Here is a 72,089-nt window from a genome sequence, read left to right on the forward strand (position 1 = left end):
GTGGTTACATGTTGAGTTGCTAACCACACGGTCACCCATTCAAAACCACCAGCTAGCTCTGTGGAAGAAAAAACAAAGCTTTTTACTCCCTTAAAGAGTTAACTCTAGAAAACTCACAAGGACAGTACCACCCTGTCCTAAATGGCTGCTACGAGTCAGTCAGAACTGGCTCAATGGCAGTGAGACCCACCCCTACCCCTTGGGAGTACAAGGTGAGACATAAGATGCCATCCTTCACTTTCCTTAGGAGTATGGTCAGCTAAAGGACAAATCACATCTCCATGAAAACCATTTCAGTGGTAAGAGTCATCTGGGACACAGATTGCTGGGTCACTTGAAATGGCACATCCATAATCTGTGTCTGAAGTGACCTTGGCTGCCGAGATCAAATGCACAAGAGAGAGTGGCCCAGAGACCCAGAGGAGTAGTATTGATGCTGTGGGATACCCTCTCTGCATCTGGCAAGCAAAGGGGGTTGGCCCATGGGGGTGAAGGCCAAGGAACTACATGGCCAAGAGAATGAGATGGAGATGTGTTGCTGTGGAACAATGACTATCCTACTTTGTTTGCTGAACTTGACTTCTGATAACCTACTTGCTTTCCTAATATCCGAACTGTGAGCATGGTCTGAGATTTCTGTGTAGCCACTGCGGTGCATTATGGAATCCAGCACTGAAAGGGAGTCCCCTGGGAGGAATGGCTGAGTTCAGGAAGAAGGGTGGAGTGTTTCGGGCTCCTGTCTCCTGGAAAGAGAGAATACAGGGTTGGTCAGAAACGTAGGGCTCCAATTCCATTTAAAATAAGCCCCACACAGGAACTGATGTGTTTTTTTTATATCCAGTTGTTATTTAATGGAGTTATTCACAAGTATCCCAAGATGAACTACTATTAAACCAGAATGGGACCATGTGCAATATCTAAAAGGACCTTCCCTATCAGAAGATGAAACCTTACAATTGTTAGTCTTATGTTTCAACTAGACCAGACTATGGTACCCAGTTTGGGCATCAAAATCTATGCTAAAGGTCATTATGAAGCATTTACATCTGATTAAATAAATTAGCATTCCTCAAAGCAGATTATTTTTGTGACTGAAAGTCTTAAGAGAGAGGAAGAGAGAAGAGGGAAAACTGCCCAAGGTATACTCGGTCTTCAGAATAGATGTATTATAAGAATCTCTCCAACTTTCCTACAGACTGACCCCGCAATGTTGGAACACCAAAATCGTGTTGGAATGTTAAGACTATTTATTAACCTATAGAGTTTTAGAACAAAGAACTACAGAAATCCCCAGCTAGCCCCCTGACCTAAAACTTTAAAATTTCTAGCTAGCAACTCATGTGATCTAATTCCTCTGAAATTAATCTCTCTTTATCTCTCTAGATAGTTAATAGTAAGTAGATTCTGACTGTCATGATTTTATTTACAACAGAAAGGAAAATTGTCTGATTCTACATCATACTCATCATTGGTGGTGGTTTTACTTCAATTATCCAGATGCTATACCAATTCACTTCACTGACAGTCTTTTCCACCCTCCTTCAGCCTACCCTTTATTATAAACAATGTCCTTGGCTTGCTCCTGAAGCCAGGCCCAAAGCAAGTCAGTTCAACAATGTATAGATTTTAAAGTCCACTGAAGATCCAATTTTTTAAAATTACAGAATCAGTGCAACTTGAAATTTGGTGGAGTTAGTAAAAGGTTCACATAATTAAGGGTTAGGCCACTTAAAGAATAAAATGTTGTCAGAGTGGTACTGACCCATTAGAAAAAGAATGGGTACAAATATTGTACTGGAATATAAATATCAAAGAAAGTGTAATAAGAGAGATTCATTAAAATTATAAAAAATAATGGATTTTAAGAAATTAGAAATAGAATAAGAATTTACAGATGAAACAGCCAGGCGTGGGTATAAGAAAGGAAATAAGAAAGTAATCGAGGTGAAATTTATAGGATGACACTTCCAAAGGACGGGCAAATTTAGGCAATTCTATGTGCCAAGTTCATGGACAAAGGACATCCTCAGGAAAATAGTGTAGTGTAAAGAGAAAATAATTATGCTAATTTCTTTTAAAACCTTGCATTATTAAATGAACTGGTGTTTTCTGCACCCTTAAGAAAATCATTCTGTTAGTGAAGTATGATCAAGTATTCTGACCCTCCTAGTCATAATCCCTAATATGATTTGTTATAAATTCTAGTTTCGATGCTGTGAATATAGTCCCATTTTGTTACAAGATTAAAATGAGATTTATACTTAGTTTCCAACTTAATACAACTTTTTTTGCAAGTTATCACCCTTTGTTTTCCTTGCGAATGTGTTGTTGTTGTTTTAGATGCTGTTTCTGACTCATAGTGACCCTGTGCACAATAGGAAGAAGCACTGCCTGGTCCTGTGCTTCCCGCACAATTATTTCTATGTTTGCGTCCATCTTTGCAGCCACAGTTTCAAACCATCTACTTGAGAGCCCCTCTCTTGTCCACTTTCTCTCTCCCCTCTCTAGGACTTGTCTCTCTTGACATATGTCGCAAGTATGTAAGACAAAATCTTGCCATCCTTGCCTCTCCAGAACTTCTACCAGTCCTTGTTCCAGGACAGATCATTTTCTCCTTTTAATAGTCCATGGTACTTTCAATATGGCTCAAATGCACTACAATTCAATATTGATTTTAGGGGTGTGGTTGACTGAAACACCCGCACACATACATCAAAGCCATTATTTTGTTTATAAGAGTCATTTCAGGAAGAAAGAAAAACCACAAAGACATATTCAAGGACCATTGGAAGAAGAGCCCCCAGTAGAATATGCTTGAAATCTCTGAAGTTCTGGAGGCCAAGCTCAGAGGCACCACGTACTGTAGCACAAAGACCATGTGAAAGAATAAAGGAGTCAGGCTAAGACTTAGAGACCTTGAGATAAAATTAAAGAGTAGCACTGAGATTATAAGACTGCAAGGTAAATCAGCAGGTTGGCTTTCTGGATTATGGAGGCAGAGGTCAACGCACTACATGATTGGGAGACTGAAGAATGGAGAGCCACTTGGCTACAGACTAAGGAGGAGTGCTTCTGTGGACCAATGATCACCCCCTTACTCTTTACAGACCCTGATTTGTGTTAACCTGTTCACTTCCCTAACAAACCCCTTTCATGATACGTGCCTGTGAGTTCTGCATGGCCATTACAATGGATTATGGAAGCCAAAAGAAAAGTCAAGCGTGGTGAAGAAATGGTTGGTGTCATATTGGGATAATGACAAGTGGAAGGTGGAGACATAGCTGGCTTCTGCCTTATGGGACTAGGGAAACCACGGGAGGTCAGATATGACACTAGAGCCATTTTTGCAAAAGTTTACATCTTCATGTGGCGAGTCTTTTTATTCTTTCCTAGACCCTATGGAATGTGAAAATTGGAAATGAATTGAATAAGAAAGATCAAAGAAGAAGTGATGCATTTGAATTATGGTTTTGGTGAAGAATATTGAAAGTCCAGTGGACTGCCAAACAACAAACAAAGCTGTCTTGGAAGAAGGACAGCCATAATGGTCTTTATAGACAAGCATGGTGAGACTTTGTTTCATGTATTTTGGATATGTTGTCAACAGAGACCAGTCCTTCAAGGAGGACCCTATGCTTGCTTGGTAGAGAGGAAACAAATATGATGGAAGCCTTTGGTGTGATGGGTTGATACAATGGCTGCAAGCCACCTTATGGGCTTAAGCATTCGAGCCCATATAATTATGGTGCAGGACAGGTAGTGTTTGGTTCTGTTGTACATGCGATCACTGAGTCAAGGGCACCTGACAACAACAACATGGAATTTGACCTAGGTCATCTCATTGCTACCTGGAGCTTCCTGATCTCAACGCAGATCTAACCAAGGCACTGCCATAAAATCGATTCCGAGCAAACCTGCAGAGCATCTGTTGAACAAACCCACAGGTCGTGAGTTTATTAGGCCAACACTGAACCCATTAAAGATATAGTTTTCTGAAAACTCCCATACTCTTTAGATTCATTCCATGACTGCAAAGGCATGATGTGGATATTAGGAGATAATCAATCATGGGGTGTTTAAGACAGATTAACAAAAGCTGAATGCAAGTAAATACTAACTTGTTTCAATAAGAGAGTAGACCAAAAAGTCCACCAGCCTTCTTTTTGTGTCAATTGTTATTGCATTGTTTATTTGGTTGGCCTAAACAGTGGGACAATGTCAGTAAGAGACTCCCTGTAGGTCCAGTACAATCCATTTATATCTTCTCCTCTGACTTTTATCTATGATTTGTGAATATAAGTTATATTAAGAGTAAATCATAGATGGTCTTTGATTAGAGCTTAAAAAATGCTCAGTAAAGAAGTCCCTTCGATGAATATCCAGAGTTATTTTTAACTCAAAGAGAGAGCAATGGCACTGTAAATATTTATGGAACAAATAAAATTATATTCTTTCCATTCTAAACTCAGTGAGCTATAAATGGCACCATTAACAAAACACAGTGTAGTCATCATTGCAGTTGCAAAGGCATATTTACCAAGTGCCATTAATTTGCATGATTAAGTGTCAAGTGGGGGATTCATAAATTTAGGCTCATTTCAAAAGGCAGACACATCTCCCAATAGAGGTCAGAAAGCTAACTAGGAAAAACTAAATTACATCCCATCTACTCTATCTAAGAAGTTTTAACTTTGAATCAACTGTTTAACTCACAATTTTAGCAAGAACATAAGGATTCTGTAGACATACATTAAGCTTAGATTTTAAAAATTGTACTTGTCTTCTTAGAGAAATGCAGCATACTTAGAATTAGCATTTTTTTAACCCTCATTTCATTAAAAGACAGAGAGGGGAAGAAAGATTGTTTTTTTTCCTGAAGATGGGATCATAGGAGAACTTTAATGAATAAAGAAGATGATATGTTAATAGAAATTAAAATAATGAAAGATCTCTCGATGAAATAGGATGTTTTAAAATCTTTTTTACAATATTGAGTCTTACCTAGGGCACACCTTCATCTTGACCTGCAGTGTTGTTGCCTGGACCCATAGAGACCCTAGGACCATCAGAATGAAACACTGCCTCATATTGTGACATCACGATAATTGCTATTCTGAGCCAATCATTGTAGCTGATGTGTTAATCCATCTCCTGGACAGCTTTATTTTTTGTTGATGTTCTACTTTGTTAAATATGGTGTCCTTTTTTAGAGACTGGTCTCTTCTGATAATATATTCAAAGTACACAAGATAAAGTCTCACGATCCTTGATTCTAAGGAGCATTATGGCTGTATTTCTTCCAAGGCAGATTTTTGTACATCCTTCTGCTAGTCCACGGAACAATATTCTTCATCAGGGCCACAATTAAAATTCATAAATTCTAATTCAGTCTTCCTTTGTCATTGCCCAACTTACACATGTATATGAGGCAATCAAGAACATTCTGGCTTGGGTCAGGAGCACAGTGTCTTTAATATAACATAATGCTCTTCAATACTTGAAAGGGGTCTAATGCATCAGATTTACTCAATAAATTTTAATAAATTATAAGCAAATATTAAATGTTGTGGCATTCTTCTTGTTGAAAGGTTTGGGCATTTTTAACTACTGCACTTTTTTCATTGTCTATGTTGTGTTTGAATATAATGTATAGCTGGGATTTTTGATGGAAAATTAATGATGGAACAGTCTAGAATTTTTGTTCTGAGGTATATTTGAATTCCAGGAACACTGGATAACTGTTATAAATGAACTAAATTATCATTATAGGGGTCTCATGGGATGCATTGCATTCAAATCATCATCCTCACTAATATCTATGCATGGTATTAATATCAATAAACCCTTTTAAAGATGTGCTAAGGAAGGATAAGACTGTAATATAATTGTAGGCTTTATACTATGGTGTTGGTGAAAATATTGATTATAACATAGACCACCAGAAATATGAGCAAATCTTTCTTGGGAGCAATACACCCAGAATATTCCCATGAGTTGAGGATGGGCAGAGTCCTCGTACACTTAGAGCTTGTTTACAGCACGGAAAAGAACATGGAGAGTCAGTGACAAAGAGAAAGACCCTCGGGAGCTGGATTGGCAGTGTGACTACAATATGGGCTCAACACATCATGATTGTGAGGATGGTTCAAGTCTAGGGAGTATTTTATTCTGTTGTACATAGATCATAACTGACTAAAAGATACCTAACGACAATGGCAGCCACATGACAGAAACCTACTGTTACCGAGTGTATGCTGTTTCCTAGCCAGCCAACAGTACATAATAGAATTATTCCCTAGAGTAGCAAGATCATAATCTTTATTGAAACAAATGCCAAAACTTTCTGTGCCTGAACATTCAGGAGTTTTTTCAACATGAACCTTTCAGTTCAGAAGCTATGGTGTTGCTGTCTATCAGGTCTGGAATCAACATTGTCCAGCTTCCCAGGGGATAAAGATGAGGCTGCCCTGTCTCCTAAAGAAGTGTGGCCTTAGAAACCCTACTGAGGGCGACTATGAGTCAGAGTCAAATCCATGACTCTAATAGTTTTTTGGAACCTTTCAGTTAGCAGTCTAGGGCTTCATCACTGCATCACCTGGACTCTGGCATGTTAATGGAGAACTTAATATGGTCTATTTTCCATACCATCTGGATTCTCCAATATTTACTGGTTATAAAGGGATGGTGATTACGGTTTTGCTAATTAAAGTTTAAAAGAAAGGTGCCTTGGATTTCAACCAGATGCCTTAATCTTCTAAAGAAAAAGTCTTTCTGCCTTCCTTCTATCCTTCCACCCGAACTCCCTACCGTCCTTCCTTCCGCCTTCCATCCTTCCCTTCCTTCTCATTGCCTCTCATTATCAGTTGTCCCTTTTCCCTGTGAAGATCTTCCCAAAGGAATAAAATAAAGGTAAAGGGCTGTCTAACACATATAAAGTGAATTTCCTAAACTCTAGCGGAGTAGATGGCTTGTTAGAGTCACCATGAAGGAAAAAAAGAAAGTTCTCAGAATCATCAATTCAGTTCTTTTTCAAGGACCTCTGAGTCTAGACCCACACTTTGCACTCTGTAGAGATAATTTATATATGGACCAAACCCTAACAGTGCTCAGATTATAGAATTTAGAATTGAGGCATTTCTAAATAATTTTTTAAATGATGGTGAAGCCTTTGGCAGTGGAAACTAGAATGACTTGGAAAGCAAGGGAATCTAGCGTAATCAATAGCAGCTCCAATGAGAATTTTATCCTGTGCTGCTCCTGGACTTTGGGAACGAACATTTTAATGTTTCACTTGAATGTTCACACTGTTTTCTTGAATCAATTATTGTTGTTAATTTATTGCTTTTGTTGTTTAGTTGCTTTCTTTGTTTTATGGTACCTATATGAAAATATATGAGATCTCATCATGAATACAGGTATAAAGCAATTGTTTTTCTAAAGAAATCATTTTAATGGGGGCTCTTACAGCTCTTATAAGAACTCATACATAAATTGTATCAAGCACATTTGTGTATTTGCTGCCACCATCAACTTCAAAACATTTTCTTTCTATTTGAGCCTTTGGTATCAGCTCTTCTTTTTTCCTTCTTCCCCCACCCTCCCACCTTTATGACCCCTTGATAAATGATAAATGATTTTCATATCTTACATCGTCTGCTGTCTCCTCTCACCTACCATTCTGTTGTTTGACCTCCTCCAGGTGTGTATGTTTGTGTGTGTGTGTATGTATTATACGTCAATAAATGTGATTGGTTCCCCTTTTCTCTCCCTTCTTCTCCCACGTTCCCTCTACCCTCATGGTATAGCTATGCCCATTATTGGTCCAGAGGTGTTATCTGGATTCTGTGTATTGAAAGCTCTCATCTGTACCAGTGCACATGATCCAGTCTAACTGAATTTGTAAGGCAGAACTAGGATCATGATAACAGTGCAGAGAGAGTAGGAAGCATTAAAGAACTAGAGGAATGTTGTTCCATCGGTGCTGTACTGAACCCTGGCTGGTTCATCCCTTCTTTGTGACCATTCTGTTAGGGGATGTCTAATTGTCTACAGATAGGCTTTGCATGTCCACTCTGAGTCCTCTATTTGTATTGATTTAACTTCTCGAATAACCTCGAATCTTGATTGCTTGTTTAATTTCAAGCCTTTAAGACCTCAGACACTATAACTTCTAATAGCCAGGCATCATTAGCTTTCCTCACCACATTTACTTACGCACCCATTTTGTCTTCAGCGATCATGTAGGGAAGGTGAGCATCACAGAATGCCAGGTTGTTAGAACAAAGTGTCCCTGTGTTGAGGTTGGAATTGAGTAAAGGCCAATGTCCATCTGCTACCTTGATACTTCACATATAAATATATGTACATAGACATATATCCCTATCATTATATACTAATATATTTACATATATGCCTATATTTATACCTCTATAAATGCTTTTTGCCTCCTTTCTTTCCCCTGTTTCTTTTACTTTCCTCCTGTCCCACCATCATGTTCTACCTTCGATTGGCTCTCAGTAATTCCTCTTGACTATATTGAACATGATCAAACCCCACCAGGAGTTCTATACCCTCCTTGCCATCAATTTTAGATCTCTTGTTTTTCCCTTGTCACTTATTTGTTGGCTCCCCATGTCCCTGTCCCTGTGGTACTGTCGGTCCAGTTGTTTCCTTCTATGGATTATTTATCTTGCCTATCTTATATAAATAGACATGAAAAAAGGGGGGAAAAGTAGGACTTATACATAGTTCTTGGTTTATCTGTTGACCCTGATGTATGTTTTCTGATTGAGCCTGATGAGGTCCCAAGCCCTGCCCTACAAGTCTGAAGTCTGTTTTCAGGATTCCTAGGGGACATTGTTTCTTTGCTCCCCTTGCTTCTCTGTTGCGCTCCTTCCTGTTTCACCCTGTTGTGTGGGGGCCAGACCGGGAACAATTCACACAATGTGTCTCCAGTGCTGTCTGCTGTAGTTCTCTGGGTCAGTGATGGGATGTTAATGTCTGGTGGTAGGATCAGCCCTACAGTACTTTCTGTCCCTTGTGGACTCTGAGCAGGAGCGTTGCACTCGGGGCTTGGTTGGCCAGGATATGGTTCTCTCTATCTCTCTCTCTCCCTCTCTCCCTCCTTCCCTCTTTCCCTCTTAGTTTGGCACCATGTGTTATGGGCAGACCCAGCCACTCTCCTGGGCTATATCTTTAGTGCTGTCCTGTGTAGTGCGATCTTCTAGGGAGGGGGACAATGTAGCTGGAATTGGGGCTGGCCCCACAGAGCACTCTATTAGCTCTTTGCTTCATCCTTGTATTTTGCCCATAAGGTTTGACATACCAGGTTGAGGACTGGTTCCTCTCTGCCTTTCCTGTGGAGACATAAACAATACCTTCCCCATGGCTGGGTTAATGCCCTGTTCCTCCACTATGCACGCCCTCTTTTTTCCACCTCCTTTCCAACTCCTTTTTAGTTGGCTGGCATACACAACCCTGGGGTAGGTCTGACCCCTGCCAGAGTGCAACATCTTTCTTTAAATAATTGTAAAAAATTTTGTATCAACTTCATATGAAGAGGGAAAAATCTCAGAATTAGCAGAGAACTCCTCAAGAAGAAGGACACAGTAGAAAGGCTTGCTTTACCTAACGTTAGCACCTATTATACAGCAACAATGGTCACAACAGCGTGGTAATGGTAGAATGACAGATATTGAGAACAATGGAAAAGAACCGAAAACCCAGAAATGAAATAATCAGCATACAGGCAACTGATCTTTGATAAATGCCCAAATAATATCAAATGGGAAGCAGATGCCCTCTCCAACAAGTGGTGCTGGAAAAACTGGATCTCTCCCTGCAGAAAAAAATGAAGCAAGATCATCACCTCACTCCACACACAAGAATAAACTGAAGGTGGATCACAGACCTCGAGGTTAAGCTCCAAACTATTAGGGCTATTAATGAGGGAATCGGGGCCACCCTAAGAACTGTGGCGCAGGGAAGACATAGACTATTGGAAATAGGAAAGGACTCAAACACAGAAGTCACAAATTAACAAGTGGAATATACTGAAGATGAACCACTTACGCACATCAAACGAGTTCACCAAGAGAGTAATAAGGAAGACCACAGACAGGGAGAGCATCTTTAGCAATGACACATCAGACGAAGGCCTTATGATTGAATTGTTTTCCCTTTAAAGGTCTCAAAAAAAGAGCGACCTATTTAAAATTGTCAAATCATATCTGTATTCCTCATCATCACATTTAAATGTTATTTTTCCTTTGGCTCCATCCCAGAGCTTTCTGTCACCATAGGCCTAACCATTCCTCACCTTGTTTCCCCTTCCCCTCATCTTCTAGTTTCAACAAGGCACACATTTCCCTCTTTCCCCTTATTCGTTCTTCATTAGTCAATTCATACCTCTAAGCCATTTTCCCAGGGTTTGATTTTGCAGAAAACCAATTTAGTATTCCTGCCAAGCATGTCAGTTGAGAATCTTTTACAAATTAACCCATAAACTACTGCATATCAGAGAAATATAAACAGATACACAGACACATATGCATTAGAATACACAATTCTACACTTCGTGGCCTGTTCAATTTCCATCAACTTTTTTAGCATTCTGATAATTTATCTCTAAACTTCCCCAAACTGGGATTGTTATTTTGAACCTAATTAGAGTGATCTATGTTAATTTAAAGTTAAACAAATAGGAGAAGCCAGCAGAAGTGATTGATATTCCCTGAGGGATGCCTCTTCCCATTCTCCCCCACAGTGACGGAGGTGTTACTAACTTACTCCATTCTTTTAAAATTTCCTCTCTCGCCATGTGCCCCATCATCTTGGGGGATTTCCATGTTTGGGATCTCTTCAAGGTCAAACTGGACATTTTTAGGCTGCCACTTCCAGAACTTCCAGGCAAACAACATTTTTGGAAGCATCTGCATTCTTCCCTTTCATTCTCTTTTCTTATCTCAACTCCATCTATCAGAATGTCTCCTTTTTGTGTTCTACATTGGTTTCTCCACTTCCCCGTGTTCAAAATGAGACAATCAATTCCCCACACATCTTTATCCTCACTCCACCAAAGAAAGAAACAGAAAAATACTTTTTGGAACTTCCTTTGCTTAATAAATGGAACATTTACTTACTTGCCCAAGTTAGCTTATCTGTGAATTATCCTTTCCTCTTTAATTTTCAAAACGTACTGATATATTTGTTTGAAACAAACTTAATTTACTGGTCTGTCCCTTAAAAAAATCCAAGTCCATTTCAGTTTTACTTTTCTTCCTTTTTTTTCCAGCCACTTGGACGACTATTTCGGTTGGAGAAATAAGGAATCTGGAGGGATTTTGTTGTTGTTGTTATGTTTTTTAAAGAAATATTACTTTTCAACCCAACCAATTCTCATAATTCAGACAATGCATCATTTTACTGACTCAAAAGATCCCATATTATTCCTTTTCTCCCAATCACTTTACTTGGTTTTCCCATGATCACAGGGTAGAACTACAACTTTAGGTTACCGAGCCTGTAAATCTATATTTTGAAGAGTGCCAGGTTCATTGAAGCCACTGATCTTGGGGGTAGAAACCCAGTGTGTAACCCACTTAAAGCCTGATTTATCAGTCAACTTTTCTGAACCTCCTCTATGAACTCCCCTGAGTTGATGAGCAATGTCTCACTCAGCGTCTGCTGAGTTTAGCCTACCACAAAATATACCATCTGGAAATTGCTGCTTAACGATTTTTATATTTGTTTTAATGGATTATAACTTTTGAATATCATGAACTATCATTTTGCTCCCTATTTCTAATACATGACACAAAGAAGGTGTACAATAATTAAGTGGTAAATAGACAACTGGATTTAGAGTGTGATGCGTAGCTATCCTATGATTGTTCATTCATCATTAATAAATTGGTTGATGCTAGTACTCTAATCACTTCATGTTCCTTATTTGCAGTTTTCGTTCTTGTCACTTCTAATCTTAGCTACTCACAAAGCGTTGCTTTCATGTAGAACACTAGCTAACATCCATCAATGATGCATTGGTTTTCCCAGGGTCCCAGGAAGCACTTTGGTCTTCATAGGGCAACACGAATTCTTGCTATTGGTCTGCGAGCCCAGTAGAGCAATGTGATTTATTTCTACTTTCATCCTTCTGGCAGGCTTAGGGAGCACCTGCCAGTGTGCAGCTGCTGTATCAGCAAACCAAATGGGAAGCAAACGGCTCTGTATCTTGCTCCCCAAAGGGAAACCCATTACCTTTGTAGCTCAGCTTGACAGTTTAGGACTCCCATTTGACTCCAAAGAACATGAAATGCTACAATACTTTCAAATCATTTGCTTATATGTTGCTGCGGTTCTCACATTCAAGTGTGTCCTTTTCCCTCATGCCCCAAAGGGAAGAGAAATATGAACCGATTCATTTCAGAGATCACTGAATAATGTGTACTACGGTCAGATTTTATTGGCTGCAGCTCAGTTGTTTGTTGAAAATATGTGATTGAATCTCAACAACAACAACAGTCCCCTAAGGTGCACTTTAAGCAGAAGAGTAGCACAGTTGTAAAAAAAAAAAACAAACAACCCAAAAAACCTGTTTTGTGAAATAGCGGTCTCTGGAAGGGATGACATCAGAATCATGTTTATTGGATATCTCATAGCCTTGAATGTAAAATTTGCTGACAGTGAAGCAGTTGTACAGGACAGTGACATAAAAGCAGAGCTTCACAAAAAGGCACGCGCTCCCTGTGGTCAATGGATTCCAGTGGAAGCTAAGTAGGCAGTGAAGAAGAGAGAAGCAATGTCATTAGTGAGTAGTAAGAAAAATTAAGTTTCAAAATCCCTTAGAGTGATGTTCCTTTCCACTTATAAATATTTGCTTTCCAATATACTTGAATTTTTGTTTCATATTATCTTCCAGAAAACAAAGCAAAAAAACCACAACCACCCCTACTGGTGTTGAATGGAATCCAACTCATAGGCATCCAGTACGTAGAGCAGTCCCACAGGACTTTCAGATCTATGAATCTTTACAGAAGAATGACTCCCACACTTCTCTCTTGGAAAGGTGACTGGTGGCTTAGATATATCAATGAATTGTTTTGTAGATAACTGCTTTCACTACTTTGGCACTAAGGCATTTTAGGACAAAATAGTAATCAAGAAAAAACCACTTGACTAGGATTGTAAAGGCTCATTTTGCCACCACAGGGCATTGGAATAATGACTCGAGCTAGGCCTTAGACTTTGACTTCCAGACTTTGATGTTCAGGATGTCCCAGGATTCAGAAGATGGCTCAAATGCTAAAAATGCCTAGCAAAATAGATGTGTGTGTCTGGTTTTTTTTTAATAGAAAGGAAGTACATGGTTTGAATGAGATCTTCAAAGGTGCCCCTTGGCTTGATGAATCATCATACCTATTGCCTATACTGTAGTGGTACACGTGATAGTTCATGACATTCACAATATTCAGGGTATTTCAATGTATGTAACTGGCTCAATAGAAACCCTGGTGACATTGTAAGCTATGTATTGGCCTACTAGTCACAAGGTCAATATTTTGAATGCAACATCCTCCCTGAAGAAAGAGGAGGTCTTCTGCTTCCACAAAGTGTAAGGGTTTAGAACACATGGAGGCTGTTCTGTTCTGCCCTGTAGAGTCTCTGTGACTCAGGATTGACTCCACTGCAGTGAGAAAGGCCCAAACAAATATTTTACTTTTTACTTAAAATATAGAATCTAACTGTGAAAATTTATATATATATATATATATATATATATATATGACATCAAGGTGGACTTGAGACACTTGAAGAGAAAGATCAAAGTCTTCAGTCTTCAGTCTAGATTCTGACTCAACACAATTGGATCAATAGACAGCATTATTATAAATAAAGACAAGATTAAAGTCTCCAAGTGTTTTAGGTTGCGTTCTTTAGAGAAAAGTTTTATGGGGTTTTATGGGGTTAGTCTGCGTAGACTAGAAAAACAAATTCATAGAGACACTCATATGTGGATAAGAAAGAGTTTTATATACAAAAACATCCCAGCCCAAGTCCAGATCAAGTCCATAAGTCCAATATTAGCCCACATGTCCGATACCAAACTATAAAGTCCCCTTCAGACTCATGAAATGCAGGATGATCATAGGCCAGTGGATGGGAAGTCTTGTGGATTCAATGGTGTTGTAAGAATCTCAGTGCTGGCAGGGGTATCCACGTGGCTTCTCTGGCTCCATAGGTCTGGTTTCATCAGCCTCTCTCCATGTGTCTTGTCCACAGGAATGTCTCACAGGGAGTCAGTGCCCTGGTTCCAGCGAGCTATTTATCTCAGCACCTCAAAATGAGATCAAGTTCCAACCTGAGTGACAGACTACACTCCTCCCCCTCACTCTTAAGTCTATCTCAAATTGACAACAGATTATATAACTATCACATGGTTCTATAATTGAATAGGGGGGTCACAAAATTTGGCAACAATAAAAGATTAATTGGTATGCAATAACCAACATTTTAAATGAGTCTAAAGAGCTTCTGGCAGGGCTTGCCTATGTTGTGAATTTCTTGGGTGAAAAGAGGTCGAGAGTAGAAAAGGTTTGAGAAGTTTTGCTCTAGAGAACCACAGCCAATGGCACTGCAACATATTTAAAGAAATAAATTTGTATTGACAAAGTGGCCATCGAGTTGTAGACATAGGTAGCCCAGTCCAGTTCAAGCCCATAGTTCAGAAGATAAGATGGAGATTTTTCCTAATGTGCATAGCTGCTGAGGTTGAGGATCCAGGAAGCAGGAAGGTGAAGCCAGAAGATGAAGCAAGAACAACATATCTAGTAGATGTAGAAATGGTTGAATCCAAGATCAGAAGATCAGATGACAACCTCTGATAATGCCTAGGATCAGCAGGCAATATGGCATGCTGTTGGCTCAAATACAAAGAACTGGAGTTCAATGAGCCACCTTCACGATCTAGACTAGTTGGGATTGAAGAAACACTCCACAGAGCATTGTTATGTATGACATAGGCCACAACCTCAAGGAAAGGAAATGGGAACTGTGCATTGAGTGATATTTTGCCGTCCACCTGTATTTCCCACTACTGAGCTGCTCACAGAAGATAGCATCATGGAGCTGATTACATTATATCATATCATCAGGGGAGGCCTCAATTGCCAAACTACTGAGAATCCTGGCCCAGTGAAGTGAACACAAGACCTAATTATCACAGAAAGGATCTCATTTTATGTAGATTAACAATCATGGTTTATCAAAGCAGCAGTCAAGAAATCAAAAGGCATATTTTCTTGAGCATATCTGTTGTACAACACATCACTATTGTAAGCATATCACTTTGGCAACTAAGTTGCATCTGACTCATGTGATATTTTCAAATTCCATGAGGAAATGCTTGTGGATGATTCTGAGAAATGGATAAAAAGAACTGAAGAAGAATTTATACATTTGAATTATGGTTTTGACAAATATTATTGTAAGAAGTATAGACTACCAGAAAAAGCAAACACTTGCCATAAAGGATTTACTGATAGACTTTTCTATAGAAGCAAAGATGGCAAAATTTTGTCTCAGGTACTTTGGGCTGGCTACTAGGAATAAATGGTCAGTGAAATTAAAAAAAAAAGATCATTAATAAGATGGATTGACACAATGGCTGCAACAATGGGTTCAAGCATAACCCTTGTGAGGATGGCACAAGCTATAGGCAGTGTTTTGATCTGTCTTACATCAGGTTAGAATTGGCTTCACAGCACCAAACATCATAAAAGTTGAAATGGCTGTAGTATAATTTGAAGTAATGTAGTTGGAAACCAATTAAACTCCCCCTCATGTCTTTTTACAAATTACTCACGGTGACAGATTATACTAGAGCAAAGAATGAGTTATGGAGTACTCAGTTCATAGATGTGAAGATAAAGGACCAGAGTCTCTAGACTTACATGTACACCCCATGGTCCTGCTCCATCCTCACAAATGTTCTTATGTTTATGCCCATTTTTTCAGCCACTGTGTAAATCTATGCACTTAAAGAGCTTCCTCTTTTGCACTTCCTCTCCACTTTACCAAGCAAGATGCCCTGCTCCAGGAACTGGTGACTCTGATAACATGTCTAAAGACATGAAAGAATTCTTGCCATCCGGTCTCAAGAGAGAATTATGGCTGTACTTCTTCCAAGACAGATTTGCTTTTCTTTTGACAGTCCATGGCACTTTCCATGTTCTTCACCAGCTCCATAATTGACTTGCATCAATTCTTCTTCAGTCTTACTTATTCAAGGACTAACTTCCGCATGCATATAAGAACTTTTAAAATACCAAACCTCCGTTAGACAGACCTTAGTCTTCAAAGTACGATAGCTCTCTGTATTCTTCCTGCCTTTGTTAGATGTTCCTTCGTCATTCAATATTTTTCTGCTAAATCTTTCAATATTGCCACTTGAGACTTTAATTTTATTTTTAGTTCTTTCAGTTTAATTTATGTGGAATGTGTTCTCCCTCTTTGGCTTTCTATTTCTAGGTCCTTGTATAGTTTGTTATAATATCTTGCTTGGTCTTCTCCATTTGTTCCTCAAAAATTTCTCTTCTCTTTGAATTCATCACTTTTTCCATTTTCCTTAGCTACTCTATGATTAACAGCAGATTTCAGAGTCTCTTCTGACATCCACTTTGATTTTTCTCTTCCTTTTTGTAACATGATCATTTGCTTTCCTCATGAATGATGCTCTTGATGTCATATAACAGCTCACGAAGTCTTCTGTCGTTAATGTTTAATGCATCAAATCTGTTCTTGAAATGCTCTCAGATTTGGGGTGTGACTCTAGTGAACTTGTTTTAATTTTCTTCAGCTTTAACTTACATATGAGCAATTGACAATCCGTTCTACCGTCAGCCCCTGCTGATATTGAACTTCCCCATCGTCTCTTTCCACAGATGTGGTCAGTTTGATTTCTGTGTATTCCATCTGGAGAACCCCACATGTATAGTCAACATTTGTGTTATTGAAAAAGATATTTATGTTGAAGTCATTGATCTTGAAAAATTCTATCATGTTATCCCTAGATTTGTTTCTTTGAAATAAAGTTCCCATCTACTGTTCATTCTTCTCTGTTTTTTAACATTTTCATTCCAATTACCCCAAATGATCAGTGCATCTTGATTTGCATGTTTGATCAATTTCAGAAGGAAGATGTTGCTAAAATTCATCCATTTCTGCACCACTAGCTTTAGTGGTTGGTGCATAAACTTGGATAATAATTGTATTGACTTGATTTTATTGTGTGCAGATTGATATTATTCTATCAGATAGCTTTGCACCTCAAGCTAGATCTTGAAATGTCCTTTTTGATGATAATTGTGATGCCATTCCTCTTGATGGTGTCAATCTCCCAACATAGTACATTGTGTTAGTCCAGGTAGACTAGAGAAAAAAAAAAACCAAAGACACGCATGTGTATATAAGAAAGAACTTTATATAAAAGAGCAATTGTTTATTGAGAAAACGTTCCACCTCAATCCAGATTATGTTCAAAAGTCCTATATTAGCCCATATGTCCGATACCAATCTATAAACTCCTTTTCAGACTCACACAACACATGCGATGATGCCAAATGCAGAAAGATCACAGGCCAGTGGGTGGAAAGTCTTGTGGATCCAGTGACGAGTAAGCATCTTAGGGCTGGAATGGGTCTCCACATGGCTCCTCCAGTTCCAGGTCTCTGGCTGCAATCAGCATATCTCCAGGTAGCTTGTCAACAAAAATGTCTCACAGGGAGACAAAGCAGAGAGTGTCTGTGTATCTGGCATCCAGTGAGGTATTTATTTCCATGGCACCTCCAAATAAGGTCATCAAACTGGGACCTAATTGACGTGCTAGACTTCACCCCTTCTGAAGTTGACAGGAGGTTATGTAACTGCCACATACATCATCTGATTTTCTGATTCAAAATGGCCAATACTGGTTCATTTTAGCTGACTAATGCTTAGAATATAGATCTTTATGTTCTCTATTTCATTTTTTGTGATTTTCAATTTTCCTAGATTCATACTTCATACATTTCATGTTCCAATTATTGATGTTTGCAGTTGTTAGTACTCATTTTGAATCATACCCCATCAGAAAATGAAGGCCCAGAGCTTTACTTCATCTCCAACAGGATTTACTTCATCTCTGTAATTATGGTGCTCGGCTTTGAGAAGGCAGCTCTGCCTCAGTCATATTTTGATTATCTTTTGACCTGAGGGACTAATCTTCCAGCACTATCTCTGGTAAGGTTCTGCTTCTACTTATTAGATCTTTAGTAACTTATGATGTTCTAATGTTTTCCATACAGTTTCCATGGCTAATTCCTCTGAAGTAGGCAGCTTATCTTTTCATAGACTGTGCCTCATCTGGAAGCTCCACCGAAATTGTTCATTTTTTGTTACCCTGCTAGTATTTGAAATAAGAGTGGCATAGTTTCCAACATCCAGCGACACACAGCACATTGTGTGTGAAAACATGCACTAGGACTAACTGCCTCAGTGAATGTACAAGAACTTTTATATTTTCCAATATTTCAAACATTTTAAGCAAACAAGCAAAATAGAATGTTCATGAACCATCAAAGGACACCTATTAAACACCTCTCTGGCATACCTAAGTGGTGAAGTTAGCACACAACTTGATGTACAAGTAGATCTAAACAAGTTTCATGAACAAACATGTTTATTTAAAACAGTATCGCTTGCTGTTTCTTTGAAAGCTATCAGAGTATCCTGAGCCAGACGTTTAGATACATCTTCCCTCACTTCTTGGCTGCTATCACTGGTCTCCTTTCTCCAGGAAAAGTTACTGTTGAATGAAAAGTAAGTGTGGTGATCAGGGCGGCCAAGCAACCCTTGGTGAGCTCTACATTCAACTTGGTTTCCTCTGTGTGCTTCCACATGAAAGACCAGTATCCCTACCTGAAATCTATGTGTGAGATTGTCAAGACGGTGTGAAGATGATGGTTGCGTGTCCTTGTCCAGTGCTCTGCTCATCATCCCCAAGCCAGAGCCTCAATTTGTGGTGCCGATACTTATGACTCTAAAGATCCAGGTAGATTGCAAGGAAACTGCTGATTCTGAACCAGCCAGCAAAGCAAGTCATTGCCAACTCCAAAGGTGCTGTCGTTGGAGCAAATTCTGCTCTGGAGATTGATGTGACTGAGGCCAAGGATTTCCTGTCCAGCCCAATCACTGAGACGGTGTACAAAACCAGAGAAACAGTGACTGGTGGTGTGGACAGGACCAAGTTTGAGGTTCATCGCAGCATCAGTACAGCCTAAGGAAATTTAGATGATGCCGCTTGTTAAGAAAAGTGGAATCAGAAGCACACTCACAAGGTCAGAACTGCTGGCTAAAGCAGTATCTCCCTCTCACCCAGGCAAAACAAGAAGAAATGAAATAACTGGAAAGATCTATTATAATTTAGGAGCTGGGTTACTGTGTTAGACAGCACTCTCTCTACAAAGGTCTGTTCACACATCTACCAGCAAATAGAAAACATCTTTGGAGGTAGGTGCCCTAAGACAGAATGGAAGAGAAGCATCGGTGTTAACAGATATGTGTTTGTTGCTTATCTACCTGGGAGGAAAAGTGTTAGAGACTTGTCTGAACCTGGTGAGACAAATGCGACTGTGTAGAAAATGTACTCTTGCCTTTGCTTGGAACTGAACTGAGAAATGATGTCTTAGTGAGTTTGCTTAGCTAGGTGCACTGTTTAGACAGGCTGGAGAGATGTTAAGTACGTCATCAGTCTGTATCATAAACAACTCATAACTAATCTGGCTCCTCTACCAAGGGTTACCTGAGAATATCCAAGTCAAGCCCACCGCTGGGGAGTTGTAGCAGGTGACATATACTCAGTATTCTGCAGCACTGCCTCCTAGCAGGACTTGTTTAATGACCGTCTCACCTCACCTCTTTAAGGGGCAGCTGCAGAAAATGAAGGTGTCTTTAGATGATATCATGGGTTATATTATTAACAACATAATTCTCCAATGAATGATCTGTCCCTTTATTATCAGGTTACTGTGTCTTAGAATGACCAGCCCAGGACAAGACCCACCAGGAGGCCCCGCAACCCAACTACAAAACACATTAAACTTAACCCAGTAGTATAGGGTACAACCAACCAGACGACACTCTCTGTTATGTTGACATTAACGCAGTGGACAAATTTGAATTGGGAAAACAGGTAACTAGGAAAAGAGTTCTCATTTATAGTTGCTTCCAGCAAAATAGAGGCTTTAAGGAGCCTGGCATGAGCCAGTGTGCTCCGGTGCATAATGAAGCGTAGCCTAAGGAAAGTAAAGCATCAGATACATGTCAGAACTGATCTAGAATTTATCAAAAGCTCAAGTTGCGTTACTCTCTCTAGGACGCTCATGACCCCTCTCACTCCTTGACCTATCACTCCACACGAAATCCCACGTCACTCCTTGACCACACTGAATGAAAACACCTCCATGAGGCCTCGACAGGGAATTCATGTCTGTTTGGGTTTTGTCCGAGTAGGCCTCGTCACTGGTTTGGTCATGAGTCACGTTTATAAAACTCGGTTTGAGGGATTTTTGTTTTGCTTTTTAATTACATGCTGTGCGAACAGACTTCATGCAATTCCATAGTTCAGTCACATCAAGAAGTGTACAATTTCCATCACAATCAGCTTTAAAATATTCTTTTCCTTAATGTATGCCTTGTTATTGTCTCCTCCTTACCTCTCAACCTTCCCTGTTGTATCCACTGGGAACCCTTAATCTAGTTATTTTCTTTATAGAGTCACCTATTCTGGGTTTCATATGATGAACATCATAGAGAAATTCATAACACAGATATAACAGGACTATCAATTTGAGGGTTTCTGTGTTATTTCTTAGGAAGAAATTCCATCTTTGAAATAAATAAATAATTTTATATAAATTATATATCTTGCTAAATGGGTCAACTAATCTTTGTGTGGGTGGATAATATGTTTTAAAACACTTTCTTTTTTTTGTTTGTTTGTTTGTTTGTTTTTTGTTTTTTTTTAACAATTTATTGGGGCTGATACAATTCTTTTCACAGTTCATACATATACATACATCAATTGTATAAAGCACATCTGTACAGTCTTTGCCCTAATCATTTTTTTCTCTTTTCTTCTTTTACATTTTATTAGGGACTCCAACAACTCTTACCACAATCCATACATATACATACATCAATTGTATAAAGCACACCCATACATTCCCTGTCCCAATCATTCTCAAGGCATTTGCTCTCCACTTAAGCCCCTTGCATCAGGTCCTCTTTTTTTTCCCCCCCTCCCTCCCTTTTCCCCCCTCCCTCATATGCCCTTGATAATTTATACCTCATTATTTTGTCATATCTTGCCCTATTCAGGGTCTCCCTTCCCCCCTTCTCTGCTGTCCCTCTCCCAGGGAAGAGGTCACATGTGGCTCCTTGTAATCAGTTCCCCCTTTCCAACCCACTCACCCTCCACTCTCCCAGCATCGTCCCTCACGCCCTTGGTCCTGGAGGTATCATCCACCCTGGATTCCCTGTATCTCCAACCCTCATATGTACCAGTGTACAGCCTCTGTCCTATCCAGCCCTGCAAGGTAGAATTCGGATCATGGTAGTTGGGGGGAGAAAGCATCCAGGATCTGGGGGAAAGCTGTGTTCTTCATCGATACTACCTCACACCCTAATTAACCCATCTCCTCTCCTAAGCCCCTCTATGAGGGGATCTCCATTGGCCGACACTTGGGCCTTGGGTCTCCACTCTGCACTTCCCCCTTCATTTAATATAATATATATATATACACATACATATATACAAATACACATAAATACACATACATACACACACTTATATCTTTTTTTTTTTTTGCATGATGCCTTATATCTGGTCCCTTGGGCACCTCGTGATCGCACTGGCCGGTGTGCTTCTTCCATGTGGGCTTATTTGTTTCTGAGCGAGATGGCCGCTTGTTCACCTTCAAGCCTTTAAGACCCCAGACACTATCTCTTTTGATAGCCGGGCACCATCAGCTTTCTTCACCACATTTGCTTGTGCACCCATTTGTCTTCAGCGATCCTATCATGGAGGTGTGCAGTCAATGATATGATTTTTTGTTCTTTGATGCCTGGTAACTGATCCCTTTGGGACCACTCAATCACACAGGCTGGTGTGTTCTTCCATGTGGACTTTGTTGCTTCTGAGCTAGATGGCCGCTTGTTTATCTTCAAGCCTTTAAGACCCCAGTCACTATCTCTTTTGATAGCCGGGCACCATCAGCTTTCTTCACCACATTTACTTGTTCACCCACTTTGGCTCCAGCCATTGTGTCGGGAGAGTGAGCATCATAGAGTTCCAATTTAATAAAAGAAGGTATTCATGCATAGAGGGAGTGTTTGAGTAGAGGCCCAAGGTCCTTCCGCCACCTTAATACTTGACCTATAAATATCGACACAAATATCTATTTCCCCAACCTCCTATATATATTTGCATGTACATGTCTTTGTCTAGACCTCCATGAATGCCCTTTGACTCCTAGCTCTTTCCTCCATCTCCCTTGACCTTCCTCCTGCCCTACTACCATGCTTCATCGCCACCTGGGCTAGAGTATACCTCTTCTCTAAGCAACCTTACCCTTGATCATTTCCCACCAGGCCTGCCACTCCCCCTTCTCTACCCTTTGGGGTCCCATGTTTTTCCCTTGTCCCTGGGTTTGTTAACACCACTTCCTTACCCCCCCCCTACCCCCCACCCCAAGTCCCCCCGGAACTGTCGGTCCCGTTGTTTTTCATCCAGATAGTTCATCCAGCCTGTCCTATTCAGACAGACCTGTGGAGTCACTAACATGCACGAAAACTAGACAGAGGAACACAAAGCAACAGTATACAACCAGACAACAAAACAACCAACACAAACCACTGAAAAAGAACAGAACAAAACAGTTCACAAGAGAAAAGCTTGTAGTTAGTTCAGGGATCTTTGCTGGCCCTTAGGAGCATTTTCCAGTCCAGTCTGTTGGGGCACCACGCCCTGGCCCCAAAGTCCACTTTCAGCATTCCCTGGGGACCTTGCCACTCCATTCCCTTGCTGTTCCGCTGCACTCCCCCAGTGCTTTGCCTCGGTGTGGTGGGATCAGGTCAGGTGCAATTCCCACACTGTGTCTCCGGTGCTGTCCCCTGTATCGCCCTTAGTCACTGAGGGGCATCATGTCTCATAGTAGGGCCAGCCATGTTGTTCTCTCTGTGGACTGGCTGCTCTACTCAGGAACATCATCATCACGGCCTGGTGGGCCAGGCTGTGCTCCACTCTCTCCTCCTGCCCCTTCATCTGCTCCCGTGTGCTCTGATCAAATATGTCCATCTCCCATAGCTGCAGGGTCAATGTCGTCCTTTGGAACAAGTTCTTTTCGGGGGAGGGGCAGGAATCCACTTAATTTATGGTGCTGGGGCCAGCCTCCCAGACCTCTCCACCGGTTCCGTCCTCCACGCCGGGATATTGCATTCACACCTTGCGACACTGGGTTGAAGTCTGGTCCCACTTTCCCTGTGGAGATATAAACCATACCCTCCCCTTGGGTGGATTAATGCCCCATTTCTGTCATGCTGATTGTACTTACCTCAGGGGACTCATGTTGTACCTGTCCCTTTGGGTCTGGCTTACCTCGCTTAACACAATTCCTTCCAGCTCTTCCCATGAAATAACGTGTTTCATGTGCTCATCGGTGCTTTTTAGTGCTGCATAATACTCCATTGTGTGTATGTGCCAAAGTTTGCTAATCCACTCGTCTATCGATGGAAACTTAGGCTGTTTCCAAGTCTTTGCTATTGTGAATTGTGCCGCAATAAACATTGGAGCGCATATGACTGGTCGTGTTTTATTTGCTGCTTCAACCGGGTATATGCTCAGTAGAGGGATGGCTGGGTCGTAAGGTAGATCAATTTCCATTTTCTTTAGGTATCGCCAGATTGCTTTCCACAGTGTCTGTACAAATCTGCACGACCACCAGCAGTGGAGGAGGGTTCCTATTTCACCACAGCCCCTCCAACACTTGTTGCTCTCTGATTTACTGATCTGGGCTAGCCTGAGGGGTGTTAGGTGGTATCTCATGGTTGTTTTGATTTGCATTTCTCTTATGGCAAGGGACTTCGAGCACTTTCTCATATATTTATTGGCCATATTGATCTCCTCTCTAGTGAAAGTTCTTCTCATTTCTTTTGCCCACTTCCTTAGGGGGTTAACTGTTTTCCTCTTTTTGCAGGTCATGATGGTGTTGTAGATTTTAGTAATGAGCCCATTGTCTGACGTGTCATTACTAAAAATCTTCTCCCAGTCTGTGGGTAGCCTTGTCACCCTCTTGGCAAAGTCTTTCGAGGTGCACAGGTGTTTTATTCTTATTAGATCCCATTTGTCGATTTCCAGATAACCTGTGTGTGTCCCCTTCCCTGTTGCAGTGAGCCTATGTGCTCCCTGGGCCAGTGCTCTGAGATTAGTCCCGATTCCCTCCTTAATGGTCCTGATGGTTTGGGGTTTGACTTCTAGATCTGTGATCCACCTTGAGTGTATTCTTGTGCATGGGGTGAGGTAGACGTCTTGTTTCAACTTTCTACATGTGGATATCCATTGTTTCCAGCACCACTTATTAAAGAGGGCATCTGCTTCCCACTTGACGTTTTTGGGACCCTTGTCGAAGATCAGTTGTCTATATGCTGATGATTTTACTCCTGGGCTTTCTATTCTTTTCCACTGGTCTGAGTGTCTATCATTGTGCCAGTACCATGCTGTTTTGACCACTGTAGCTGTGTAGTAGGCATTAAAATCAGGTAGGGCGAGTCCTCCAATTGTGTCCTTCTTCTTGAGGAGTTCTCTGCTAATTCTGGGTTTCTTCCCTCTCCATATGAAGTTGGTGGTCAGTTTTTCCAATTCTTTGAAGAAGGTTGATGGTAATTGGATTGGTATAGCATTGAACTTGTAGAGTGCTTTAGGAAGAACTGTCATCTTTACTATGTTCAGCCTACCTAACCATGAGCAGGGGAGCTTCATCCATTTGTGAAGGTCACTTTTGGTTTCCTGTAATAGGGTTTTATAATTATGCTTATATAGGTCTTTAGTATTTTTTGTTAAGTATATTCCTAGGTATTTCAGTTTGTTCTTGGCTACTGTGAAGGGTACTTCCCTCTTAATCGCCTCTTCCATGGCCCTGTCCGATGTGTATAGAAACCCTACCGACTTCTGTTTATTGATCTTGTATCCTGCTACCCTTCCGTATTCCTCTATTGCTGTAAGTATTCCAACTGTGGAGTTTTGGGGGTCTTCAATGTATAGGATCATGTCATCTGCAAATAACGATAGTTTCACCTCCTCCTCTCCCAACTGGATCCCTTTGATGTCCTTCCGCTGTCTTATGTTGTTAGCCAGAACCTCCAAAACGATATTGAATAGAAGAGGGGACAGGGGGCATCCTTGTCTTGTACCCTTTTTCAGTGGTATTGTTCTTGTCTTTTCTCCATTGACTATGATGTTGGCTGTTGGTCTTTCATAGATAGCTTGTATGAGCTTGAGGAACTTACCTTCCAATCCTATCTTCATGAGTGTTTTGATTAGGAATGGATGCTGGATTTAAAACACTTTCTTTAAAGTGCATATAAAGTAGGGAAAAAGTGAAGATGTGGGCAAAGTTAATAAATAGCTCAGGAACTCAGATATGGTATTCCTCTTCCATGGCACTATCCGTGTGCTGGTAAATGCTTTTTTGTAATAAAATCATGTATATCTGTGGTACCCTTGCATTTACATCTCCCTTACTCAATTATATGTCATCATCAGATTGAGTGGGTAATTCCTGTACATATACTTGAAAGCATGTACGACAGTGAACGGAATATGTATGCTGTCCAGTTGAAAGTGGTAAGCAAATTTTGGTGGAAGTCATTAGCATGACACCAAGAAGTGGCAAAGTATATCACATGCGTGTGATGTACCTGCGAAGGTTAACATTTAGTCATGAAGAGGATGTCTGCTTATGTTTTCTCTTCACACTAGATAAAAGTGTCATGGGTGGGTGACTTCGCAATTAGCATTGGTAAACAACCAACTTTCTGGTCACTAAAACTTATGAAAGACTCTGTTAAGGTCAGAAACTTTAATCAGTACTTGGCATGTTTCTTTTTTTTTTTTTTTAGTCATTGCAACCACCCTCATGTGTTAAACGTTCTTATCATTTTTATTTCATAAATTATAAAATCAAGGAACAAGAAATCTAAGCAAAACAAGCCAACAGTAATTCACCAGCTATATATTTGGTGTGTTTGCTAATATGGCCTCTTCCATTAGACCTTGGACCCTTCTCACAAAAACTACGAAAACCCACTGCATTTGAGTTGAGGCCACCCGAGAGGAGGGTAACACTGCCCCGGTGGGTTTCTGAGACGGTAACTATTTATTAGACTGCCTCGTCTTTTCTCTCATGTACTGAGTTTAATTTGCTGATCTTGAGGATAGTAGCCCAACTAATCACTACACCACCAGCACGCATTACTAATTACTGTAGGTCACAATTAGTTTATATTTAAAATTAACTGGTATTTAAATGTTTTGGGTACACCTAGTTTATCAGGTAACAAATATTCGGCCACAAATGGAAACTTAGAATGTCATCATTAAGCTTAGGGTGGAAATTTTGTTTACTCTTTAGGAAAAGGTCCAGTATATTTAAAAAGTACAACTTTAAATGACACATTAGTTTAATGGGTTAAATTATGGATTTAAAATTGTTTATATTATTAGGTGTCTTATGAACATGTAACCAAATTGCTCTGGGGGAAAAGAAAACATTATTAGAATACACCTTTGGACGGCTTCAAAATGAAGCGGTAATGATATGTTAGTTTATGCTTTATATACTGTTTAAAGAGTTTGGGCCTACATTTGCTTCTTGTTTAAAGAACGTTGGCTCCCTGTCTTCCACCTGTCCTAACATATGTGATATGTTCGGGTCCATTGTTGCAGCTGCTGTGTTCATCTGTGCACTAGACTAGAGGTCCTTTCCCCACAAACCCTCTATTTTACCAACATGTTCTTTGCCAGCGACTGAGGCTCTGATAACGTGTCTAAAGCACACGAGGGAAAGCCTTGCTGCTCTTGCTGCTAAGGAGCCTCTGGTTCTACTCCGTTGAAGGAAGATGAACTTCCTTTTATAGCCGTCTAAGATGCAGTGAATATTTTTTGCCTGCCACAACTACAATTCACATGCATTGGTGCTTCCTGGATCTCCCTTGTTACTGCCCGGGTTTCACAAGGTGCAGGTGGCAATAGAAACCCCTTGGCTTCAGTCAGATGCATGTCAGTCCTCAAAATGTTACTTTTACTCTTTCGAAGTTTAAAGAGGTCTTGTGCAGCAGATTTACCCAAGGCAGTATGTTGTTTCATTTCTTGACTGCTGTTCCGTTGGGCATTGATCAAGGATCCACATAAAATGAAATCCTTCTCAATTTAAATATTTACTTCACTTACCTTACAAGTATATTATCCTTAATATAAAATAAATTTTGCCTTGGTATAGCTTTTTGACATATTATAGTGAATATAAAATAAAATCTAAACTAATACTTCATATGAGCCTGCATTTACCTGTACTGTGCTGTCAAAATTCAAATTTTATCTGATTAAACATTACATTTCATTAAAATAATAGAAAGAAATGATATACAAGAAGTAAAGAAAAAGAGAGAAAAGTAACTAGCAGGACAAACAATATCCCATGTATGCACATGATCCTTGTTTTCATTTCAAAGTCTAAAATCACAGAGCATGACTGTTAGACTATTCTTTAAGGAATAGATAACAGAGTTGTTCCTCAGAAGTCTTTTTAAATTTTTTACTCTTATTAATTAGGAAGCCAATTCTACAATAAAAAAAGATATAATTCCTTTAAACTTCATTGATCACCTAAGAACATGCTCATCTTTGTAGTAACTCATTGGCTTTAATCAAGGGAGGGTAAGAATGCCAATCCCTTGTTCTGCAACATGCTTCATAGATTATAGTCTTAGGAATTTGGATCTCTCAGTTTACTTCAGGGTTGATTTGTTTTAAAAGGATGTTACTGCTAAATTCAGTGCACAGAAAACCAGAAATAAAGGGCTTTATGGTTGGTTAGCTTTGCATTCCACAATCTAGCGATGCTTACTCTTCTGGAGTATAAACTATTTTCTTACAACAAGCTAACCCACTTCTACATCTCAAAAAAATTAGTGTAAGGTTCATTTTTTTCCCAACTGAAGCTCACTCTGAACCTGAAATCAAAGCATTAGTCAAAAGAAATCTTTGTTTCATAAATGCATTTCATTAAATATTGTGATGTGCTATGAGATTGTGTAAAGAAAACTGCAATACGATGAAACCCAAGAGTATATCGTTGCTATTTTTAAAAGGGGGGATGTCCAACACTTACTCTATTTCCATAATGTTTCAAAACCAGTGCTATGTTTGGTTCATATTTAAAGATGAGAAATCAGCAGACAAAGCAGAGCACTGACTAAATGTAACAGAGAATTATACTCTGTGAATAACATGTTGATATGTGTGCGGGTTATTGTTTGAAGTGAACTTGTTCGTCACAAGACTCCGAGTGCACCCAAGTTTCACTTTCCTCCCTTTTTCTTGAAGCCTCTCAGACCACTTCTTAGGCTTGAGGTGTGCTAAGCAACAGGTGGGTATTGTTTACTGTCTTCAGGTCATTTCTGTTTCATACCAAGCACATGGACAATTGAACAAAACCTCGCCTGGTTCTGCACCATTAGGAGCTCTGGTGACACAGCGAAGTCATGCACCAGGCTGCTAATCAGGCTGCGACCCTTAATGTCGGTCATTTGGATCTAACAGCTGCTCAGAGGGGGGAAGAAGAAGTCTTAAAATCATGTGAAAAACTACAGTCGTGGGAACCCACAGGGGGCAGTTCCACCCTGTCCTGCAGAGTGGCTATAGGTCAGAATCAACTCAATAGCAATGCGTTTGGTTTTGGATTTTGGGGTTCTGAATCATCCTTACAACCTTTGCTGTATTTAGGCCCCTTGTTCCATATGCTGTCTCAATACATCTCTCTGTGCTCTCAATCCTTTTCCACTTCTCTCTGCTTAAGGAAGCATGATGTGTTTTCCCCAGGGCTGCTTTTTCCTGATGACGTAGCTGAAGTACTTCTAGGGCATGGCTTGAGTCAAGCACCTTACCCCTCAATGTGACATTGTTGCCTTTTAACACTTTTAAAAGGCCTGAGGTCTTTTAAAGCAAATTGACTCAAATAGCATGCCATTTGACTTATTGACTGGGCATTGATGACATGTTCTACATAATTAAAACTTTGACAAATTCAATCTTTTCTACATTTATAAAGATATTGCTTATTGGACCAGGCTCGGGTCATTTTAGTTTCTGCATGTTGAGGGGTGATCCGTAGTGAAGCTGGTAATAATTTTCATCACTAAGCGCAAATCCTCTTCGCTTTTAACTGGCAAAGTTGCGTCATCTGCATATCTCAGGTTGTCAGCGAGTCTTACAGGAGTCTTGCTCATGTAGTCTAGTTTGGGACAGTATTTGCTCAACAAATAAATATTTTTAAAGGTGTTGAAAGATTGACTCCTGACCAATTTACTTAGATTTTAAATAATTCAATATCACTTTGTTCTTTTAAAACACCTGTCTCTTGGTCTATGTATAGTTTCCTCGTAAGCACAACTTTGTTTCCTAGACTTTCCATTCTTAGAAATTCTACCTGTAATATTTTTATGTTCCACACAGTTGGAAGCCTTTACATCAACAATAAAACACAGGTAAGCATCTCTGTGGCATCATAATCTTTAGTCAATTAATCTGACACTGCAGTGGGATCTTTTTAAATGTTTCCTACATTACTCAATCTTTTGCTCATGTTTTATTGTTCTTGGCACTATTGTGTTGGCTCCAGTTCATAACCAACCTATGTCACACAGTAAGAAACTGCCTGGTCCTGTGGCATCCTCAACATTGTAGCTGGTTTACCTCCCTCTAGTAGTAACCAAGACAATCTAGCTTGTTGGAAGTCTTTTTCTTTTCTACTGAAAATTCTCTTTAGCAAGTGCTACTTCCTTTTATATAAATTAGTATATGATTTAGACATATTAGGAGATAGACTGTCATCAATATTGAAAATTGAGGTTTCCCCCGCCCCCTTTGGTCCGGTCAACTTGAGAAATGTCAACTTTGTACTTACCTTTAGTTGTCTAACTTCAGATGGTTTTTACATTCATTATAATATTCTAATTTCAATCTTATTGAACCACCTTTGAAATCTTCTGTTCATGGTTATTACTTCATTTCTTCTTCCATTGTCTTTAAGCATTCTTTCACGAGTAAGTTTCAGAGTGTCTTCTGGCTTCCACTTTGGTGTTTTCTATTTTTTTTAATTACATCTTGATTTCGTTAGTTAAAAATGAAGGCTAGAAAAGAATTGTTACATTTGAATTATGGTGCTGGTGAAGAAGCTTGAAAATACATGAATTTCTAGAATAACAAAAAACTCTCTCTTAGACGATGGGCAGCTAGAATACCCCTTGAAAGCAAGGCTGACGAGATTTGTCTCCTGTGTTTTAGGCGTGCTGTCTGAAGAGCAAAGGTCCTAGGAAAGGACACATGCTTGGTAAAGTCAAAAGTTTGGGGGAAAAGGGGGTGGTGGACGGTTTAATAAGGTGGACTGGTGGATAACTGCAAAACTGAGCTCAAACGTAACAAATTTTTGAGCGCTGTGTTCCATTCTGGGATACAAAGGGTCAACTGTGAGTCAGAATCAATTCAACAACACCTGCAAACAACTTAACAACTTGCTTTCTTTATGCATGATATCCTTTCTGTCCTCCTGCAGTTTGGTTTTCAGTAATTAGTCATCAGTGCATGAAAACAAACGTGTGTAAAATTTAAATATAGCATTCAAATACATCTTTAAGAAAAAGGTTAGTCCTATTGAAATACTTATTTAAATATCAGGTAAAATTCATAAATGGGTAACAAAATGAAGAAAAGAGGTTAAATGATTTTGACTGGTTTAAATCAATATTTCCAATGTTGAGGGAAAGGGTGGAAGAGAGAGTGATTTAACAGGCATAACAATAGTTTCTTTTTTTGGAACTCTTACAGCTCTTATAACAATCCATACATCAATTGTATCAAGTACATTTGTACATACATTGCCATCATCATTTTCAAAACATTTTCTTTCTACATGAGCCCTTGGTATCAGATCCTCAATTTTCCTTCCCATCCCCCACCCTCACACACTCATGAACTCTTGAATAATTGTAAGTTATTATGGTTTTCATATCTTACACCATGCACTGTCTCACTTCATCCATGTTTCTGTCCTTTGTCCCTCTTGGGAGGAGGTGGGGAGGTAGGCATCAATGCTTACAATCGGTTTCCCCTTTCTCCCCTTCTCCCCCCACCTCCCCACTAACCTCATGGTATTGCTACCCCCATTACTGTTTCTGGGGGAGAGGGGGGTTGTTACCTGTCCTGGATTCCATGTGTTGAGAGCTCTTATCTGTACTAGTGTACATGTTCCAGTCTAGCCGGGTTTGTAAGGTAGAATTCAGGTCATGATAGTTGGGGGGAGAAAGCATTAAAGAACTAGAGGAATGCTGTATGTTTTGTTGTGCTATATTGCACTCTGGCTGAATTGTCTCTTCCTTGTGATCCCTGTGTGAGAGGATGCCCAATTGTCTACAGATGAGAATCTCTACTCTAACCCTACTTGTTCGCATCTGTATGATTGCTTTGGGTCATCTGAGGCCTGGGGCTTGAATCTGTTGACATCTCATGATCACACAGACTGGTGTGCTTCTTCCACATGGACTTTGTTGCTTCCCTGCCAGATGGCCACTTGTTTAACTTTAAGCCTTTAAGACCCCAGATGCTATATCTCCTAATAGCCATGCACAATCAGCTTTCTTCACATTTGTTTATCTATGCATTTTGGCTTCAGCAATTGTGCTGGAAAGATGAGCATCACAGAATGCCAGGTTATTAGAACATAGTGTTCTTGCCTTGAGGAAGTACTTAACTATAAATATATGTACCTAGACCTATATCTCTATCACTATATATTAATATATTTACATAAGTACATGCCTATATTTATACCTCTATAAATTTCTTTTGCCTCCTTGTTTTTCCTTTATTTCCTTTCACTTTCCTCTTGTCCCACTCTCATGTTTGACCTTCATTTAGCTCTCAGTAATTCCTCCCAGCTATATTGCCCTTCATCAAACCCCACCAGGCATTCTACCACTTCCTCACCATCAACTTGTTCCCTTTTCCCTGGGTTTGCTGGCTCTTCCCTCCATTTCCCCCATCTCTCCTTCTCTCCTGTCCCCCAGAATCATTGGTCCCAGTTTTCTCCTCTCGATGGTTTACCTTGCCTATATTATATAGACAAACATGAACAAAAAGAAAGAAAGAAAATAAATAAATAAAAGACCTATAAATAGCTCCAGGTCTGTCTGCAGACCCTTATGTGTGTTTTCTGATCAGATTTTATTTCATTACTAAACCATAAAGCAAACATGACTCACTCTTCTAAAATAGCTGTTTGAGAGACTAAAATGTGCCTAAGTTTAAGACATACATTATTTTCAAAAACCTTGAATTAATGGATTGTTAATTCTCTCTAAATAGAGATTTTTTTAACATTTTAAAGGTATACTTTACAGTTTTAAAAAAGTTCATTTGAATTTCACAAAGCCTCATGACAATCCAATCATCCTTAAGGTAAATAAATTATATTAAATTTATAAGCAGATTTATATATTCTAAGGATATAGACAAATAAAGTTGACAATATTTTTATCTATAAGGACAATTTGCTTGTGTGAACTTACATATTAAATATTGAAGCTTACAAAAATAAATCAATAATTTAAATTCCCAAAAATCTGCTTCCCAATTTGAGAATAAGAGAACTTACTGACTGATTTAATTTCATTCTGTAAAGTGAAACATAAATTAGATGTTGTAATTTTATTCTTTATTTACATATACAAACATATATATAAATGATTATATTATGGAAACCTTTATTAAGCAATTTGAAAATGTTGTTATTATTTTCAGTGCATGAAAACAAACGTGTGTAAAAGAACCCTTTCTTCAATTTTTACTCCATCAAACAGCAGTTTTGTCATTTTGGATGACTTAAATCATTTGTCTTTTAAAAGTTCTTCAAATTTAGGAAATAAAAATATCTGAAAAAAAAGAAGCTCAGAATCTTGGGTGGGGTTGATAAGGTTTCCCCCTGAAAGTCTCAAAGGACAGTCCTTTCTATCCTGGAAGAATGAACATGCGCCTTGTTATGATTAAAACAAAACACACACGCACACGCACACACAAAATAGCCTTAGCAGAATTTTTCTTCCCTTTGTCCCATCAAGTGTCAATTTTCTTAAAACATCATCATAAATAGCCCATGCGATTTCAATGTATGTGAAAGAAAATCTATGAAGACTTCCCCATTGGAACTCCAAAAAAAATAATTCCCATAGTCTTCTGTGCTAACCTGTCTCCTTTGGATTTAGTAGGCCCAACAGGTTGCTACAAAGCCATGGTTCTGATTGCACCTTTTTCTTTCTTTCTTTCTTTCTTTTTCTTTTTAGTCACCTTAATATGAGTTTGACAAGTGTTTTACTTTTCAGTAGCCATCTACTGATCACAAAGAAAAATGTGTTAGGCAGTGTTCTCTAGAGAAAAAAAACTCAGAATGATAATAATGTTATGTATATTTATACAGATGGATACATAACATAAGAAATAAACAGCTAAGTAAATTATAAAGCAGTACAAATGGCTCAGTGCAACTCACTCCCATGAGACAGTTGTGAGACACTGGCAGTCCTTCAAGTCTCGAGGGCCACTGAGTAGTCCTCTGTAGAGCAATTCAGGCTATCCGGGCACAGGCAGCAAATGGCAAGGCAGGTCACCCACAGTCAGCCAGATGACAGGGTCTGACAGTCCCCAGCTCAAGAGATGTAAATTCTAATTATGTGGGGGAAGCAGGCCTTGAAGGAACCTCAAATTACAGTGACACAGTCCACTGGTTAGGTGCCCCACAGGTAGTGAAGCTTGCAAATTGAGGCCCAGAACAAGCAGGGCAGCCGCACTCTGGTCCAATGATCAAAGAACAAGAGGCAAGAAAGGCAAGGCTCACCGAGCCATTTAACTCTCTGCCCTTCAATTAATCCCACATGTGTTTATCGGCCAGGTTGGCACAATAAACTAACTACCTCACATGTTTAAACATATCTTGTTTGGAATAAATTTGTGAATATCTGATCTGGAATACTAGTAGTAATCATTTGGGGGGTTATCATTGAGTACCAATTAATTCAGAGAATTTACCACTGGAGAGTATTACCTGGATGAGAATATTCTCAAATTAATAATGACTAAACTGATAAATCTGGAAGAGGGAACCATGCTTGGTGAAGTAGAATGGCAGCAAAAAAGAAGATGACCTTCAGCATGAGGAATTTACTGCCACAATGAACTCTAACATGACCTCACTCGTGTGGATGGCAAGGGAAATCCAGTGTTTGCTCCCGTTGTACATAGAATGCTATGAGTTGGAACTGGAACTCACTCTGTGAGGCAACAACAATAAGCTAATCCAATATTAGGTAACATGCAAGTGTTTGGGGAACTATACACAGGGCATTTTGTAGGGAAGGATAAAGAGAAAAAGAAGAAATGTGTTCTGAGGAAGAATAAGATATTCTTTAACCTGAACGATGGGTGATAATATGCTAGGGAATATACAAGAGAATGATGTTAAAAGGAAAAGTGGAAAGAGTATTCCAGGCAAAGAATATTTGTAAGCAGCCCAAATGTAGGAATATGTAAGACAATCTTCACATGCTAAATGATTCGTTCTCTCTCTCTCTCAGTGTGTGTGTATCTTTAACAAATCTGAATCTACATTCATGTCACAAAGTGACAAGAAATATAAGGGGGTTCTATGTATGAATTGAACACTCATGACAATGCAGAAGACAACAGTTTACCATCTGAAAAGTAATGATGTATGAAAGCTAGAAATAAAGAGGAGTGTAAATAAAATATCTTCACCTTCATCACTATGGCTTAGACTAGAATTGTACCAAATGTTATAAATATATAAAATGTTATAAATATATAAAGATATATATTGAACTCAGTATATGAGCTAGAGTGTATCGCTTACAAATTCATTGATGTCTTTATCAAACCTTATTCAAAACTGTGTGTCCAATAAAATGATAGCATTTTAAAATGTTAGTACAGTTGGATTTAAAGCTCCAAATGTACAAAACTAGATTAATGTGAGATATTAAAAATGGAAAGCATTACTACATTCAATGAAGATATGCTGTGTTATTGCTTTGCAAAATAATTCAAAGTCATTTAGCCAATTTGTCTTTAGCATGAAAGTTGTATCTTTACTAGGCAATCTTTCTTTATTGTTTATTACTTATTGAACACCAAGTGTGCAGCACTATATAAATCACATAAGACACAGTCCTCACCCTACAGGCATACAATCTGAGTCAGACAGAGAAAACAGTTCAGACATAAAATATGTCAAATGAGTTGATTAAACTCTGAAGATTGAGAACCTTAATTATAAATATGTCTGCATTGCTTAGGAAGTGCCAACAATAAATAACACAAAGAGGCAAAATGATAGGAAAATCACATTCGAGGCATGCTTTCAAATAGTGCTGGTTAATATTTGAATTCTACAGGTGATACTTTTATTTGGAGTTATACTCTTATGGAAAAAAATAGTACAATTTAAGGTTTTGCAAAAAGGCAATGGAAGTACTTATTTTATATTTTATTGACCTTTCCCCACCACGATTACCTTTTATTTTCTCAAATTACATTTTCTTTCCTAATAAACTTTGAATGTGTTGTCAGGAAAGATGGCTCCCTGGAGAAGGAGATCATAGTTGGTAAAATAGAAGGGTAACAAAAAAGATAAAGACTTTTAATAAGATGGCCTTTACATAGTAGCTACATGGATTGGCTCAAACATAAGAACACTTGTGAGAATGGCACAGGAGCAGGTTGTGAGCCCTTCTGATGTACATAGGGGTTCTATGAATTGGAACCAACTCAATGGTACTTAACAATAACAATAAACTTTCTTTATGCTTATATAATACAGTGATTTATCTTCACTCATATATATAGTTTTTCAAAGGAAAACTAGAAGAATCAAGGGAAGTTTACTTCCATTAAATCCATTTAGTGGTAATAAAGAGGGAATGATTATCAATTAGAAGAAGAGAAGTAACATATGGTTGATAGACACAGAGACATGGAGCAATTTAAAATAACATGTCTTTCAAATAGAACAAATGTAAGGTTTAAGATGGGAAATAGGTGTTATGGAAGTCCTAAGGAGCAAAGAACAATGTTACCCTTTGTGGTGTCATTTACTTACTTGGCATGGCTCTACTGTCCATATTCAAATTACTGGATAGGAGCCTGTAAGTAAAATGTGTGGGACTTTAACATGAGGATTGCTTAGCTTTGCTATTCCACTTAATATCAAGTGAGACACCTATCTCTGAAGCAAGAAGAGAGGATCTCAAGATCATCAAGAAAGAGGGCTACAAATAAAGTAAATAATTTTCAGACAATAGAGATTTCTGCAGGTAGGCCTTGGCAGCACTGGCAAAGACAGCATCAGGAGAGTAGCACAGAGAGCATAATATAGAGTAGCACACTTCCTAACACAGGAGTAAAGTTAATTGTGTTCTAGAAACACCAGCGCTAAGCAGAGACCAAGCAGCTGCACTGCAGAGGTCAAGGACAGAGAGTGTGAAGTCTGCAGATGTGGTTGAATAGAGGTGGTATGGACAAAAAGACGGAATCCTTAACATTCCTCATCCTGACTTGTAACTTATTAACTCTCTTTGCATTGGTTAAAGTCGGTTTGGTGGTCCTCTGGTTCACTGGTGTGGTTCTCTACCTCTTCCAGTCTATTGGCGAAGTCTGTAAGTCTGCTACAGGTTTTTGTTATCTTGTCCCTGGGCTCTTATGTTTCCCTTTGGTGTATGGACTTTATCTCCTCTATCATCTCATCCTTTTTCTGTATTGTTTCCCTTATATCCTATAAGACTCCAAGCAGCATTCTGAACATTTCTTTCTGTGGTAGATCAATGCTTCTATGCACATCATTAGGTTCAGGACATCTTCCACCATTGCCTTTTGTTTCTCCTGGTTTTTTTTTGTTTTGTTTTGTTGTTGTTATTGTTGTTGAGGGAGGTGATTGAGACTGATTGCTGTTTGTATTGCTTTGTTTTAGAGGAGCCAGGTGCCATTTTCCAGAGAGTTGAAGAGCACTGGAGACTCATAGGAATGCTTCTTTGAACTGCCAGCAGCTAATTTCACTGTGGAAATGGCCTACCCCTTTATCTTCCTGTTGCTTCACTCTTTCCAGTATTCTGTTATTTGGAGGCAAGTTGGATGGCTCCTTTGAAAAACTATACATATGAGTGAAGATAAAGCATTTTATTACTTAAACATAAACCAAGTTTATTGTTATTGTTATGTACCGTTGAGTTGGTTCAGATTCATAGAACCCCTATGTACAACAGAAGGGCTCACCACCTGGTCCTGTGCCAGTCTCACAAGTGTTCTTATGTTTGAGCCCATTCATGAGGCTACAATTGTCATCTTATTAAAAGTCTTTCTCTTTTTTATTACCCTGCTACTTTACAACCATGATCACTTTCAGGGAACAGCCTTTCCTGACAACTTTGTTTTCTCAACTGTCTTTAGGTATTTCCGGTTCAGAGTATTTATGTCAACATTGTATCCATTTATTTTAGCTACTCTACTTTCAAGAGCAAGTTTCACAGTCTGTACAGACATCCATACTGGACTTTTCTTTCTTATTTTGTCCATGTCACTGATATCATTCTACAACTTGAATGGTCTTCATTCATTAGTGTATAATCCATAAGATTTGTTTTTTATGTGATCTCTAAATTAGGTGGAATTTGTACAGTACTCTAAATCTTGTGAGCTCGTTTTACTTTTGTTCAGCTTGAACATGAACTTTCAAATGAGCAATTGCTAGTCTCGTCCAAAGTCAGTCTATAGCCTCATTTTGGCTGATGATATCCTTAAATATAGCCAGTTTTATTCCTGACCATTCCATCTGGTAAGATCCACCTTCAGAGTTTCCACTTAGGGGGTAAAATTACAATAAGGTCACTGGTCTTGTCAAATCCTCTCATGTTAGCTCCCTTTGTATCACCAAGACCTTATTTTCCAGCTATTATACCTTCCTCTTTATTTCCAACTTTCACATTCCAATCAGAAATAATTATCAATGCATCTAGACTGCATGTTTGATTAATTTCGCTCTGAAGGTGTACGTACAGATTTTCAATATTTTTATCAATGGACTTGGTGTTTGGTAAATAAATTAAAGATAGTTATATTAATGAAACATTTTTGGAAAGGTATAGATATTATCCTAACACAGACATCAATGTACTTCAACATCAGCCTTGAAATGTTATTTTTGGCAAGGGATGCAATACGGTTTCTATTTGATTTGTGCTTTCTGGAATTGAAAATTGTAGGATTGTTCAATTCAAAATGATCAATACCAGTCCACTATTTCAGCTTAATCATGCCTAGAAGATGAATCTTTATGCATTCCAACTTAATCTGATGGCTTTCATTTTTCCTAGATTCATTCTTCTTGCATTCCATATTCATACAAAATGAATGTGTGTGAAATAGAGCAAGAGAAATACTACATGGTTGGAGGCAGTGCACATTCAACACACACAGTAAATCAAAACAAAAGGAAACAAAACAAATAAAAGGTAATCCTACAGATGGCGATGTAAAGCCTAGTGTGTGAAATTGGGCTATGGAAATCAAAGACCAGCATTGCCATGGAACATAAGAAATGATATATGACTACAACTATAAATAGCCTTTCCATGAATTAAATGCACATAATATTGAGCAATTTCTAAAAATTAGTAAACTGATCTCTCAATAATGGAAGACAATCATTTACAATCTAGCTGAGTCTCCACATGATTATCTAGTGGCTCTAAAGTCATCTGCAGATGCAGACATTTTGAGGGGAAAGGTGTAAATTACATTTACAAAGATCTCATTAGACATTTATTAAAATTAGAATTTCCTTTTGAGCATGATTCAAAACAGGCTCCATTCTCATGGTAAATGTAGAACAATACAACATAAGGGAAAGTACATAAGTCTGATGTCTTAATATTGTCTACTTACTCTGAATATGTATCATAATAATCCAAAAAATAAATATATGGAAGGATCACATTTATTGTTTTTTAACTGGAAGGGATATTTCCATTTCAATAAATCTCAGAAGCTGTGAATTATTCTACTTATTATTGATATCTTTCTAAGAATATCATTCACAGACTTCCTTTGAGACAAATAATTTTCTTACTCACTAGTTTTCTACTTAAAATGTATACAGTGCTTCTGATATTCCTTACAATGACATCCTGAGGTGTTCTCTCTTAAAGCTCTAGCTTTATTTATGAATTTTGGTATCAACTTGAATGGAAAGTTAGATGGAATAAACTTTATTAAAGCAAAGGCAACAAATGGTGACAGTGAAAACCAATATAATAAAAGCGTTTACATACTAGACAGCTACAAAAATCAACATATAAAATTCAAGAGCACATAGATATATTAATACCAGGATGTTCTCATGTTTCTATCAACTTGGCATTTGACTAAACATAATTTAAAAGTGGTAGCACCAGGATTTCAATATATACATGTTAATTATTTTCTAGATCTTCATAGTGTATACTGGTTGTTCAATGACCTTGTAAAATATATCAGGAAAGCATGCTAGTTGAGGAATCCCAAAGTGACTACCAAAATGCACAGTCATTGAGTTGATTCTGACCCAATGCAACTCTATATCAGTTTCTGAGACTGTGGTTTTTTATGAGAGCATACTACCTGATCTTCCGCTTGTGGTACAGCTCATGAGGCTTGAAAGATCGGCCTTGTGGTAAGTAGCCCAACACCGAACCCACAGTACCACCAGGCATGTTGATGCTATCTTGAAGTACACCATATTTCTCCAGATTCTACACATTGATCTTCTGTTCATGACTCAAAATGCACCTGGCTTTCTATGACATCATTACTTTTTAAAACTAATCTGATATACTATGCCAGCAAACCTTCAAGCTAAAGAGTTCCAAATGAATGAGAGTTTTACCTTAATCATCCTCCTCACTATATGGCTGTTAATCTGTAGACTTTTGGGTCCTCCATTATAGAAAAGTAAATGGTCAATCGAGGTGTTGAGTTTAAGTAATCTTTTGGCATTTAGCAAATCACAGCATATAGATAAATTTCTAACCTAATTTTAGATAGATTGTCCTTGTGTTGTCTTAATTAATGTTCTGTATTTTACCTCTTTGGGTTCTAACATTCATCATTCTGTTCAATGCCCTTGTTCCTGACTCTGATGCTGTTCCTCTGATGACATTGCTGTTTTTTAGATCCAGGACATTTTCTGCACAGGAATCTCTGGTCCAAAGAACTTGCTCCACTCGGGGTTTTTGCTGATCATGAAATCACTCCTCTTACTTCTCAGAGGCTTAATTTATACAAGCAGGATGGCATTCCAGAGAATCCTGTTTGCTATTACTCACACATGGATCATATCAGTGTCTTCCCCCAATGAGACCCCTGCAGGGAAAGTTCATTGGTGGGAGTGAGAGACTTTAACCAGAAGAGCTATGTTAAAGTTCTGCTTGCATGCGTAATGCATTAGAAAGTGCATCTTTGAAGACATAGTTAGGTTAGAATTTAACACCTCATCATTTGATCTTCCTTTTGATCCATTTTAAATTTTCTCTAAATATTAATATTTTCTGATTTCTCTTCTGTTGAAATTTTTAACTGTTTTATTTTTTTAATCATCATTCGTATGTTTTTAATGTTTTTATATTCACTGTCCATGCAATCCTTGTAGGTCAACTTTTATTAAATTGTTGTAATATGAATGAATGCACGATTGCATATTAGAAAAAAAATTATATTGTTCTTTAAGCCATTTTATATATAATTAAAATCTACTTAATTGTATTGGAATAGTGCATTTTAAATTGTACTAAATTAAATTTTACAGAATAATCAGTTTTATTTTAGTAAAATCAATATCATTGTATAGAATAAGTTTTATTTTAGTTTTAATATTAACTCTGTAATTTAGAGTGATTTTATAGCTAAAATAATAAAGATCAGTTATTAACAGAACCCTAAGGAATGGATCCATAATCAATGTATATGGAAGCAGCAATCAAGAGATCAGAAGATCCTTTCCATTAGGTAAATCTGCTGAACAAGACCTCTTTAGAGTATTGAAGAGCAAGGATGTTACTCTGAGGAACAAGGTGCATGCCTGAGCCAAGCCATGATATATTCATTTACCTCGAATATATGTGAAAGTTGGACACTGAATAAGGAAAACAAAAGAATAATCCATGCACTTGAATTGTGATGCTGGAGAGTAAACATTAAAAGTACTATGGGCTGCTAAAAGGACAAACCAATCTGTCTGGAAAAACTATGGCCAAAGTGCCCCTTAGAAGCGAGAATGGAAATACTGGTTTTTTGGGGCATATTGTCAGGAGAGACCAGTTCATTCCTGGAGAAGGACATAATGATTGGCAAAGTGAACAGACAGTGAAAAAGAGGAAGGCCTTAAATGAGATGTGTTGACAAGTGGCTGCAGCAATGGACTCGGGCATAGGAGCAATTGTGAGTTTGACCCAGGACTGGGCAGTGTTTCATTCTGATGTACGTAGGATCTCTATGGGTTGGAACCAACTCAAATGACAACAGCAACACATTGTAGAGGTGTGTGCACGTGCATGTATGAAATTGCGAGAGGAAATGAAAACGTGAATATCCTTGTTATCAGACAGATCATAGTACAGTCGATTATGGCTCATATAGTAGTTAGGCTAACATGTAATATCTTATTATTTGATCTCCCTTTGACTCATTTAGAGTGCAAATAAAAACTGAAAAGGAAATGCATATGGATTAAACCTCTGATGAATCTCTTCTGATTATAGATATTCATATTCCTTATTCAGGTATATGAATAACCTTGCTATCATGCAGAATGCATGAAAAGTGGATTTTGAAGATGTAGTAGGGTAAAAAATTAACACTTTATCATTTGATCTCCTTTAGGATCCATTTTATATTTGCTCTAATTTTTAATACTTTATTATTTCTTTTTATTGAAGTTTTTAACTTTTATTTTTATCACTGTTGTTATAATTTTATGTTTTATATACATGAAATCTAGGACAGGTATATCTATAGAAACAGCTATTTGATTAATGGTTCTTTGGGGTAGGGCAGGGGAAGTTGGAGAAAAATGGGAGCTAATAACCATTAGTACAAGAATGAAGATGTTCTGAAACTGACTGTGGTGGTGATTGCACAACTATTTGTGATATGATTGAACTATATTGAGTTGTACGATGTGTGAATTAGATGCCAATAAAACTGGTTTGTTTTGGTTTTTTAAAGATATAGCTACGGTGTTAAACTGGATTCACTAGGGAACCATATCCAGTCACACTTACATAAATATAAGAAAGAGCTTCCTATGCAGAAGTAATTAGATATAAAGCACACTTTCCAGGCCAGTCCCAAACAAGTCTATATGTCAATACTAGTTCATAAATCCCTCTTCCGAATCATGCAGCCGCATGCAGATAAACCCTTCAAGAAAAGAAATGGGAGTAGTGATACCAGGAGGGTAGGGGGAAGGTGATGGTAGGAGGGGAGGAAGGGGAAACCAATCGCAAAGATTGATGCATAACCAGGGGGGTGAACAATAGAAACATGGGTGGAGGAAGACAGTGGTCAGTGTTAGATATGCAAACAATAATAACTTATAATTTATCAAGGGGTCATGAAGGTGGGAGGGGAGGGAGGGAGGGATATAAGAGGAGCTGATACGAAGAGCTCAAATAGAAAGCAAATGTTTAGAAAATGTTGATAGCAACATATGTACAAATATGCTTGATATAATCGGTATATGGAATGTTGTAAAACATGTAAGAGTCCCCAATAAGGTAATGGAAAAAACAAAAACAAAAAACCCTCACTGCTATTGAGTTGATGCTGACTCATATTGACACCCCCTGTGGGTTTCTAAGATTGTAACTGTTTACAGGAGCAGAAAGCCCAGTCAGTCTTCCTCCCTCTGAACTGCTGGTGGTTTTGAACCCCTGACCATAGGGATCACAGCACAATGTGTAACCATACTCCATGCTCCTTAGGACAGAGTATGTTAATAGTTATAGAAAGCCCTTTCTTACGCCCATGACTCCTTAGCTCCTTCAGGAGTCATTCAGATGGATTAGATAGGTGAGAATTTAAAATTTATTGTAATCCAACGTAAAGACATCTATGTTTCTGTAGAATACAACACATATATTTTTTTTACTTTTTATTTTGAATCAGTTGAAGACTTGAAAGCACATCATTGTTTTACATTCAACAATGGATACTCATTTGGTTTCCATTGCGATCACTTCAATAGGCCATTGTTTATACTATATTGTTTATCCTTGCTGTGTTTCATGTTTCTAGTCTCATGCACTTTTCAGGTTGTGATGAAGATCAGTCACAGGAGAAGGACATAGTGCTTGGTAAAGTCTCAGGGTGCAAAAGAGGAAGACCTTTGTACAATGGAGACACAGTGGCTACATAGACGAGCTCAAACATAGAACAATTGTTCCAATGGCATGGGACCGGGACGGGTTCCATTCTGTTTATATGGGGTCACTTTGAGTAAGAACTGACTGGATGCCATCTAAACCCAGCAAGAATTGTCCTCAAGGTTTCACAACCCTCTGAACTTTGTCCTTGGCTAACTGCTGCCTTTTAAAATCTCAAATGGTTCATTATTCTACCTCAGGGGTGAATTCACCTATAGACCCGAAGGGTGACGAAAGCTTATTCTTTTGAAGACCAATAGTTGTACGTGAGATGGCTGCTCATAATTTTTTTATGAATCCAATTCCTACTCACTAAATTCACTCTGCCATCGAGCTCATGTCAACTCAGGCAATCCTATAGGGCAGGGTAGAACTGATTCTATGAGTTTCTGAGACCGTAACTCTTTACAGGACTAGAAAGCTCATCTTTATCCCAACTAGCTGTGGTGAGTTTGAAATGCCAACAGTGAGATTAGCAGCCCACTGAGTAACCACGATGCCACCAGGGCCGCCGCCTCATTAAATTGGGATGTAGAATGTTTATCTTTGTGAATGACTTTATGTCAATTGACCTTAGTGTCCCCTGAACCTATAGGCAACTCATTCCTTCAAGTTTTTGTAATGTTTGAGAAGTAATACTTAATAATTTAGAGTTATTTTATTGATAAATAATTGGAATTTCCTCATTCAGTAATACTAAGGATTTCCTAATAGCTACATTTTTATGAAATGTGGTCTTCATGTCTGTATGTCACAGTATCAGAAATCTCATTGTGATGAAACGGCATGATCTCTAACAATTAAAAGTCCTTGAGTCAAGTTTCATTAACCTTGGGTATAATTCTTGGCCTACCCCATGCATTCAGTCTTGAATCCACCCCTATTAAGAAAGGATTGAACCATCTGACTTAAATCATAGTCTCCAGTTTTGAATAAGAACATAGAAATAAATAAGAACATATCCTGGCCTACCCAGTATGAGATTGAGGGTAGGGCAGGATTGGATAACACAGACACTAGAAGATAGTTGAAATGTACGCTTTCAAAAGCTTTACATGGGTATATAAAAAGGTATCACTACTGGGGCTCCAGGTCAGTGGTTTATTAAAAACAAAGTGTTTTTAAACCTGCTTCTCTTACCAGTGAACTTGTGTGGAGCATTTCACATAAGTTTCTGTCCATAGTACATGTGTCTAAATCTCCAAGGGTGCCTTCACACACACACACACACACACACACACACACACACACACACACACACACAATCCTCCATTCAAAGAAAAAGCAGCAGAGTCTGAGGGCATCTGCTGCAATATGCTTGCTGCTTGCGGGGACTCCACAAGGGCAATTTTGATCAATGATCTTTAAAAATATGGAATGTTTACAGAGTTCATTATGAAGTTGTAAGAAAATTGAAAATTACATTGGTAAGAAAAGAGCCAGGAAAGAGGTGCCACGATTTTTTTCTTTCTTTCTTCCTTCTCCATCACAGCAATGCATCTTTGAAGGTCGTGGCGTTCGTTCTGTAAGGGTAGCACAGATGGTCCTGGGGAAGCACCACTGGGAAACCTCCCTCAATCCACTCGATACTCCCGAGCTTACACCATAGACATCTTTTGGTTTCCTCAGTCCAAAGAGCATTTAGAAGGAACCTGATTTGAAACTCCCACAAATGCCCAACCTGTCTTTGCTAGGTATTGCAAACCAGAGAGCACAGAATTATTTGAGGGAAGAGGTACGCAAGCCACAACAAACTCACTGCCACTGAGTTGATTCTAACTCATAAAGATACTCTACTGGGTTTCTGAGACTATTAATCATTATGGGAACAGACAGCCTCATCTCTCTTCTATGGAGCTACTATTGTTTCAAAAATGGTGACCTGGAGGTTAGCAGTCCAATGTTTACCAGACTGCAAACTGGGCTCAGAATCACTGCTTTCAAATATACATAGAACTTTAAATAGATAGGTAGATAGATAGATAGATAGATAGATAGATAATTCACATTGAATCTATTCCAACTCACAGTGACCCTTTAGGTCAGGGTTGAACTGCTCTGTGGTTTCTGAAACTAAACTTTTATGGGAGTAGAAAGTTTCCTCTTTCTCCAAAGGAGCAGCTGGTGATTTTGAACTACAGAGCTTGTGGCTAGTAGCCCAATTTGTAACCACCATGTCAAAAGGGCAGATAAGTAAAGAACCAATAGCTTCATTTTTTGATATTTTTGATATAAGTTTCCATAATTATGTAGTAATTCTTTTTTACTTACCCTTGTATGCTCTGAAATAATGTCCAGACAGGATGGTTTTTTAGCTGGATGTGGTATATGTTATAATAAATAGTCATGCTATTTTTAATAATGTGGCCTAACTATTCCAAACCTGCTATCATCTTGTACATTTGATGTATGACTACCCCATATGTTACAGAGTAGAATTGCCCCATAGGGTTTTCTCGGGTGTAATCTAATGGAAGCAGATTGCAGTGGATCCAAACGACCAGATATGCACCACATACATGACGTCCTGAGGCTCAGCTAGAACAATGAAAAGCACATCTGCCCATTAGCTTGCTCAAAATACTGAGCTTTAAATTATTAGTGATCACAAACTGTTTATATCATGCAGGAGCATAGACAGGAGTTAAGAAATATTAAAGTATGCTTCTAATTGAATGGAAGAAGGATTATATACCTTCTCAAGTGAATCATAAGTTTCAAAGGCAAAAACAATAAAAAACACCAAAATATCCTAGTTCTAATTAATATATTTTCTTCCTAAAATGTTTTCTCTGTGAATCATCAACTCTCCATCATCTTAACCTTTCCTAATTAAAATGAATTATCCTATTCAGTACTATGGACGTAATGAAAGCCAGATTTGTGCTGTACAAATGGGAAGAAAATGTTTTCTGTTTTCTTAATAACGTGACTAAACAACCAAGCATATTAATTTATTTCTGTCAACACATGCGCGATTCCCCACGCAAAATCACTTGGGGTGAGAAAAACAAAATCTTTTATTCCAGGAAGAGAAACAAAACCAAAAAAATGTCATCCGTATAGTTAAAACTAACAGAAAGTAAGAACCGGAGTCAATAATATTTTTGACACTTTTCCATAATATTTGTAACTAGAAGTGCTACATTGTTGACTCCAAAACAATTTGGAAATGAAAATCAAATTCATACATGTAATCGCAGTTTTAAAAAAAAGTAATTGGAATTCCAAAGGAAATCTAAGACCATGCATATGATTCTAATGTCAAACATTTAATTCCTGTGTCATTGATGCGTAAAAAAATCCTTGCACATGGGAAAAATAGAAAAATTGGCCTGTGCCCATTGTTTAAGAATAAACAACTAAAGTGAGCTAGGAAGTAGATTCTGAAATAATGTGTTTTATATCTTGTTAATGTTGTGGTCAGTGACATTAAAAATAATAAAATAGACAAATGTGAGCAGGGATGAGTTAGAGGAACTGCTTTGCCAATAGAAATAGACTTCTCAAGCCAAGACATAAAATCTTAGTCCAAAGAGTACATGATGTAGACAATGAGCGACCTAGTGGACAGATGTGTTGTCCTTGTGCCGACGGAACTTCAGGTTCAGGACCTCATCTACGTGATGCGTATTGAGGCTGTAAACACACCACTAACCTTTTTGAAAGTCCATGGTGCAGTCTTAAAGAGTTTTGCGTGTGGTAGAGGAAAACATGGGAATATTGCTGAATTTTACACACACACACACACACAGCTTTAAACTGCATGATTCAGCCCACAGGCCAGGAGTAGTAATTCCTTTTTGCAAATGGGTAGCATTTCCCAGCTCATGGTTTTTGGCTTTCCTGTAAATGTGAATCAGAATTAAGGATGGAGGAAGTCTCTGACCTTTAATGTTTACACTAATCTGTAGTCCAAGATGCATTTTTAAAGAGAAATGGGCAAGCCTCAAATGATCTGAGGTTTACATTAAAGTTCCAAAGCAGAGCTATTAATTGGCATCTTTTGCAAACTCAGAACTCTTTGAGACGCAAAGCCTCTCTGGGAATCTCCAGAGAGCAAGCTTTCTCACTGTCTCTCCGGGAGTTCTTTTTCAGGTCTTGCCTGGAAAAGGCCCATGAACAGACTCTGCTCTCTGCTCCTTATTTGTCCTTCGCTGTCTTCCCGTCTCCCACCAGAACCCAAGGAAACAAATTTATGAAAAGAGAACAACATTTGAAATCATAGCTATTATTTTATAAAAAGCTCAGATTCTATCATGTTTATATGGCATTTACTCCTTTAACTTTCTAAGAGTCCATGTGGGTACATTTTGCAGAGATGATGTATGCCTGTCCCTAGAAAAAAAGATGTCACTCACCTGGAGGACTGTGGTATGCCTGGTATTTTCAATCACCTCATTTGCATATGCAAGCTGTAAAAGGAAGAACAAAGAAGAATCAATGCCTTTGAAAGAAGCAGGCACTGCCAAACTAACCAAGAAATCTATCTTGGGGAAAGCATAGCCAGAATGTTCCCTAGAAGAAAGGGCAGTGATACCTCATCTCCTATACTTTGAACGTGTTACCAGGAGGGACTGCTCCTTGAAGAAAGACAGTATGCTTGGTGAAGGTAAAGGAGCCCCTCCGTGCGTCAGATGGACACAGTGGCTGCAACATTGAGCTCTAACATGACAGGAGTTGTGAGGATGGTACAGCTCTAGGCAGGGTTGAGTTCGGTTGTGAGTTAAAGCCAGGCGAGTTAAAACCAGGTAAGTTAAAGCCAGGTGAATGACACCTGGATTGCTTGTTCACAGATTTCTGTACATGAGAAACACTTTCAATGTTTGTGTTCCAAATTAGACGGGTAGAGAAACCCTACCAATGCTCTCTATAGGAAGCAATGCCATCTAGCCTTGCCTGGATCATCTTGGTCAGGCCCTACTCATCAACAGCTTGGTTTCTGGAGCTCTGCTTAGGAAAAGTAGGGGCTGCACTTATTCTGAGCACCTGTTTGCCTATAACTTTGCTATGCAAATTAAACTAAGACTTTGTTCTTTAAGTTTGGACATTGAAATCCAAATGTACTCATTTTAGAAATGTACAGAGAAAATGAAGTTTCTGTTTTTGTTTTTTTGCCCCACACTCCCCGCCTCCTATTTCCCTTTCGCTAAAAGGTTTTATTACTTCTAACTAATGGTATTCGTGCCCTCCAGGGAAATATTGTTCGGAATCTCTGTAAGACCTGTCAGAAATCACACCCGAAACATTAACTGATGGATCACCCAGTGTGTAGTAGGATACATTAGTTCCCTTTCATCCATGGAAGTCCATTGTAATGATAGGGGTGGGGGATATGGTAGAAACAACCATTTCTAAACGGATAGCTACACATTGGAAAAGTCATAATTATTATTTAAGAAATATATAATTCTAAAAAACAGTTGTTTGGGGTATCTAATGTAAAATTTATGAAACATATAACTGTATTAGTCACTGTGATAGTTGGTTTATTGTGCCTACTAGAAGTTAATCAGGTCATAGCTTCATTAGAGGGCAAAGAGATAAATGGCTTTCCTAGACCAGGCCCTTTCCTCTTTCTCTCTGGTGATTTGACCAGCTCTCTGCTGCCTGACTTAGTCCTTTCTGTCACCCACGTGCTGTGTGACTGTGGGCTGAGCCAACCCATGGATCGTGTCTCCTTTCCCTGCATGCATCACTAGAGCTTGAGGTTCCATTGAAACCAGCTTCACCATGCTTCTTGAGGATCCATCAGCTGCTTTGCTATGTTTCCAGGCTACTGGCCTCTGATACAAGTCATCTTCTCATCTTCCTGCTCTTGCCACCCCACCCTGCTTGTCCTGCCTGAGGGCAGACTCCACAGTCTGCTTCTTTGACCTTGAAACAGCATAAGTGTCCTGGGGTGGGGGATTCTTTAGAGAACCCTGCCTAACACAGTCATAAAAAAATTTAAAAAGACAATAACTTACTGCCATCTAATCAATTCGGACTTACAGTGACACAGCATCATCTAATTGTCATCTCTTGGGGAAAGACCCTGGCACAATTTTGCTTGAAAATATTGTTGGGGGGGTGGGCGGTAATTTCAAAGGACAGGATTGAAGAACCTCGGTGAATGAAACAAGGATGGAGGGAAGTCAGTCCAAAAATGCATTATTAATCAATCTGGTTCCCTGTCACAGGCGACAAAAGCTTCAATCAGGTGTGACAGTATAAAACCTAGGTAAAATATGTGTTTCAAGAGTAGAGAGGAAACTGAAACCACAGAGGAATCCATTGTCTTCTACTCGATTCTGACTCAGAGTTGCCCTAGAGGACAGAGCAGACCTTGCCCATGGGGTTTCTGAATCTATACACCTTTAAAGTAGCAGGCTGCCTAGCCTTTCTTCTGCTGCCTAGCTCTCGCCATCACTTAGCAGCCAATTTCTAACTCACTGCACCTCTACGGCTCCTAATTAACTATCTCCTTTCTCCCATTAGACGGAGGTGGCCTTATGATTTGTGAATTCTTTATTGTTTAGGTTAAAAAATTTATTTGGCTTTTTGCTACTTTTCTCTAATTTTAATGAGTTAATCAAATGCTGTATGTGTAGCCAGTTAGAGAACTGTCATGCTCTGCACCACAGCGAGAGCAGGATCTACCGAATGCTGCGGTTGGTTGCTTTCTGGTCAGTTCTGTCTCTTAGGGAAGCTATGTTCAACAGAAAGAAACACTACCATGTCCTGTGCCATCCTCATCCTCATTCTTATATCTGAGCCATCATTGCAGTCATTGTGTCAATCCAGCGTGTCTAATGTCTTTTGTTCTCACTGCGCGGCTACATTGCCAAGCAGGATGCCTTTCTCCTGTTGAGTCCCTAGGTTCTCCAAGTACCCCGGTGAAGGAAATCTGTGTGCATGTGTTTGAGCTCATTTTAATTCGGCCTTTTTTATACATGGTCATTGAGAACAAAGTGTGCAGATGTTTCTTCTAAAATTGTTGTTGTTGTTGTTGCTGCAGGTAATTTTTTCCAAGAATAAATGGAAATGCAAATATTACCAAAATTTGAACCTTAGGTGAATTTTAGGAACTATTTTCAATCTGCTCTACCTGATTTTTAAAACATGTTCCACAGTTGCCACAACTGACCCTGATTTCCCATTTCTAAGCTCTCATTTGATTTGGCTTTATTAATGCTTTCACATATTTCTACATTTCTTAAGGGTTATACTCTGGCATTAATGGAGTTGAGTACGAGAGTATCAAGAGATATAGGTTTTTAATAAGTTATTCCTTAGGCAACTGATAGCATTCTAGTTCCTGCTTCTGGATAATATAATGCATATTATATGTATTAACTATAATACTGTAATATATATTAATAATTTATTATGAGGAATATATACTTATATTAATATATTATTGATATAATAATGATAATATATGGTTATTAATCATTTACTATATCATATAATAATAATATATGATATATGTATATGTGATACATTAATCATTATGCCGGCTCTATCTATTGTAAAATTGATGGTGAAGCTTAGAGAAGGTATCAAGCAAAACCTATCAATTCCAACTCACGTATCAATACCAACTCACGGAGATCACCTGAATTTCAGAGTAAAACTGTGTTACTTAGTGCTTTCAAAGCTATGACCTTTCTTCCAAGGTGACTCTGATCTCAACCCTCCACTAAGTAATCCAGGGCTTTACCATTTGCACTACCATGGAACTCCCAGAGAAAGTAATGGCTGTAGAATAGTTACAAATTTATGCTATTATAACTCCTTGAGGTGAGTCTTAATGGTAGGCAATTTTATGGGTCAATTTAATTGTGTTTAAAATTACCATTTTATCGCCAAAGTATTTGAAATATTATATTATTTTCCTGTTCTCTAGTTGCAATATTAAAGTTCAAATAATTTTCAGAGTAGCAATCAAAATAGTTAAGCTGTCAGAGGCCCGAAATGGTCATGAGCATTTCAAACTATTAGTGATGGAGCATGTAACCAATAAAGGAAAGGAAGAGCTTAGCTATCGTAAACTTCAATTGAGCAATCTTATGTTGTTGTCTTAAGAGCCTGGTTCTTGACTCCAAGCTGTGTGTGCATCACATGTACGCATATCTGTGTATAGTTTCCTGAGTACTATGATCTGAGTATACCACGAACCATGGAAACTTCACATGGTATCATTCTACTCACTGAAATGCTTGCAGTGTTTTAGAACTCCCCATGATTTATCTACCAAATGAGGCTACTCGATGGGCACACAAGTAACATTTTAGAAGACCTTACAGAAAATTCATGTTTGATAAGGGTGCTCCTCAGCACAAGACTCTACCTAGATGTGCTTGCTCAGTTTGATTATCTGTTTTTTTAAGTGTAAATTATTCAAAGATTTAAGATAGATTTCCTCTGACTCATATTTCCAATGATAGCACCTTGCTACTTTCTCTGAATAATTTGAAGAAATGCAGAAAGTTAACTTAAAGATCAATTATGGATTTCTCCCCAGAAGATGATCTAGCTATGTACACTAATATTCCTTTGCTGAGGTTTGGAAATGTATAGACATGCTTTATCTTTCTGGGGGTATATTCCTAGGATGTGATATTGTCTAAAGGTGTTACTACCTTTTATTCCCCAGCGTTTCTGAGACTATCAAACTTCATGAGGGCAGGTAGCCGTATCTTTCTCCAGAAAAGCTGCGGGGATATTTGAACTTTCTGCTTTGGGGTTAGCACCCTAGTGCTTATCCGTAGCACCAACTTGGTTGCATGCACCACCAGGCTTATCCTCTTCCTTTTTTAAGCCTGTCTTCTATATCTTTAAAACTTTAAGGGTGGGTGGGTAAGAAAAACATCACTCGATCAGAACGTACTTTGTAAGTTACAACATAAAGTCTCATGATTATGTGCATTTTGATTAGAAGGACAATTTAATTAGAATGATAATCAATCTTTTATTTCAAAACAAGTTCTGCCTGTACTATATCTGTGGGAAACATGAAGGTGACATAATTACAGATCTATATGGCAAACTCACTTGTAGCATGCATTGCTAAAATACACAATCTCAAAACGGGAAACTAGATAGGAAAGACACCAAATAATATGAAGAAGGTATGTGGGAAAGTGAAATGACTTACCTGTGCCTCTTTTATCCATTTCTTTGTAACTTCCATCAAAGAAGAGGGTGGAACCCTACAAATGGGATGCATGAAACATTAATGGAAGGGACTGGTCAGTTTTGCCATTCCAGCGAGTATATAAGTGAGGCACTCAGAAGCAGAGAAAATCTGGTGACCCTCAATAAAGTACATGTGAAATCCTTGTCTGGCATGACAGGCAGCAGAGGCAGAAGTCTTTGTGATGGTTATGGGGACCTGGCCTGTTAGCCACCTGATTAATTTACTGATTATATTAATCCTCCCTAATGTTTATGCCTCGGGAGATTTTGCTACCCCTACCAACCAATTAGGTAAGTGGTTTGACACAATGGCTCCCTGAGAAGAAGCAGAAAAGCTTTCCTAAGACCCTGAGGCAGAATGGTAGGCTTCCTAGTCAACAGTACAAGACAGAGTCCAAGGTGGCCTAGAGGTGGAGGAACAGAGTGCCAGAGGAACCTGCCTGCCAACAATACTGAGAAGTGGTGTTGTAGACACACAACAAATATATCCTGAACATTTTATAGCCTGTCAGTTTCTCTAGTAAACCCACATAATCATGAGTATAGTTTGTGAGTTCTATGAAGTTTTTGCAATGAATTATTAAACCCAACTGAGAAAGAGTGTTTGGGGAGGAATGGTTGGTGTCAGAATAAAGAAAGGTGAAGATTAGAGGCATGCCTGATATGAAAGTGAAGGTTAGAGGAACCTCTGCTTTATTTCAATTGGTCTTGGCTCATGAGGAGTCTTATTCTTCAAGGTGACTCTAAGCTTTTCTTCAAAATAAGATTTGAGATGGAAGAGGGGCGTGTTGCTATGAACTGGTTTTGCACAATACGTAACATGCTGAAGCTCATTATTGCTCCCCTCAACCCCTGTCCTTTGCTTTAATCTGTTTCCTACATTGATAAATGCTGACTTTGGATCTAAACCCACTTGCCAATACTGAAAGAGCTTAGACACTCTCAACTGTCATGTTAACTCAGCCAAACTGTCATTTGGAGAATCCTTTGCAAATTTACTTTGTATTGAGCTTGTAACATCTGACTAATTTCTCCTAATATTGCATAGCAGCTATAACCACTTTTGCAGAGCACATTAGCCTTGTTTAACTGGCATCATAAATAATAAATTCAAACTGCTGGGAATTGGCTTATGTTCTGTATTGCTTTTTGACGTATTTTTGGAGTCAGGTACATTATTTCACACTAATGATTCTGCTAAACCCAGAGGCTTCTGTCTGTTATTCTTACATCAGAACCAAATATTTTAAAGAAGTACTGCATCTGGCACTCTAATACCCTCACTTTTCAAATGTTGTCTGCAGAATTTTAAAATATGAAATTATGGGTAACAGCCATTTGGACTGAGGCCTAAGCGGATTATTCAAATACTCTTCAGGTCTTCTCCACCCCATTTCTTCTTTCCTGGTTAGCATCACAGGCTTGCTAGAGAATCCTCAATATCACATTGTGGTAGTTACATAATCTGGTGTCAACTTGAGACTATTGAGTGAAGGGGGTGGAGCTTAGCCTGTCAAGCAGGTCGCAGTTTGATTACCTCATTTGGAGGCACTAAGGAGATAAATAGCTCACTGGAGGTTGGAGGTTAGACCCACATTCCCCATGAGACATTCCTGTTGACAAGCCACATGGAGTACGCTTATGGAGCTAGAGTCCTGGTGCTGGAGGAGCCATGTGGAGACCCATGCCAGTGCTGAGATGCTTCCACTGCCACTGGATCCACAGGAGTTTCTACCCACTGACCCGTGATCTTCTTTCATTCGGTATCATTGCATATGTTGTGTGAGACTGAAGAGGAATTTATAGACTGTTATCAGACATATTGGGTAATATCAGACTTATGGACTTGATCTGGACTGGGCTGGGATGTTTTCTCAATGCTCAATTACCCTTTACATAAGGCTTCTTCTTATACACTTTCTTATACACTTATGAGTGTCTATGAATTTGTTTATGTAGTTAAAACAGACTAACACACACTCAACAAGGATACAAAATAAAGGTAACAAATGAAAGCAACAAGACATATCCATTACTTCCAATGAGCTGCTAGCAAAGGGTTCTTTTAAAGTAAAAAGACAAAATAAGAACAATAATTAAAAACTAAAATTAAAAGGCAACTGAGCAAATCTATTCATGAGTGAGTAGATAGATCAAAGGCATTCTGACTTCACTTTCCTTTTAGTGATGATGTGCTGAAACAATAATTTCCCAGGCTTTGCTGCTAACAGGGATAAAGAATAAATCAAGAAAAAACCTGTTGAAGATGGAATATCATTAGGAGAATCAATTAATACCGGAAACATAGGCCAGAGCAATCTGAAGGATTGACTTCAATAGTACAGGGATCTAAAATGATGTGGAATGAATCTGCATGCTCGACAGCATAAAAATCAATTTCCAGTTTTCATGATGGTTATTGGGAACTGGCCTGTGAGCCACCTCATTAATTTACCGATTGCAATCATTCTTTTTACTGTATGTGCTTCAGATGAGTTTGCTGCTTCTAACTACCAGTTGTGTGGTTTGACGCATTGACTGCCATAATGGGCTCCAAGAGAGCAACGGCTGTGACGATGTCACAGGACCAGGTACCACCTCATCCTTTTTTATACCTAGGTGTTGTGAGTCAGTGTTGGTGATGGCACCAAATAACTACCACCAGTCACAAGGTGAAGGCACAGACTTAGAAATAATATTAAGGAAAGGGGCAGGCATAAAAGAATAGATAAGGTGCAGATAGATGGTACTAGTCTCTTAACCCTTTATACCATTCATTAAAAAAAAATTATCCCCTACTGCAAAGTCCACAGCCATGGAGCTGATTCTGACTCACAGGGACACTACCGATGGTTCCTGAGGATGTTCATCTGTAGGGTGAACAGATGGGCAGAGTCGCCCTGCCTCATAAAGTCTTCAAAGCTGTCACCTTTGGGAACCAGATATCCATGCTTGTCTTCTGAGGCACCTCTGAATAGACGCACACTGCTAACCTTGCAGCTAGAATTCATTTGAACCATTTTCACACTCAGCTGCTCATTGTGTCAAGTGCCATGCATTTGCAAATTCCCGCCCTCCTCAAAGTAAGAGGAACTAGATCAAAGATCATATGAGGAAGAATGTGGCATCAGGAATGGAGGAAGGCTTATTAAAACATTCTACATGCAGATGACACAACCTTGCTTTTTGATAGTAAGGAGGGCTTGAAGCACTTGCTGAAGAAGATGAAGGAGAGTAGTTTTCAGTATGGATTGCAACTCAATGTAAAGAAAACTAGAGTCCTCCTAGACAACTAGACTAATATATAGCATCAGAATAAGCAGAGAAAAGATTGAAGTTATTAAGAATTTCGTCTTACTTAGAAACCCGATCGGTGTTCATGGAAGCAGCAGTGCAAGTATCGCGGGACACACTGCATTGGATACATCTGCTGCACAAGACCTCTGTACAGTGTTGACAAGCAAGGAGGTTACTTTGAGGACTAAGATGAGCCTGACCCAAGCCATAATATTTTCCTTGCTTCATATACATGTGAAAGTTGAACACTAAGTCAGGAAGATCAGAGAAAAAAAGCAATGTGTAGTGTAGTGGTCACACTTTGAGTTGTGATCCACATTGTCATCAGTTCAAAACCACCAGCAGATCTGCGACAGAAAGGCTGGGCTTTCTACTCCTGTACAGTATTGGAAATTCACAAGAGGCCACTAGGAGTCAGTATTAATTTGATAGCACTGAGTTTGAATTATGGTGCTGGCAAAGATTGTTGAAAATACCACGGGTGAATGAAAGAACAAGCAAATCTGTCTTGGCACAAGTGCAGCCAGAAATCTTCATGGAGACAAAGATGGTGATTTTTCTCATGTACTCAAGATACTCCTTAAAATCAGCTAAGGCATCTCTGCTATGGGATAATCAGGGTACACATTTGAGTCTATAGTCATGTGTTAAGCTATAATTAACAGTTCACATCACACAGCAAACATTTAACACATATGTACTTTCTTGAATGAATGCCTTGCTCTTTTCCACCCTGCAAGATATATGATAGCCAGGTTGCAGAAGATGTCAACTAAATTTCTTTAGTAATCTAACAGAATTTTAGGACCATTACAGTTACTTAATGAGATATTATTTGAATGAATGAATTATTATGAACAGTAAAAGAATTATGATTAATAATTTGTAAAAATGTATTTTGTAGAAATGGTAGATGGGTTATTAAATCAGAAGTACTGCAATTGCATATTATCAGATTCATATAATATCTGGCAAATGATGCAAGAGCATCTATAAAAAGTCATTAATGAATACAACAATATTTTTGTTTCAAACTATTCACTCTTTCCAGATTTTAAAAAATGATAGTAGCTAGAATACATAGACATACAATTCTTTGTTAAAAACTGACATTATTTATTTAACTGGTATACTTCGTGTTCATTTATACTTAGTTCATCAGCACATGCTTTCAGAGTTACTCCTTGAGATTCAAAAGGGTTTTGTTGGGGTTTTTTTGTAAGCTGTGACAAGGTCTTCCTTTCAACTGAGAAAATGAATTGTGCCACCAGTCCACAGAACATGGTTAACTTTCTCAGAAGCCATAAGGAGGTGACAAAGGAAAGCACTCTCCTCGGCGACACCCCGGTGATCAGAGACTTTTCACCAGTTATGAACGCTGGGAGTCAAGCTCCACGCTGAGTGACTATTATTCAGAAAGTGGCGTGTAGGTGTTTTTAATTGAGCTGATGGAAATGGCTGACAGGGTAATGGTTGTAATTGTTCACCATCTCACATAGAAAAGAATCTGCTCTGTAAATAGGAGGTTTTGTTTCCAACCTAATTTAATGGAAACGCAAAAGTACAAGAAAGTAATGTGCCAACTGACACTGGGTGCAAAATATGGCATTTCAGAGACTTTTGTGCAAATGTCCATCAGCTGACAACTGTCAAAGCAAACTCTTGGGATGGCTTCAGAGCATATCTTTGGGCCAGCAGCAAACATTTAGGAGCTGCGTTCACCAAGGAACAGAGTGTTGTGTTGTTTTGCAATGTGAGCATTTGAAATAACCCACTGTCCCCCAGATCACAAACTACTCTGTAAATGCTTCATATCCTGGCTGTACCAAAAAAAGAGCAGATTTTAGTGCATAATTATAGCAATCCTTAAACTAGTAGTGAGGCATGGAGTGCACATGGGAGAAGACCCCGATGACACAGCTTGTTTAGTTGTTGTCTGGGGGGAGGTTTAAAGGCCTAAAGTACATCGCTTCCATTAAGCATGTAAACTTAAAGTGAGTTCCAACCTGCCTGTCCACGTATTCCAGTTAGCAACTTGCATGTTTATTGTTCTACTGACTGGCCGTATTTCCATTTCCATTTCTCTCCTGTAAACGTCATGAAGTCTCATTGTTGTTGTTGCTGTTAGGTGCCATGGAGTTGGCTCCAAATCATAGCAGCCTGTACACCAGAATGAAGCACTGCAAGGCCCTATGCCATCCTTACAATTTTTCCTCTGCTTGAGCCAATCGATGCAGCCACTGTACCAATCCATCTCCTTCAGGGCCATCCGCCTTTTCTCTACCTTTCCCCTTTCCCAAACATGATGTCCTTCTCCAAGGATTGGTCTGTCTTGAAAATATGTCCAAACTGTGTAAGGCAATGTCTTGCCATCTTTGTCTCTAAGGAGCACTCTGCCTTATGTCTTCCAATACGGAGGACTTTGTCCTGTTAGCAGTCCATGGTACTTTCAACATTGTTCTCCAGCACCACAATTCCAATGTATTCGTTCTTCTGCAACCCTCATCAAGTCTTCCTCATGCAATGTCCAACTTCCATATGCACAGGAGGCAATGGAGAGCACCATGGCTTGGGTCAGGCTCACTTTAGTCCTCAAAGTAACATCCTGGCTCTTCAATACTCTAAAGGGGTCATGTGCAGAAGACTCACCTAATGCAATACACCTTTTGGTCTCTTGACTGCCTTTTTTAAAAGTTTCATGAGACTTCACCTCAGCAGTCAAGAGATTAAAGTCTCATGCCACATAAAGATAATTAAATATTCACTTTCATTTTGAATTAACTCTGCATAATGATTACAGGAAAGAGATTCCTGCAGTGTATCCTCAGAGTGAGTTGTGCTGAAATTTTTGTATATGTTTCCATAGCTATAGAATAGCCATCATGCGTACAAATAGTGGTCATTTAAAATTTGCATTGCTTAGCAGGATATGCAACTTGACCTCATTTATTAGCCTCAATTAAATGCCAAGTCTTGACTCAGGTCAGAGATTCAGAATAGCAAGAACAACAACAACAGTACAACTCACTGCCATAAAGTTGATTCCAACTCATAGTGATCCTCTAGCACAGTAGAACCACCTGTGTGCATTCCTGAGGCTGAAGCTCTTAATAGGAGTAGAAAATGCTTCTTTCTTCTGCCTAAGAGCTGGTGGTTTTATACTGCTGGTCTTGGTGTTAGCAAGCCAATACTCAGTCAGGGCTCCTTAGAGATTTAGAAGAGTATCCAAAAAGATGATTCTACAGAGTAGTCAAAGCCTAACTATGTAAAGCATTTTAAAATGTAACATGGAAAATGCTTTGGAATCTCTGTAACTCTTTTGTTGTGGTTGTTTAAGTAATTTGGGGCTCATCATTGGAGAAACTATTATTTCTATTATTTTTGTTAATAAAAATGTCATTTTGAAAAACAAACAAACAAAAATACCATTTTGCTGTTAGGTGCCCTCTAGTCAGTGCCAACCTATAATGACCCTAAGCACAACACTGCCAAGCACTGCCTATGCCGTCCTTACAATTGTTATGCTTCGGTCCATGGTTACAGCCACTGTGACACTCTACGCTGCGGAGAGTCACTGTTTTCTTCACTGACCCTCTACTTTACCAACCATGATGTTTGTTTGTTTGCTTGTTTGTTTGTTTGATTGATTTCAGGAACTGATCTCTCCTGATAACATACCCAAAATATGTGATATTAAGTATCGCCATTCTAGGTCTATGGGACATTCTGTATATTCTTTGTTCATGATAGATTTATTTGTTCTTTTGACAATCAATGGAAATAGTTGCATTTCTTATTATAAAAAGTCATAGGATTTTATGTTATAGAAATCATAAACTTTTCTATAAGAATACAATTTTAGGTTTAGCAGCTCCTATTTATATTTTCTAATCTCTCCATTTTATATATAAAGGCATAAAGCCAAGATGATCTAAGTAAATATTTTAATGCAAGATTACATTTTGAATTATTCAAATTTCTTTAGTATATTTTTAAAGGGCTTTAATGAAATGAAAGTGTTGATTGCATGTTATTTAGACTCAGTTATCAGGAATAAAACTCCAATTTCTTTATACTTCCTTGTTCTTGGTAATATTATTTGAATTATACTTCAGCAAGTACTGAAATATTGTTAAAATGAGCACTGTGCAGCTTTTCCAAATGTATATATAATCTATGACTTTTTTAGACATACATGCTTCTACTCCTACAATAACATTAGTGCCTTAAAGTTGACTTTATTAGCAAGTTAATAATCTATTTTGGAGGGAAACTGTTCAAATTATATACTTTGAAAGGAATTGAGTAAAATACTAATATTTACCATTTATTTGAAACTTTTCCTAGATATTGTGATAGACACTTTGTACGCATAGTCTTTGTCACAACCCATTGGCTTGCTCTAGCTAAATAAATAAATTTTAGGTAGATATTGGTCCTTCATACATGATTTAAGTGTAGGTAAAATGTAGCAAGAGTTCAAATTCTTTTAATTCTAAACCTGTATTCATTCTACTTTTACAACATAAATGATATTATTTCAGTATAAATTACTTTAGTGTAGTGATTTAATTATCCCTATGCTCTGTAATTTCCTTCTTTCTTTGTCTTTCATTCCTAAGCAGAGAATACTAGAAAGATGTCTACTTGGGTCTTATTTACTATGCCAAAGTATTCAAATGTCCAGATGATTATAAACTATGAATTTCTTTGAGAAGGAAGGGAATTTGAGAACACTTCACTGTGCTAATGAAGAATTTGTACATGGACCAAGAAGCGGTTCTACAAACAAGAGAATATTTCATAGCTTAAAATCAGGAAGGTGTACCTCAAAGTTGTATCCTCTTCATTCTTATTAACAACCTCTGAGGTGCAATGACACAACCTTACTTTCTGTAAATGAGGAGAACTTGAAGCACTTGCTGATGAAAATCAAGCATTGTGGCCTTTAATTTGTGTTACCACCCAATGTAAAATAGACCCAAATCTTCACAACTGTACCAATATATGAAGAAACGTTTGAAGTTGTAAAGGATTTTTTTCTTAGATGATTCACAACCAATGCTTATGGAAGCATCTTGCAAGAGATCAAAAGATATGTTCCTTTAGGTAAATCTGCACAAGACCTCTTTAGAGTATAGAAGAGTAAGGATGTTTCTTAAAGAGGTAAGGTGAATCTGACGCAAGCTGTGACAGTTTGTATTACCTCATATGCATGTGAAAGTTGCACATACAATAAAGAAGACTGAAGAAGAATGGATGCATTTGAATTGTGGTGCTGGAGTGGAATATTGTAAGTACTATGGACTTCTAAAGGACAAATCTATAGATATTGGGAGACTTTTGGCTGCAGTGAAACTTCATTTAACATTCTTTGGAAATGTGGTCAGGAAAATCCATTCCCTGGAAATTGACATCTTTGGTGATAAAGTCAAGGGGCAGCAAAAAAGAAGATGGCCTTCAATGGAGATGGATTGACATAGAGGCTGCAACAATGAGCTCAGATGCAGAAACAATTGTGAGGATGGTGCAGGCCCATGCAGTGTTTACTTTGGTTGTCCATGGGGTTTTTATGAGACAGAACCAACTGGATATCACATAACAATAACATATATTTAAAAGTTATCTCATGCAGAATCTATGGGAAAATATGCAAATTGTTTTGTGAGCAAAACCCTGTTCTTAACCTTAGGCTGTTCTCAGTCAAGAGCATCGGAGTTTAAAAGAGCATTACTAAGCAGTGTATTAGTATGGGTAGAAACAAATTCATAGAGACCCTCGTATGTGTATAAGAGAAGCTTTATATAAAAGAGCAGTTGAATATTGAGAGAACATCCCAGCCCCATTCAGATCAAGTCCATAAGTCCAATATTAGCCCATTTGTCCGATACCAATCTATAAAGTCCTCTTCAGACTCACAAAATACATGCAAAGACGCCGAAAAATGCAGGAAGATCACAGGACAGTGTTGTGAAGTCTTATGGATAGACTGGCATTGTAAGCATCTCAGCGCTGGCAGGGATCCCCACGTGGCTCTTCCAGTTCCTAGGACATGGGGTCTATCAGCATAGTACCAGGTGTCTTGTCAGTAGAACATTTCTCAGGGAGTGAGCTGAGAGAAAGTGTGTGCATGTCTCCCACCTCCAGGGAGGGAAATACAGGAGTTCCCAGAATCCTTGGGAGAAGGCCATGCCCACACAGATGCCTCATTGGCTGTGATCTGATTAACAGGCTAGACTCCAACCCTTCACTCTGAATCCTCAGATTGACACCAGATTATGTAATCACCACAGCAGCATTTAGTACATCCAAATCTCATGGTGCTCTTCACAAAAGAGAGTCCAGTCCCAAACCCAAAACAACCCCGTTGTCATTGAGTCAATTGGGACCGTTATGGTTTCTGAGACTAGAAATACTTACTGGAACAGACAGCCTCCTCTCTCTCTAACAAAGTTACTGGTGCTTTTGAACTGAAAAATGTGGGGTTGCAGCCTAAAGCTTTTCCCACAGCATCACAAGTGCCAAGGCAGGAAAGTTGTCATCAATTTAAAAACATGGTTCAGATGAAAAACAAATGGAAGCAAGCAGTGTTCAGAACCCTACTGACTAACTGAGTTGTGATCTGTACCTGGTTCACTGAGCCAAAGCCTAACACACAAAATATGCATGACACGGGCAGACTTTGCCTTTTCATAATCACTAGAGTGTGGGGTGTCTTTTGTAGGATTTGTATAACATTCCATTTTCATAGGGGGAAAAAGGAGAAGAAGAAAAATATCACTTACATGACCTACCCCCAAGCTGAATATCTTAACACAGGAATTTCAAGCTGAAAACTGCTGGAGCTGCAGATCTCTTGTGATAATAAGAGAAAGGACATAACTTTAGAATGGGGATACGTGGGAGAAGGCATAAAAATGAGTGTTCTCTTTCAGACCCATGGTAAAGCTAAGTGAACCTGACAAAATAGGTCAAAGCTCTAAACCATATTTGATAAAAATTAGCCAATTTTGCTGATATATAAAAATCACAAGGTTGAGCGATGATATATGCATTGGCGTGACCTTAACCGTTTACATCATACTTAAATATGCATTATCTCATTGAATTTAAAACCTCACAGCCACATAATGTAGTAGGACTTATTAAGCAAATTTAAGTCAGATGTCAGATGAGCCTCTCATCAGCCTAGTTAGATCTTGTTATGAACCCCACTCAATCCATACTTTAAAAGCTCTCGTGACGTTGAGTTGTGTAAGTCGGGCTGCTAACTACAAGATCCACAGTTAGACTGCTGGACGACTCTGCAAGAGGGAAAGATGAGATTATCCGTTTATATTTATATTTATGTTTATGTTTGTGCAATAATAATTTATGTTTGAGTTCATCCCAGGGATCACTGGTAGAGGAATAAGGAGGCAGGAAGGAAAAAAGTCGTAAGAGTGATGCAATCTATATATCATGTACCTATCTAAACTGCTGCAAAGCTAAGAAATATCACAGGCCTTCTGATTCCAGGTCTTGAAGTCTTCCTCAAGATCTGTTTCTCATTATGGATCAAACAAGTTACATAAACACCAAACAGGATTCAGTGGGATGCGGAGAGAGTTGTGTCACTTTCTCTAGCTCCCTTTTGATAAATTGAAGCTAGAAGAATAAGATAATGAATCCACAGTTCAAATAAATTGAGCTAATGCTATATCCCCTACATGACCCCCACTTGATCTATTTGTTCTTGTATTTGGAAGTTCTAGATTAATCTTTACTGGACATTTTTGTGGTTGTCTTCTCTTCCAGCTTCTACCACTTGTGTCTAAAAGTGAGTAGGGACAAGAGCTCCGGAAGCAGAGATAAAAAGGAAGGATATTTTGCCATCAAAATAGCAACTATCGTTAGCATATTTAAAATGCTTTGGAACACTCATATAGGTTATCTAACCAACTTTGAGTTTTATTCTTAGCCCAAGATCATCAGATAATGGATTACTAATTTTTGTGAAAAATCTATTATTTCAGTCTTTATCACAGAACTTGAGCCCTGGTGGCATAGGGTTCAAAGCAGCCAGTTGCTAATTCCAAAATGTAGGTGATTTGATATGTCAGTCTAGTTCCTTATGAATTACTACCATCAAGTTCATCTGAAGAATTGCTTACATTTGTGTGATGTTGTAAACAAAAAGAGAAAGAAAAACTAACAGATTCTTCTATTTCTAGGGGAGAACATAATCCTTATTGGACTGTTTGATTTAACAAAAGCATATTTTCTCCTTTAATAAGAAATTTCCCTTAAATTAAAATTTATATTAGATAGCCAGGAGAGCTCTCATATGAAGAGACTGATAAATATAGCCCAAATACTGTATGAACATGTGGGGTTAGCCTCTTTTGAAGAGAAAATTTTGAACCAAAGCGCCTGAGCACATAATAACTTGAGAGTATGAACCTAAGACCCAGCTTCACAAAACTACAACTCTGGATTATAATTTCTTGTTATCTATTGGTCTAACTACATTACCTGACAATATTCGATATACAGTCCTGAGAATTTGCATATGGATAAAACTTCAGCCTACGTCATTCCTTTGAAATTCTCCAAATGACCCATCTCTCAAAAACAGCTTGCAGAGCTCCATGATGATCAATAAATTCACAAATTAGGAGACCAAGTGAGGTATTCAGCTAAGTAATTAACTCCTGTAGCAATCCAGAGTATTCCCTTGACCATGGAGGTAACTGCCACCCCAGCTAGCCACACTCCGGAGTCCCTGGGCTCTGCCTGAAGTTCATCCATGACACTCAGGCCTCTTATCCTCATGTGGTGCCATGCCACCACACCTGGTACCCTCTTGCTGCCAGCTTGCAGCCCAGTGGCTGCATCTAAATCCTGCCTGCAGTCCACCCAAAGCAAGCCCCATAGCAAATGGCTCCACACATATCACCAGCCCATGGCCATACCAACCAGGGTTGAAACCCACCCCAGCCACTGTCACCCACACGTAGCTCAGGTGCCTGCTCCAGGGTTTACTTACCTATCAGCCGCAGCCTGTGACACTGCAGCTGGGGTCTGCCAAGTGTCTGCGATGAACTTCAAAGCCACAAATGGAACATTTCAATAACTACATGGAGTCAATAGCAATCCTTTAGTCAGTGGCCTGATCCCTCCACAGTGAGTGACCATAGCTCTTAAGGACACAATCAGAACCTATCTGCTGTCCTCTGCAGATTGTCTCAGAGGACCAACATGGACACTGCGGCTTCTGCCAGGCCACCTCCAACTCCAAAGTTTTCTAGCATAGCATCTGTGGTCTCACAGCTTCTCTACCAGTTTGCTTCTATCCATGGAGACCTATAGACAGTAACATCTCAACCATGAAGCTTCTCTGCCGGCCCACCCCCAACACCAGAACTTTCCTGTGGCACTACTGTGGCTTTGTGGACACTCTGCTTGGCAGCAACTGACCCCAGGGATTCCCCATGGTATCTCTGTAGACTTGCAGCTGGGTGTCTCAGTCAGTCTAGGCATGCCCTGGCCTGGTCCTGTATCATACATACAGTTGCTGGCTACAGGCCATCTTCTGAGTAGCCCTATAGCAGCCAGTCACCAAACTGCCATTTGCCTTCCCTTACATAGGAGCTCAGTACCCAAACATAGTACTCCACAGGCAGGCCCCACAATTACTCTTACCAGCCCCACAGAAAGAATGCTCAGGGCCCCTGTGTCTTGTGGGAATATGGCCACAAGTGCCACCAAAACGACACACAAACAACAATCTACCTAAAAACCCTCAACAAGAGAACAAGAGAAACAAAATGTAACATCAGAGGTAGTTCTAAACCTAATGAAAATCATAGAAGAACCAGATGTTAATCTGTCACAAAAAGAATACTTCAGAATGCTTCTTGGAGTTGTACAGGTTACAAGGGAAGCAATACAGAATAAGGATACAATGATTGAAAAAATGAAGTCCACCATCAATGGGATGAAATCCACACAACAAAAGGAAATATAATATTTAAGGGGGTGAGGTGACAGAAGCAAAAAAAAAAAAAAAGGTAACAGACTTCAACAGCAGAATAGAAAAGGCAGAAAATTGTACCAGTGAAATAATAGACAGCCAGGCAGACTTTAACATATGGGAAAGATAGTCAAACAAAACAATCAAAGAGGCAGAAGAAAACCTGAAATCAATAACAGATGCTGTGAAGAGGCAAGATATTTGAATAATAAAAAGACTGGGACAAGACAAAAGGAAGAAGTTAACAGTTGAAGTAGCAAGGGAATTCCTGGAAGTACACTTCCCCAACTTAATGAATAAAAATCCGACAGTCATACAGGAAGCAGAAAGGATACCAATTAGACTAAAACCCAGGGGAAAAAAATCACCAAGGCACATAATAGTTAAGTTATCTGACTCTGAGGAAAAGCAAAAACTCATATGAGCAACTAGAGAAAAAAAGGCAGTCACATACAATGGTACTCAGGTAAGAATAAACTCAGACCTATCAGCAGATACAATGAAGAAGAGGAGAAAGTGGAAAGTTTAAAGAGAACAATGCCAATCCAAGAATTCTCTATCCTGCCCAACTGTCTGTCAAGATAAACTGAGAGGTAAGAGTCTTCCCAGACAAGGAAAAACTCAAAGAATACATTATAAGACATCCAACATTGTGAAAAATCCTTGCATACTCACTGTGGTCAGAAGATCAACTATTACCAAGTACAAATAGGAGACTACCACACAACACAACACTGCCAGGACATCAACATGCCAAAAACAACCACCAAGACAACATTGACACCATGGTGAAAGAAGGCAAGAATGAAGCCCCCACCCCAAAACACTCACATATATACTCCATATACTCAGCACATGTTAGGTGCGGAGATAGGGAAACATGCAACACAAAAAGTACAGGATGACAACAAAGAATCCACAGTTGGGGCTAATAATTCTGAATGTCAACCATCTGAATTCACCCATTAAAAGACAAAGCCTGCAGACTGACTAAAAAAGCATAACCCAACAATCTGTTGCCTACAAGAAACATACCTTGAGTTCACAGACAACAATAGACTAAGGATAAAAGGGTAGAAAAAAAACCCCAAGCAAACGACAACTAAAAAGGATCGCAGGGGTTGCGAGCCTAATTTTGGACAAAACTGATCTCAAGGTTCAAATCATATCAAGGGATAAGGATGGTCATTATATAATGCTAGAAGGATCAGTAGATCAAGAACCAGGGAGTATAATAAATACATATGTACCTACTGAGAGATCTGCAAAATTTGTCAAATTCTTAAAAAAAAATGAAAACAGAAATCACAGAGTCAACACTGATAGTAGGTGATTTAACACATCATTATCAGAGAAAGATAAGTCTCCAGGAAAGAAACTCAACAAGGAAGCTACAGCACTAAGCACCACAATTAGGCAACTAGACCTGATAGACATTTATAGATACCTTCACCCAAATGCAAAAAGGGAAAAAAATCATCTTCTTTTCAAGTTCTTATTCAGAAAATAGATCACATTCTGGGGCACAAGGCAAGCCTAATTAAATTAAAACACATAGGGATAATTCAAACATCCATCTCAGACCACCACACCCTAAAGCTGGACATAAACAAAAGGACAATCAAAAGAGCAAGGACAAACAGCTGTGAGATGGGTAACAATCTGAAGAATGAGTGGGTGTGGACCCAAATTAGAGAGGAATTTAGGAAGTTTTTAGAAACTAATGAGAATGAGAACACAGCATACGAAAATGTATTGGGCACAGCAAAAGCACTTAATCAGAAGTTGCTTCAAAGCTATTAATGCACATATGACAAAGTTAGAGAGCCTGGTGACTGATTTGCTATCACAAAATCTTCATCAATAGAGTAGAGGCAACGGAACAATCCCTCCCATAGCAAAAGAAAAAAAATAATAAAATCAGGGCAGAGATAAATGAGTGCGAAGACAAGAGATAAATGCGAAAAATCAATGCAGCAAAATACTTGTGCTCTGAAAAGATTAACAAAAGGATTAACAAAATTGATAGACCTCTGGCAAACCTACCAAGGATAGGAAGGGGCAAGCATCAATAGCCAGGATAAGAGATGAATCGGGGAATCACAATGGACACTAATGAGATTAAAAGGATAATGACAAACAACTGTGAAAATCTGTATGCCAATGAATTTAACAACATGGAAGATGGACAAATATCTCGAAAAACAATCCCTCCCTAGATTATCCAAATAGAAGTCAAGAACCTAAATAGACCCATACCAATAGTAGAAATAGATATGATTATCAAGAAACTACCATAGAACAAAACTCCTGGACCACATTGCTTCACAGGATAATTCTACCAAGCATTTAGAGTGGAGCTGACACTGATCCTGCATAAACTGCTCCAGAGCATAGAAAAAGATGGTAACTCCCAAACTCATTATACGAAGCTAGTGTAACACTGATATCCAAACCAGGCAAGGATCCCATAGACAAGAGAATTACAGACCAATATCTCTAATGAACATTGACGTAAAAATCCTTACCAAAATATTGGCCAATAGAATACAAAAGTTTATTAAATAAATCATCCATCATACCCAGATAGGATTCATTCCAGGGATGCAGGGATAGTTCAATATCCAAAAGTTCATCAACATCATCCATCACATTGAGCAGAAAATGGATAAGAACTGGTTCAATAGGCTCAGAAAAAGCATTTGACAACACCCAACACCAATTCGTAATTAAAACACTCAAGAAGATAGGAATTGGAGGGGAATTCCTCAAATTAATAGACCCCCATCTAACAAAAAACAGCAGCCAACATCATAGTCAACAGAGGAAAGACAAAGACAATCCACTGAAAAAGAGGACAAGATAGGGATGCCAATTATCCCCACTTCTATTCAGCCATGCATTGGAGGTCCTAGCAAGCATAATAAGGCAACAAAAGGCCATTAAAGGCATTCATCTGGGGAAAGCGATCTAAAGCAATCCTCTGGCAATATCTAAAGCAAAAGGAAATTGAACTCCCTTTTAACCCAGGAATTCCCCTATGGGGCATATACCAAGCAGAAGTAAGAAGTAGACTACAAGCAGCCCTCTGCACTCCAATGTTTATTATGGCACAGTTCACAATAGCAAAGATCTTGAAACAACCAACATTTCCATTGATAGATAAGTGGATTAAAATCTCTAGCACATACACAAAATGGAATACTATGCATCACTAAGAAAGTGTGATAAACATATGAAGTACATTGTCTCATGGGAAGAGTTGGAGGAAATTATGCTAAGCGAAGTTAGTCAAGCACAAAAGGACAAGTACAAGATGAGTCCACTGAGATAGGTTTTTTTTCTGATCCCACTGTGTTGATTGGATCTATTTAATACATAATTTATGGGTTGAAGGACAGGCAGGGGACAGACCAAGTCCAATGATGCATACAACATACCAACATAAAGAAGGGGAAAAGAGGGGTGGGAGGACAAGTCAGGGTAGACTAGCCCCCAACACATCATCACAAGTCTGGTAGGCACAATTGTTTAACAATAATAAGTAAAGATTATAGTAAAATTATAGAGAGCATGAGAGATAGAAGAGATAGAAATAATAAGAGTCAGACACATTTCATGGTAGCATTGCTCACTTCATCTCAACTTGGTGGTCCACATGGAGAGAGGGGGAACAGAAGGAGGACAAGGGGAAAGGGAACAGGGGAACGAGGACCGACCGGGGAAGAAAGGCTGGGGAGTGGAGAGAGGCCAAGGGGAATCTTTATTGCTAAACAATAAAGATTGGGGGACATGCAAGCCCACTAATTACAGGTAAAGACATATATCACAGGAAGGGGTTGAACTATAGGTTATACAGCAATGAGAGGGGGACAATCTAGGGCTACACATGCAATAAAAAGGGGAAGGATTGGGGCACATATGTGACAAGAAGAGCGGATCCTAGATTCCGGATGGCATCCTAACTTTGGATGTCACTGAACAGGTTTGAGCTGTTCTCTGGATCTTCATAGAAACCATTATCATTAGGGTTTATACCTGTAGGTGGGGACCAGACTAATGGTTACAAGCCTTTAGGGTGAGATAGCCTATTGTCCTTAACAGCAGGGCGTGGGTCCTACCTGTGGTGGGTCCAGACAGTAGTCTGGCTACTGATTGTCCTCAGGGAGGATGTCTGTAAGCATCTGACCTCCCACTATATGGTGGCAAACAGCCTCTAATGTTTGGTATATATTTGGGGGAGACAAAACTGGGGAAAAGTCTCTTTATAATCCCACAGGGATAAGGAAAAAAAAGAGGAGGGAGATGAAGGGATTAGGGGTGGGGACAGGGCACTAATCCACCATTGGTAGGGTACCGTTTATGTCACCACAGGAAAGGGAGAGAGGGAACCAACCTCAACCTGGCGCGCCCAGCCTTGAGGGCAACATACTGGCATAAAGCATTGAATTAACAGATATGTCTGCAAGGCCAGGCCAGCCCTTATCCCAGCTACATTGGCCCCCTCCCCAGAAGAATGCAATACAGAAGACAGCACTGAAGATACAGTCCGAGGAGTATGACAGTTCTTCCCAGACCACATGGGAGCAAATTAAGAGGAAAGGAGAGAGAAAGAGAGAGGGAGAGAGAGAGAGAGAGAGAGAGAGAACAGCATCCTGACCCACCAGGTTGGTGGATGGCATGCCAGGCCAGAGGAGCTAATGCATAGAGAGGACTGTAGGGTCAGCCTCAGCACAAGCCACAATGTCCTCTTACTGACCCACAGCTCTACAGGGGACAGCCCCAGAGACACAGTGCAGGAATTGTACCCAGTCTGACCTCCCCACACCAGGGCAAAACACTAAGAGAGCACAACAGAGCACCAAGAGGAGAAAAGCAAGAAAGTCCCCAAGGAATTCTAAAAATAGACTTTGGACTGGGGGAGGGGGGGCAGGGCTTGGCACTGCATCGGACCTTATTGGAAAATATTCATAAAAGTCAGCAGACAGACCTGGAACTATTCGTATCCTTTTTTTTTTCATGTCTATTTAAGATATGCAGGATAAACAATCCCAAGGAGAAAACAACAGGACTGACAGTTCCAGGGAGACAAAGGAGAGGAGGAAGTGAGAGAAAAGGAAGGGGCAGCAACAAACCCAGGGACAAGGGAACAACAGGAGATCCAAAATCAATGGCAAGGAGGGCATAGAATACCTGGTGGGGTTTGATCAAGGGCAATGTTGCCGTGAGGAAGTACAGAGAACCGAATGAAGGTTGAGCATGATAGTGGGACAGGAGGAAAGTAAAAGGAAATAGAGAAAAGAATTAGGAGGCAAAAGATATTTATAGAGGTATAAACACAGGCATGTACATATGTAAATGGATTAATATATAATGATAGGAATATAGGTCTATGTACGTATATTTACAGTTTAAGTATTAAGGCAGCAGACAGCCAATGGGCCTCTCTACTCAAGTTTTCCCTCAATTCAAGAATACTTTATTTTAATAACCTCACATTCTGTGATGTTTACCTTCCTGATACAATCACTGAAGACAAAATGGGACCATAGCTAATGTGGTAAAGAAAGCTGATGGTGCCCAGCTCTTACAAGATATAGCATCTGGGATCTTAAAGGCTTTAAATTATCAAAGCAGCCACCTAGAAGGGAAGCAACAAAGCCCACGTGGAAGAAGCACACCAACCTGTGTGATCATGAGGTATTGATGG

The sequence above is a fragment of the Tenrec ecaudatus genome, chromosome 14 (assembly GCF_050624435.1).
Source record: "Tenrec ecaudatus isolate mTenEca1 chromosome 14, mTenEca1.hap1, whole genome shotgun sequence".
Lineage (NCBI taxonomy): Eukaryota > Metazoa > Chordata > Mammalia > Afrosoricida > Tenrecidae > Tenrec > Tenrec ecaudatus.